The sequence below is a fragment of the Polistes fuscatus genome, unplaced genomic scaffold (genome assembly GCF_010416935.1).
Source record: "Polistes fuscatus isolate 324 unplaced genomic scaffold, CU_Pfus_HIC Scaffold26, whole genome shotgun sequence".
Classification (NCBI taxonomy): domain Eukaryota; kingdom Metazoa; phylum Arthropoda; class Insecta; order Hymenoptera; family Vespidae; genus Polistes; species Polistes fuscatus.
Genome location: NW_025113103.1, coordinates 425,297 through 487,628, shown reverse-complemented (window position 1 = coordinate 487,628; position 62,332 = coordinate 425,297). Strand labels below are relative to the sequence as shown.

General features: G+C 31.0%; 4 protein-coding genes, 2 long non-coding RNA genes, 4 other non-coding genes and 1 pseudogene across 17 annotated transcripts; 6 read left to right on the top strand and 5 right to left on the bottom strand.

Moving 5' to 3' along the window:
- Positions 1–3,159: 3,159 nt before the first annotated feature.
- On the bottom strand, positions 3,160–14,970 carry LOC122518704 (ubiquitin carboxyl-terminal hydrolase Usp2-like). 7 transcript variants are annotated; one of them, XM_043637752.1, is made up of 9 exons: positions 14,746–14,970; positions 13,988–14,300; positions 10,964–11,365; positions 10,276–10,356; positions 7,585–9,676; positions 5,616–5,711; positions 5,044–5,396; positions 4,629–4,954; positions 3,160–3,747 (listed from the first exon to the last, which is right to left on the bottom strand). In XM_043637752.1, the coding sequence occupies exons 3-9, from the start codon at positions 11,320–11,322 to the stop codon at positions 3,431–3,433; spliced, it is 3,624 nt and encodes a 1,207-aa protein (XP_043493687.1). In that variant the 5' UTR covers positions 11,323–11,365; positions 13,988–14,300; positions 14,746–14,970; the 3' UTR covers positions 3,160–3,430. The 7 variants fall into 7 exon arrangements, with proteins under 7 accessions (XP_043493687.1, XP_043493686.1, XP_043493685.1 ...); XM_043637751.1 differs by having other exon boundaries at positions 14,770–14,970; XM_043637750.1 differs by lacking the exon at positions 14,746–14,970 and adding an exon at positions 13,294–13,376 and having other exon boundaries at positions 13,988–14,587.
- Positions 14,971–15,760: 790 nt separating this feature from the next.
- LOC122518718 (NADH dehydrogenase [ubiquinone] 1 alpha subcomplex assembly factor 3) lies at positions 15,761–16,816 on the bottom strand. Its single transcript, XM_043637774.1, has 3 exons — positions 16,634–16,816; positions 16,383–16,494; positions 15,761–16,308 (listed from the first exon to the last, which is right to left on the bottom strand). The coding sequence occupies exons 1-3, from the start codon at positions 16,810–16,812 to the stop codon at positions 15,910–15,912; spliced, it is 690 nt and encodes a 229-aa protein (XP_043493709.1). The 5' UTR covers positions 16,813–16,816; the 3' UTR covers positions 15,761–15,909.
- Positions 16,817–17,271: 455 nt separating this feature from the next.
- On the top strand, positions 17,272–18,638 carry LOC122518727. The gene is made up of 4 exons (XR_006304130.1): positions 17,272–17,375; positions 17,712–17,845; positions 18,163–18,249; positions 18,432–18,638. It is a non-coding gene; the product is annotated as an uncharacterized LOC122518727 (long non-coding RNA).
- Positions 18,024–18,091, top strand: LOC122518847. Its single transcript, XR_006304171.1, has one exon. It is a non-coding gene; the product is annotated as a small nucleolar RNA SNORD31 (small nucleolar RNA).
- A 225-nt stretch (positions 18,639–18,863) lies between the features above and the next one.
- LOC122518728 lies at positions 18,864–20,157 on the top strand. Its single transcript, XR_006304131.1, has 4 exons — positions 18,864–18,921; positions 19,100–19,155; positions 19,358–19,426; positions 19,610–20,157. It is a non-coding gene; the product is annotated as an uncharacterized LOC122518728 (long non-coding RNA).
- A 2,286-nt stretch (positions 20,158–22,443) lies between these two features.
- LOC122518725 (vacuolar protein sorting-associated protein 26B-like) lies at positions 22,444–25,380 on the bottom strand. The gene is made up of 6 exons (XM_043637781.1): positions 25,147–25,380; positions 24,839–24,982; positions 24,052–24,446; positions 23,869–23,975; positions 23,290–23,501; positions 22,444–23,190 (listed from the first exon to the last, which is right to left on the bottom strand). The coding sequence occupies exons 1-6, from the start codon at positions 25,147–25,149 to the stop codon at positions 22,930–22,932; spliced, it is 1,122 nt and encodes a 373-aa protein (XP_043493716.1). The 5' UTR covers positions 25,150–25,380; the 3' UTR covers positions 22,444–22,929.
- A 24-nt stretch (positions 25,381–25,404) lies between these two features.
- On the top strand, positions 25,405–27,528 carry LOC122518726 (protein Rae1). 2 transcript variants are annotated; one of them, XM_043637784.1, is made up of 7 exons: positions 25,405–25,731; positions 25,909–26,188; positions 26,272–26,445; positions 26,523–26,594; positions 26,685–26,966; positions 27,044–27,238; positions 27,323–27,528. In XM_043637784.1, exons 2-7 carry the CDS (start codon positions 25,931–25,933, stop codon positions 27,407–27,409), a joined length of 1,068 nt encoding a protein of 355 aa, XP_043493719.1. In that variant the 5' UTR covers positions 25,405–25,731; positions 25,909–25,930; the 3' UTR covers positions 27,410–27,528. The 2 variants fall into 2 exon arrangements, with proteins under 2 accessions (XP_043493719.1, XP_043493718.1); XM_043637783.1 differs by having other exon boundaries at positions 25,904–26,188.
- Positions 27,529–37,352: 9,824 nt separating this feature from the next.
- On the top strand, positions 37,353–37,571 carry LOC122518846. Its single transcript, XR_006304170.1, has one exon. It is a non-coding gene; the product is annotated as a small nucleolar RNA U3 (small nucleolar RNA).
- A 13,109-nt stretch (positions 37,572–50,680) lies between these two features.
- Positions 50,681–50,900, bottom strand: LOC122518845. The gene has a single exon (XR_006304169.1). It is a non-coding gene; the product is annotated as a small nucleolar RNA U3 (small nucleolar RNA).
- Positions 50,901–54,004: 3,104 nt separating this feature from the next.
- Positions 54,005–54,224, top strand: LOC122518844. Its single transcript, XR_006304168.1, has one exon. It is a non-coding gene; the product is annotated as a small nucleolar RNA U3 (small nucleolar RNA).
- A 5,604-nt stretch (positions 54,225–59,828) lies between these two features.
- Positions 59,829–62,332, bottom strand: part of LOC122518677 — an 11,509-nt pseudogene continuing 9,005 nt past the window's right edge.

Sequence of the window (62,332 nt, the reverse complement as noted above, 5' to 3'; positions counted from 1 at the left end):
GTGGTCGTGGTCGTGGTCGTGATCGTGGTCGTGATCGTGGTTGTGGTCGTGGTCGTGGTCGCCGTCGTTCGTCCATCGATGAACGCACACACGCACGCACCCACACTTATATTTATATACATATATATGCACATGCACAACGTACGCACACGCGTTAGATATTCGCGATTATCACACGAATTACAAACACACATGAGGAAAAGAGACAGACAGAAAAGGAGAAAGAGAGAAAATATCGTGCCGCGATGCCTCGAATACGCGCGCGCGCGACTCACTCTCTCTCTCTCTCTATCTTGCTTACAATTTTATCGTTCTCTATTTTTCTCTTCTCTTTTTATCGGACGTCACGTTTAACTCTACTAATTCGCTTTTTCGTTTGCTGTCTACTTATTTGTTTATTCCTATCTTACGTAGTTATGTCTGTCTGTCTGTCTATCTGTCTATCTATCTATCTATCTATCCATCTATCTATCTATCTATCTATCTATGTATCTATCTATCCATTTATCTATCTCTTTTTCCGTTTCTTTTTCTCTCTCTTTCGCTCTGTCTACCGCCTTCCCGGCTGCCTGCTCGCCGTAGACTGGCGTGAAAGAGCGAAGGGGAGGACCGCCATGCTTTCTGTCTGTGCATGATATGTATGCGTATGTGTGCACGTGACGCGCGTGCGAACGAAGCGATCGCGAGAGGACGAGATTCGCGAATAGGTTTCACTGTGCACAGCTCCGGATTGGTCGATAAGTTCCGAAAGCTTACCGAGAAAACTTGGCCGTTCATCCACTATGATGCATGCTGCAACAGCTCTCTCCTATTTCTTCTTTTTCTCTTATTTTAATTGTAATCCTTCGATTACGTTCCGTTTCTCTCTTATTTCTTTTTCTTTTCTTTACCTTACTTGCAACTTTTCTTTATACCCTTTTCCCCCTTCATATCATTTTTTTTATTCTTACTCGAGACTAATTCGAGAAAGGGACTTTTATTTAGTTCTTATGTTATTTTTTTTTTCCTTTCTTCTTCCTATTTTTTTTTTAGTAAGATTATACGAATAACAGTTTGTATCACAAGAAATATTAATGAAAGATTGTCGATAAAGTGAATACTTTTAATCGCGTTGAAATTAACGGTGCGAAGGAATAAAGCGCGAAACAGTTCTCCTACATTTTCATATTATATTAGGACACGTGTTAATAAGAAGAACAAGTTGCCATCTGTCAACTGTCTCGCGAACTAACATGTCGTGAATTATCACGTGACCTCCCCTCTCTTTCATACTTGATGCAACGTATTTTTTATTCAAGCGTGTAGTACATACTTTTTTATGTGACCATATTTAATTAAGCACTATTATATATTGCATTTGATAAATTTAATGAAAAAATATATTTATATCTAGAAAAAATAAAAAAACAAAATTATGTCTGAAAACTATTGTTTGCATTTATCATAAACAAAAATAAGAATTTGTTATAGTATAATCATTGCTCAATTTATACACCCATTAAATTTTTATTTTTCGTTGACTTCTATTTGTAAATGCCGTACATCAGAATCATAAGATTTTGATAAGAGTTTCAAGAGACTTCACAAAAAAGTTATTTCTTTTCATTTTCTTTTTATTATGCTCATTTAATCATTTTTCACATTCTTGTTATGTCGTCAAACTTTTCTAGAAAAATTGTTGCTCGTTTCGTTAAATGTTTTCTCCTACGCGTTAAAAATATCTTTGTTGCTGTTTATTTATTTATTCATTTACTTATTTATTTAGGAGGTTTCGATAATAAGATTCTCTCTTTCTTTTATTTTCTTCTTTTCGGGAGAAAACTACGACAATTTGAGCGCGACTAGATATTTATTTTGACTAATCTCGCAAATATTAACATCGATTATTATTATTGTAAATAACACTTGTTAAAAAATTTTTACTTTGACATCCTTTTTCCGACTTTCCTTTCATTTTAGTTTTAATAAATAATTCATTTGCGCTAGGGTTGTGTCTAATTTTTCCTTCTCCCTTTTCTTACCCCTTTTATTGGTATGTAATATAATAATAATAATAGTAATAATAATAATAATAATAATAATAATAATAATTAATGATAATAATAATAATAATAATAATAGTAATAATAATAATATTAATGCAATAATATATATATATAATATAATTTATTATATAAATAAATTATATTACATATATACAAATACATATTCGTTCATATATTATTTTCATCGTATTCTCTTTCGTATTTTCCTTCATAAATATTTTAATAAATAAATAATTCATCTTGTGATGCGATGACCGTTAAACACAAAATATATATATCACAAAACGTAAATGTATATAATCATAGATTATTATCAGATGTACACTGGGGGTTTAAAAAAGATCAAGAAATAAACTTGAGTTTCTCTTGGCGATTTAAATAATAATAAAAAAAAAAAAAAAAAAAAAAAGAAATAAAAATGTAACTAAACACAGTCGATCGTACACATATCGCGCGTGCTCCTAAAACTTTGGCGACGGCAACGACCATGGCATTATGGCTCACCATCATCAACATTAATCACATAATATATATATGATTATCATGATTACATTGTTCATTATTCTTTTTCTTTCTCGTACGAAATATATTTCATAAAATATTAATTTTTAAAATTCATTAATTCCGATTTTCCGATTGATTCTATTAACACAGTATGATAATAATAATAATAATAATCATAATAATAATAATAATAATAATAATAATAATAATGATTACATTCTTGCTCGCAAAAATTGCTACGTGCGCGTAATAAATAGCTCTGAAGTATGATTTCTATTAAAATAATATAGTCAATCACCTCATACATCATATTTTGGGGATCTCGTCAACGACATTTTACTTATTTTTTTCTTTTGTGCACCTTACAAAGTATAGAATTAAAAAAGACAAGACTCAGGTGTAAATTATTTAAAGGCGGCTTGATGACGATAGTTTTAACCGGATGGATGAAGTAATATATAGTTTGTTTTCTTGCATAAGTGAATTAAAAAATGTGTTTTTTTTTTTAACGTTATAATTTGTCTTCAAAAATAAAATTTTGAAAGAAAAGAAAGAATCTGCATAGGATTTTATTGTAAAGGGAAATTGTTTTAAACAAAAAAAAATATTAATTTATAAGAATAATAAGAGCATTAAAGAGACTTTGCTTTAGTCACGCAGAGAGACAGACACGTTGCGCGCGAGATGATATAAGAACACGCTACGTTCCTGAGTTAAAATAACCCGTCCATGTCGTCTATTTTATTATTATTTAATAAATGTTCGCTTTTTTTTTTCTCAATACCGCACACGATAGAAGAAGAGTATTGCTAGGCTAAATCGAGCCTGGTACATAAATATATCAAGAGGCAAGATGATTGCTGATCAAATATGGCGTGAGGTTACAAATGAGAACTATGAGGCTGCTGTTCGTAAAATAATACATAGGCTTCGCTGGAAACAACCAATTTAGCTGGTATCTCCGAAACATGGCTGTCGTTATACTCGTGCCACTCTCCTGAGTACGGATGCTTGCAATATGCCATGTAATGACCGGAATACGTTGTACCGGAATGATTAGCTACACCATACAAATTGTACGTGCAACCTTGTACTCTTGGAGCGGCAAAGGCACTGAGATCCAAATCCATCAATGGAAAATCAACCATCACGTTTAGCTTGCCACGAAAACGTTCCATCGGCGAGAATCGTTTCAAATCTATTATTGTAAATCAAATGTTAAGGTTAAATCATTGTCTTACAACCAAATTGCAATCGTAATACAATAAGGGATCCTAAAATATTCCTATATGTAGGTTTATTTTAACACTGAATTCTTATCTCAATACTATTTTTTCAGTTATTTGTTTTTCTTATAAAGGGAGAGCTCAGTTGACAGGACATGAATTTTTATACAAAATTTTACATAATTGTAGCGATCCATCAAAACCATACACTGTGCAAGCTAAACCCATCCGTGTATATCTTTTTATAATTTCTTTTTTTATCGAATTATTGAACTGTAAAAAATTTATTTTTTCATCTAACATGAATCGAAATGTTACATAAGAATGCATGTGAAACTTCTCCTTTCATTTTCTTGGAAACGATTAAGTATTTAATCATACTACTTGCACATTATACGATTCTGACGGACCCCCCCTACAATCACGTAGAATTTATGCACCCTGTCTACTTGATTCTCCCCTTGTTAGATTCTAAAATGTTAAAAATCCTAGAAAGTCTTGATATCTCCTTATATTTAAACAAAGAAAATTGAGTCAAGGTATGCAGAAATCTATCCAACATTAAAAATTACCAATCAATAGAACACAACACTTACATTATATAATTATTACAAGCATACACTTTTTTTCCCATCTATTTTTATAAAATTAAATAAATATGAAATATGTAATTAATATGAAATATTAATTAGTATTATAAAATTAATTAATATGAAATAAAAATTTCATATTAAATTTACTCAAATTCCAGATCATCGAAGATTGGTAGCTTTCTGCATAAAACTTAATGCCCAATTTTTAGAGAAACTAGTTAATAATTCATCAGATCATATATATGTAAACAAAAGGATACGAATAACAAGAATTTTTGGGAACTTTTGTATGCTAAAACTTTTGGTACACTTTCTTCTCATCTGACATTTCGAACATGTTGGTTTCTCATCCCCATCGAGAACTTCTTCTCGCGTAAAATGTTCTAAACATTGACTGAGCCTGACTGTACCACTTTTAGCTGGAATCGGTAAACTTAAATCCCAAAAAGGATCCAACGTTACCGATACGTGATCGCAAAATGTACAACGTAAAGACGATCGTAATTGTCCAACAAATAAATCAACTACCATACTGTCTTCACTGCGAAGATAACGTTTCCAACTTTCTGCTGCTTTTTCGCTTTCCCTAATTTCAAAATTATTATTAATCAAAATAGAATAATAAGAGAAAAATTGAAACGAAAATAAATACGTGTAATAGGAATGCTGTCTTACGTGTACATGTCAGGTATATCCGTGTGAATTGGTTGAGGTTTAATGGTAACCCTATTAACATCTTCATGCAATCCTTCCAATAAATACCTAAGGAATTCTTGAGCATCTTGCTGACTATATCCCATAAATCGTGGCGTAAATCTTTGTATCTGAGACTTTAATGCTGATGTATTGACCGCGTGATCGCAATCAACTTGCCACAATTCGTGTATTACTTGGCTGAATGCCTTGATCAGAGCACCTTTCATACTAGACGTAGTTGTATTTATATCAGCTATATAATGCTCGTTCATGACGTATTCTAAAAGCGGTCGGGTGTTGCTCAGACATTGGATCACGCTGTTCATAAAACACTGCAAAAAGTACATTATTATTCATTGTTTGAAAATTATCAGAGAAATATAATAATAAATAAATAAACTTTTTTATATGTGATTTATAATACATTATCTATGCTGAGAACAATCAATTATATATCTTATAATATCAAGAATGAAATGTTGTTTAAATGAACTGTACCAATATATAATAGGGTATGTTTAAATATAGGCTAATACAAATATAATACTCACTGTATTTCCAATATTTCGCAAACCGTTCAAGCCACACTTTTCGTCTCGATGAGCTTGGAATAGATTACGCACCGGTCTATTGGTTGGACTACCCTCCTAAAAAAAAATCGTAACAGGATAATTTTCAAGTATATAATGTGTCAAGTGTATGTGTGTGTGTGTGGGTGTGTGTATCAGAAGAAAAAAATATATTGCACAACGATGGCGATAGGAACCATCACAATAAACAATGATTAGTCATACGTTTATCATTTGTTTACACAAAAAAACTAATTCAACCTTGAATCAAAATGTATGTCATCAATTTTCATTATTACATTTATTCTGTTAAAAAATGCAATGATTTATCTGGGAAATATTATTTTTCTAATATTCTGCAACATTAAATTTTGAATTAATTTAGTGTTCCATGACTAGACATACATTCTTAATACAAAGATGTTTAACATAAATTGGGGGGTGGTGACCAAGGGCAAAAATAAGGAAAAGAAAACAAATAAAACTACATATCCTCTTACCTCAAAATTAACTTTTAGTGGAAATATAATAGCATTGGAGGATATCGTATTACCAACAAAGCTGGTCGTACGAACATAAGTAGATATACGTTTTTGAGATGCCAAAGGCTCCACGATGCCTAATAAAAATGCATAAACTGAAACAAGAGCTAACAACGTCCAAGTACACCACAAAACCCAGCCGATTATTTGCGTGTAAGCCAGTTTACGCGAATTTCAATGACACTTAGCAAACAAAACTCGTCAAAAATATTATTTTTAAGTGTAACACTGAATTATATACGTTACATATATATGTATGTACTTAATAATGAAACTTATCAAAGTTGAAGATTTTATACGAATTATTTGAAATCAAATTGAAACAATTGAATTTGTATTCATTTGAAACAACAAAATTAAAAATTATCTTCGGCAGTTGAAATCAAAGAAAGTTCTCGACAAAATTTTGACCTTCATTTTGATGATGACAAATTTTAAGTTGTCAACTTTAATCCAACTTTCTCAGTTCTTCTCACAGAACCTGGTGCGACAAATTTATTTGTTCTAATTTCTATTTCTTTATCACGATGAAATCAATGATTGGAATATTGAAAATAATCAATTAATAAACACGAATAACACTTTGGAGAATGATACGACGTACGATGGCACGTTTCTACTTGGCATCTCTTTTTCTTAAAGAAAGAAAGAAAGAGAGAGAGAGAGAGAGAGAAGTTGCAAAGGAGCTCTGATCTATAAATAAAATTTGAAGGCGCTCACGATTAACGGATGAGAGTTTCTAGTTGGTGACTTGGACCCACTAGTAAATGAACAAGTTTCGTAACACTTTTAAAACGAGATAATCATCAAATGGAATATAATATTTTTCTCGAGCAACGCCATCTTTTTTCCTCGCAACAAAATTCTTTCTTTCTTTTTCTAACACTTCTAAGATAAAAGTTGACATTTTTAAAATAAAAATTTATACGTACGTATAAATAATCGGCTATTTAGGTCAACTGGGATATTTGTTAGCTAAAGTATCTGATAAAATAAGCAATGTAACACATATTAGTATCACGATGGTGATGGATGGCGTGGTGAAAAAGTTTGTGCTTGCACAACATAGAAGTATGTTACACAATGATATTATAGACTGTTGCGAATGGAGGTTTTATCGAAATGCACAATCAATAACGAATATCTACTTGTATTCGTATTTGTATAATAATCACTGAAATTTAGATTTAAAATTAATATTAAAAGTAGTAAGAGGAGGAAAAGCAAAACAACACATAAAATTAATGAAAAGAACGATACCAACCGATAATAATAATAATAAAACAATACTTGGAATAGAGAGGTTTGAGGATATGGGGTGGTGTAGGGTTTAACTTTTCCTCCCTAAGAAATTTCATCCATAGAGAAGAATGTATAGAGAGCTTTGTTATTATCAATACGACACTCACGAACTGCTCGTTGCCAGTGCGATATAGATTTTGTTGTCTTGTGTTAGGAGTGGTGATCATTCTTGTAGGGGAAGATGTAAGACCATTAGCTGAAGAAGAAGGAGCTGTTGTGGTACGGTCGATTCCAGAAAAATGCCTTTCCTGTCGGTTGGACGTTGATGGTACGGACGGATCATCGGAATGATCATCAGAGTTTCTTCCCGAGAGATCGTTTTGTAGTACGGTACATAAAGTTCTGACCTCAAAGTCGTTATCCTCGACATCGAATGGATTAACAGGTGAAATTCTTTTGGTACTGAGCTCGTCCAAGATGTCATTATTTCCAGTAGAAGCAATAGCATTCCGACGATAAGTATTTACCGGTTGGGTCGAAGCTACCTCCTCCTCGTTATTGATACCACGTATTATTACCTCGTTATCGTCGATCTCAAAATCGTCCAATTCAATCGAGGAATTGTGTTGACCATTCTGTTCGTCGTTATCGTTACTCAAATGCTCGGTTGTAATATTATTTATTGGATTATTAGTAGTAGCGAGATTAGTTAGCAGGTCAAAATTATTAACACCAATCAAACCAGCAGCGCCACTAGCAGCAGCGCCACTAGCAGCAGCACCACCATCACCACCGGCACCACCATCACCACCACCACCAACACCACCAACACCACCATCACCACCACCACCAACACCACCATCAATACCATTACTATTCTCGGTAAGCAGTGGTCTAATCGCAGCAGTTATGGTAGTCGCTACATTCCGTTCGATTTTTGGTGAAACAGAAGAAGAGATACGCTGTTTGTTGTTACTGCTGTTGCCATTGAGAGTTAAGTGATGCTGTTGAGCGGTTTGGTGGTGCTGAAGATGATGATGATGAAAATGATGATGATGATGATGATGATGGCGGTTAATACGATTGTTATCCGCATCATCATCGCACCGCTTAGTCGTTTCATCGTTATAATCACGCTGCCTGTAAGAGAACGAGCAGCCGTCATCATCTTTCGTGACAGCAGCGACTAAATTGATGCTGCTACTATTCCTGTTGTTACTGTTGTTGCTGCTGCTGCTGCCGCTGCTCTCAACGATGTTATTGTTGTTGTTGTTGTTGTTATTGTTGTTATTGTTGTTATTGTCGTTCTGTCGTCTATAGCCGTCGTCGTCGTCATCGCCGCCGCCACCGCCGCCGCTGCCGCCGTCGTCATTTTTGTCATTGTCGTCGTCGTCGTCGTCGTTGTCGTCATCGTCGTCGTCGTCGTGGTCTCTGTCGTCTCTGTCGTCTCTGTCGTCTCCGTCACCAGCAGCATTGTTAATGGCCGCGTCAACGTCCTCGCTTTCATCGTCCTCATTGTCCTCGTTATCGTCGTTTACTACGTCGTCGTTATCGCGTTCATTATTAGTTTCATTTTCGTCCTCGTCGTTAATTTCGTCATTGTCATCGTTGAAGTTCCTGTTGTTCTCCTCGTTATCATCGTCGTCGTCCACGTCGTCGTCAACGTCCTCCTCGTCAGCCCGATGACTAGCAATCGTTACCTCGACGGACGATGTTGCGCTGTGCGCGCGTGCATGTCCCGTAGCAGTGGTGAGCACCGTGCTGCTGCCGATAGGTGGCCTCCCCTTAGACCTCGGCCAAAACCCGACACCTGTGATGGCGGACGACGACGAGGACGAGGAGGAAGATGAGGAGAGCGAAGATTCGGGACGAATACTTCCACTTCGCTTCTTTCCTTCGCGTTCTTCTCCTCCGATCAATTCGCTAAAATTCGAGCCTACGTTTGTTGTTCCTGACTTCGAATGTTGCTGTTGTTTCCAACGATGAAAGCCCCTCTGTGAAGAATGACGGTCGACACTAGACGTGTACAATGGTGAATAACACCTCCCAATGATATCCGCGTTTACTTCTCGAAGTAACGTTGACGACGATTCCAAGGTACGATCCCTTAAAGATGCGGTAGACGATGACAGGTACGAGGATGACGTTGACGATGTGTATCTTCCGCTGGAACCGGTGCTACTGATGCCGTTCGCCAAAGTACTGTATACACCTCCGCTAATCCCAGTTGTATCGCTGCCGTATGAAGATGAAACAGACCTGTAATATTAGTTGGATGTTAATATCACGAAACGTAACCTCCTACGCATTCCTTTATTATTTGCTCGTGGCTTCTGGCCAACGATTGCTTATATATACGCATATATATATGATATATTATTATATATATATAAATACGTAAGCGAGTTAGCATAAGGATAGCATAATACCAAGTCTAACTCTTTTACTCTCCCTCTATTCGTCGTCTACGTATCTATTTCTGTGAAATATTTGATAATATAGGTATTGTTAGAAAAAATGTAATCACACAAAGCTCACAAGCACTAAGTGCAATAAAAAATCTCATGCATCTAGTGTTTTATTTATTGCAAACTAGTTTTACAAACTAGTAAGCATGCATGATCGACCAGGTTGATCGAATCCAAATTTTGAGGTCAATCAACAATCAAATCCAATTAGAAATGAAAAAGTTTTTGCCGTGAGGTGTTTTCTTTCGAGCTATTTAAAGTGTGTGTGTCTTTATTGTTAAATAAGGGACGACAAAAATATGATAAATAAAAAGAGAAAAAATAATAGCGATTTTGAAGGTGAACGCTGCTTCTTGCTGACAAGCCTTCCACGTGCAAGGCTCTTCTCACCTTGAAGGTGAGTATTGAGGACGACTGTACTCCGACAAGTAGCTCCTGCGGAGGCTGCTGGTCGTAGCTGATGAGTAGTAACTGCGAGCCGATCGAGGTAAAAATGAAACGATTTAACCTAGACTTTCTTATATTTTTTTTTTCTTATTTTTACATTGACTTTTATTTCTTGCACAAGCCTGACAGACAGCCTTCACCAAAATAACACTAAAACTTGCAATCTTTTCTAACAATGATTTATCAAGAAAATACGCGGGAAAATATTTTTAAAGCAATGTCGGTATAAAAGAAAGCTAAACAAACATACGTTACCATAAGTCAATAATTAAATACAAGTTTATATATAACTTTATCATCGCGTATGCTGACGATTACGTTGACTATGCATTATGTAAAATATAAATTACAATGACTTATTTATTATGTATTCAAAAAATGCTAAAATTGACGAATCATACACTGATTTACATCGAACTAAATATATACCGTCAATAAGTAAATACACAAAATAAATATAATATATTTAATAATAATAATAATTCATTTATCTAATTAAGTGTTTTTTTATTTTTTTTTTTTTATCATATTAAATAAAGTATGCGACAACAATTGATTTGTGTCCAAACTTGTGTTAAATCTTCCTATCAATGAATGCTATTTTGGAGAATGTATAAAATGTTTTGCTTACCTTCCACTTTGACTATAAGATCTTCTGCAATCGGAGACGTAGCTGGGTCGAATACTAGAAACCGAGGATGATGGGGGCGATGGAAAACTGCTTGGATGAGTACTACCTCTTATGAAATTGCACCTGGGCTTTGAACTACTGCTATTCCCGCTACTACTGGTTACTCCACTGGTGCTATTACCACCACCACCACTATTACCACCGCCACCGCCACCACCACCTCCGACACCGGACGTTGTTGTACTCGAAGACGTTGTTGAGCCACTCGAATATCGTCTGCTAGGTGAATGTGCTGCCATTGGACTGGTACTGTAAGACACAGCTACAGACCCTGACTGACCACCGCGATGATATGACATTGCAATTTTCTAGCTTGTCTTTCTCTTTTTCTTTCTTCTTTTCCTATAATAAAACATTTTTTATTAGTTTATGCTAAAGGTGAAATTATATTGTAGTAACCCCAAAGTTTAATGCCTCCTATATAATACTGTACAATAAAGAAAAGTATAGTTATTCAATGTTGAACAATGTTGTAATTATAATATCTAAAATTCTATTTTAATATACTGAATATTAAAGATTACTACGGTCATTCAACTAACTTTGAAATAAATTTAAAATTCAAATTTTCCAATTTAACATATTTCGCTTTAACTTTAAATTATAATATAATGAATTCAATTAAAATATTTTCAATAAATGAATAACTTAAAGCTTATATATAATTTAGTATATCTCAATGAATACTTTCAAGATAAACCTATACTAATCCATACTAAAAATCACCTAACAAGATTCAATATGAATTTCATATTAAATTCAATAACATAACAATAATATTTATATATAAATACAATGAATACCAAGATAAGCAAAAGGTAATATATCTTGAACAATTGGAATAAATTAATCTCTCTTAACACATTTCTGATAGATAACACTGTATAAATTTCTAAACGAGTTCTAAGTTAACATAATTAGAATATAGGATTAAAAGAATAAACGGAGAGAGGGAAGGAGACATTGATGGGCTTCGAAGACGATGATAATACTATTATACGAGATGGCGGATTATAATTGCGATTATGAAATCAATTACTTAATAGCTACAATCTATACTTTTCTATTCCCTCTACAAATAAATACAATTATATTGCAAAAATAAAGAACAACAAGATAATATTTTTTAACCCATTTTTAATTACCCAACGTTTATACGCATTCGTAATACATGATTTACGGTATCGATCCAAGTTACGGGTGTCTCTACGTGAATATATATACATAAACACATTAACATACTCAAGTCAAACACATACAAAAATACATATGCATATACTATATATAAATTATATAATATAATATATATGTATACTTGCAATTCTTTTTCTATGTACTTTAAACTATGTGCTAAACTATTTAAAGTATTTATTAAGCTTCTCGAAAAAAAAAAAAAAAAGGAAAAAGAAAGAAAATATGAAAAATCTAAAACCGTTTAACTTTTTTTTACCGTTTAACTCAACACCAACTGATATAGGACTATTTCGTCGTTCAATTAGTATGTCATGCACGTGGCAATGCGACATACCGGTACATATGTACGTAGATAAACTATTTATTTGTTCTCAATATGACTTTAACTTTACACGAAGAATATTGTAAAAACTTATTCACAAATTTTCATATTTCCATACTCGAACAATTTTGTTATATTTGTTTAATCGTACAATGTTTATATTTAAAAATGTTTCTTTATTGCTTGTACAAAATTGACCGATTGAGAAAAATATAAGAAATAAAACGAATACGCTTGAATATTTATGTAACTTTTTCATTAAAATAATCATTTTTTTCAACAAGTTCTGTTGTTGTTCGTTTAAATATGAAAATTCTACAGTTAGAGAACAATTAACATATAAAACGAATTCATTGGAAAATATGTTTAATTTTTTCATTAAATAATATTTTTATGCAACAAGTGTTTTGTTATTTTTCGTTAAACAAACGGTTAAAAGAAAACTAACCTATAAAACGAGTACACGTATGAATATATTTGAAACTTAACATCCCCTATCATAATACTAATAAGTTTTCGATTAGAAATATTTGTACTTCTACTTTAATTACATAATATATTAGTATACAAAATTAAAACAAGTATTTTATCATATTGAACAGTTCGTAAAACAAGACAAATTGTTGATATTTAAGAAAAGCATAACCTATAAAATCAGGAATTCAAGTGGAGTATACAATAGAAATTACTAATATGATAGCAAAAGAAACCTTAATAATAGCGCTTCCATATCATTTCTATCACGCAGTCGTACCATAAGCATAGACCAAATGTAATCGATCCTCTTCTCAACCTCTTACGATATGTACCCAACCATCTTTAGTTATCGTCTAAAACCTATTATTGTTCGAAATAAGAAATACGAATCTACATGATAGACTATTAAACTGTAATATATATCATGAAACTAAAAAAATAACACGAAAATATAATTTGTTTTTCTCCCCAAAACTTACTCAAATAATGTTTCTGATTTAAACCAAAAATACACACATTCAAAAATCTTAAAAAAAAAAAATAATATAAAATGGCGAACGACGGTTGAGTAAAAGGAGACACACACACACACACACACACAACGCGCGCACGAAATAATGTATATATTTTAACCTAATAATTTGAAACGCACATTCCTTCTTTTCGTCTATATCGTCTAATGTCCTTCGTAACTAACGTACATGTATTTATAAAAGTCAATAATCTGGTGCCATGAGACAATTAATCACAATTTTACAAGAAAAAAAAAATAAAAATTAAAACACTATTTTCTCCCCTCTTTTTTTTCTCTTGATCGTAATCGGTGTCGCTACAAGTTGAGGAGACACGATGACCAATAGAGATACAGTATATATATATATATATATATATATATATATACGTAAATAGTTAACTAGAACGATACTTTTCATGAAAAATACATGAAAAGAAAGAATTAAATATGTACTCACGAATCGAGGGTAAACGCTGTTAAAAAGTCCAATTTAACGGGAAGATAATCTTTTTCGGCACGTTCGTAAAACACTTTAAATATAGTATCGATTAAGAATGAGACTTCCTGTCTTCTTTCTTTCTTTCTGTCTTTCTTTCTCCTGTATAAATCGACTTCTATGAAACCTTCTTTTCTTCTTGATACCTTACGAGTTCTTTCTTTCTTTCTTTCTCTCTCTGTCTCTCTCTCTCTCTCTCTCTCTTCTCTCTCTTGAAAAAGAGAAAACTGAAAGCACTCTAGATGCGACGACGCGTCACGACATCGCTTGTACCCTGCCACGAACGAGAAAGAAAGAGAGAGTGATTAGAGGGGGGGAATGAGAAAGAGAAAGAGAAAGAGAAAAAGAGGTGGAAGTAAAAAGAGGAAGAGAACGAGTGACGTCATCATCATCGCGATAAATTTCGAGCAAATTCCTACTTCAGAGAAAAAAGCTCAATCACCCTTATATTTTTAATGTATTCATTAATTATTTATCAAAATATAATAATCGATTTATTTTCGATTTATTTTCGATTTATTTTCGATATCTAACACTCCTTAATCACGCGTTCATCAAATTACTTACTTATTTATTCATATTACGTACACACCTTAACTAATTATTCTAAAAGAAAAATATATTACCTTTATTACCATATTGATTACTTTTAACTAGTTAATTTATTATTAAAAATATTATTTGTCTATATGTGTGTTTGAACATGTCGAGAAAATTACCTTTTTCTTTCAAATATGATGTACCTTTTTCGTGATCGGACGGAAGTTTTAGAACATTACCGGAAGAACGTTCACGCGACGAGCATTCCGGATTTCAGATGCGAGCGACGCCTCCTCGACTTTTAAGGTTCGTCCACGAAGCTAGGTTCGTCAATTTCCGCGTTGACAGCCATATTCTCTTTCTACGATCATGAAATTTCGAGAGAAGATAGATTCGACTACGTCTTTATATCAAGTTCTTTTATCCCATGCGCCATCTTTCATGCTTTTGCTCTACTAAATAATAAGGGCCTAATAATAGGCGGTATTTTCAAATTAATTTTTACATATTAATGTTGATCAGTATTTTGTTAAATAAATAATCGGTACATACGAATATCTTTTTTTATATAAATATTAATTTATTAATATTTAAATAATTGCGACATAACAGATAATCATCATCATCCTCATCATCATCAGCCCTATACTGTCCACTGCTGGACAAAAGCCTCTCTCATCTTGAGCGGTTTTTAGCCTTAATCTTCCTCGCCTGGCTAAAAGATGGGTTGGAGATTGTGCCGGGTTATTCATGTTAGGGGAACTTATATAGTTTAGACAAGGATCTATTGGATGGGACAATGGATTCCCCCGTATGGTCTTGGAAGATAATCCAAGGCTTGCGTAGGCAGGGTCGCTTCCTGAAGTCGGGTCTCATCCTCCACCGGGATCGTGTAGGGTACCTAACCGCTACCTTTAACAGATTAAATCTTATGTTATATAATACATACTGATTATAACTTTTTAACAAAATACTGACTTAACAAAAAATACCTTTTTAATCCTTCAAACACTTTTAATCATATTAATATCTATCTTTAGTACGTGTTATTATTTATTATTAATCAATGAGTATTTACTTATCGTTTTTCCTTTTGTAGATTGAATTTATACTTCTGTCACTTACATTTGTTAAACGTTAATTTTTTTCTTTTTTATTTTTAGAGATATTTTGTTGTTATATTCTATGTAATATTATTTACCTAATGCCCACGTATGCAAACAAACACACACACAACATTACAAATCTCACAACGAACTTTTTAAATGTGTTTTACTAATTGTGCTTCTTTTGTTTACCATCATAATTCTAAAACAATTTCAAATAAATAATATAACTTTGTATTATTTGTTTGCTATTTTTGGTGGTTTATAGTTTTTATTTAAATTATTCGCCAAGAAAGAAGCCATAGGACCTATTTTAGGTGGAATCAAAGCTGCTGCAACATATCTGTTTTCTACGTTTACAAACATGAATCTGCTACATGCCTGAGACACAGGCAAAATTTCAGTATTTATATTTAAATATTTTGTCGTTTGTTTCAGATTAGTTAGAAATTTGTGGTCATAATCGCCGTCTAATCCAATTATTAATAAATCCAATTTAGGTTCTAAAACGTCAAACAGTATAAGAGAGTCTTTGTTTATATCTTTTGCGGATGCGACATTCCAAAATAGTAATGATTTGGAAAATATACTTATAGGTCCGATCGTTTTGATACCATTGTTTAGAGTAAATCCTGTCTATTAGAAGAGAAAGAAAAGAAGATTCTACGTTATATAATACGTAAGATGTAATTGAAAATTTATAAACGTACTTCATTATAATCATTTATCAACAGCAAAGATTGCTCATTTTTATTGAGTATGGTTACAGTTGTTTTTCCTGGCCCTTCATATCCGTTTACATTTTGCGAAAGATGTAAATTTCTATGAAAAAGTAATGACAAAATATTTTCATGGTTATAACATAATATATTTCATCTTTGTTATACTTATCGTATATAATAAAATATTATTAAGTTTACTTTATTTTCTATTATTATTTTCAAATAATTCTATTACCAACCTTATATTATGAAACACTTTAGAATTGAAAAGTTTTTTAAATGCAAACCTCATTTCATCCAACAGATAATACTTATCTGTATTCAGTATAATAATATTACTGAATATTACTGAATAATAAATGTTTGAATAATCTTTGGAGGTTATGAGAAAAGAATCTAGATTTGTCTCTTGATGCATAGAATCAATGTTACCACACTTATAAACCACATAGACGTTTATTCTAGGAACTTTATAGCAAATAATTATTTGACATTAATTATATATATATATATATTATTAAAAAAGTAATTTTTAAATTTTATAAATAAATAAAAAATAATTTTCTAATATTTTTATGTTTTTTGTCGTAAAACAAATAATGCACTGAATAAAACATTGCTGCCATCTATATTTAAAAACATCTATATTTCTCACATTTAAAACGCTTCGAAGAAAAACTAATTAAGTACACACAACTCATATATATATATATTAATATTTAATTTAATATTAAACAAAATAAAAATATAAGCTATGAATAATTAACTTACAAAATGCTATATAGTTCTGCATTATAATTATATTGCAGAAAATTTGTAAGTGAAATCAACCAATGAGAGTTAAGCATCGAAGAAACGGTACTTCCGGTATTGTATACTCCATTTAGCTCGTTCTATTCTCCTTCATTTTGTTTCAAACTCGCGACCATGTAACATGGTTGCTCAGAAACTTTGGCCGACAGCAGCGTGGTGTATCTATTGGTAAGAACATTTTCGATAATTATTACACGTTAAGAATCTAGCTTCATCCACGTATATTATTTGATGCTTTATTTATAAAATAGTAAGTTATTATAAAATAGCTTCTTTACATTCAATTTAATAATATATTTTTTGCCCATCTCAACATTTTTCTAATTATATATTTCTGCACAAAACATTTATGATGATGAAGACATTTTCAGTCTCGTTCGTATGATTACTTCTTGATTATGATCTTCATATGCTGCTGATTTTTTAATCGAATATTAAATGTTCTTGCATAAGAATAGAAAATTTCTTTTTTTGCGAATTAGTTTCTTTTTTATATCGTTCTAGCAATCGTATATAAGCTGAACGTTTACTTCGCACCTTTATAATGGCGATAATAAAGCTTCTTCAGCTTGAGTGGCTAGCACCAATACTGGAAAATGTTTACTGCAAAATTTGTTCTTTACCACGTTAAAATTGTAGTGAGTATTAGTTCGTTTTGTATTTTCTTTTTTTGCGAATTGTTTTATTTATTTCCTAACTTCATTCTAATTGCGGTTCATTATATTTTTTAATAATACATATATTTATTTGTCTAAAAAATTCAATCACAAACTATATATATATATATCATTTATATTATATCGAATTAATAGTATGATAAAAAATGATGAAAAGTTACTGCCCCAGTCTGAATAATATGAATGAGTAGTTTTTTCTGATTTTATAAAAACAAAATTTGTCCTTTTCTTTGTTTTGGTTATAGCTACTTGCAAATTTATATATATTTTATTTATAGGCGAATATCTCCGATAATTAATTTCTACATGAATATGCTTGCAAATGATGGAACTTTTACAGACTGCGACAGCAGAAAAACCATTAGGTAAATATTGTGATATTTTCTATTTAATTTGTAAAATATTTTTCTATATGATGACTTAAATAACGTCCCAGTCAAACGGATTATTAATGAAGAATGTTAGAGCTGAATTTTATACAAATAAAATATTATATGAATCGTAAAGATGCATATGTTAAGTATAAATATATATTTCATTTTTACAGTAAATGACTAGAAAATTGGTTGACTGATTGAATACATTAGATTGAATTGATACTACAATGTTTTTGAGTTAAAATAAGAAAGATTGATGATTCACAATCTACAATAATCTATGGAAGTTATGGAAGTATCGAATCGAATGGAAGCATGGAAGAAAGAAAAAGAATCAAAGAGAAGAGAACATTAAGTCCATCGTGAACTAACTTAAGGCAAGATTTAGAGAACTATTAACCAATATTAATACCAACATTTTCATGTTAATTATGCTTTCTTTAACGTATTTTACAAATTTTATGTAATTAAATGATGATCAATTAAGTTATCCCTGTCTTACATTAGTAAATGGTGATAATAGTGTATTCTGATTATAAGCTTTTACTTTAATAATTTAAATATTTGAGTACTTTTTAAGTGTAACAAAGGAAAAACTTTCATTTCAGATTAAAGAAAAATATTTTGTATCTTGCGTTTGGGTTGCATCTGGATTACAATGTAAGTAAAATTATAATTGTATATATTAATTTGCATCATTTTACCATGATGATTTAAAACAAGCATATGTCTGATATATTTTTATGAAGTCAATTATTATCTGATGTATCAAAAACTATTAAATATATGATCTACAATTGAACATAATTGTAAATGTATAATGTTTGTTTTATTGCAGATTATTTGAGATTAAATCATTGGAAAGGATTATGACAACATTTTTTATTCTGGAAGGTTAGTATGCATATGAAAAAGATTTCGTGTTGTCTCTTATAAAATTATTAAATTACTATGATGTTAGGTAACTATGTATACGCTATAATGAAAATCCATGACTTACAGCTTGCCCTCACTGAGTTATTTTCAATTATCGCAAAAACATATCTTAAAATTTAAAGATTACAAATTTCAGATTAATATTTGCTTATTGTTCCAGTAATGTTTTCAATATTCCAAGAAATTATACAAATTCAGTGCAAAACCACGCAAAGATATACGCAATCTTGTAAGTAATTAACGATTAAAAATTATAATTTATTAAATATTTAATATAATGCATGATGTTCAACAATATACGCTATGATTCCTAATGATAGAAATTATTATCCTGAAATGAAAAATAATATATAATATTAATTATTTCTTTCTCTTAGATTATTCTAATATTTTTATTTTCTTATTTTTGTAGTAGTAAGTAAGCTGTCATCTCAATTGTACGAGTATTAATAATATACAAGAAGCCACAAAGCACTGTGTGCGAGATTGTGTGCGCAAAAAAACAGTGCATAGAATCATCAGTTAATTTTAATGCTGTTAGTAGAAGAGTGCGTGGATCTTTGTAAAAAGATATTATTTGATGAAATGAAGTTAAATATGAAAGATGCTATTGCATACAAGATGTTACACGTAGAAGGAATGTAAAAGGAATTACTCTAAATTGGAAAAAACACAAACTAAATCGATAATAAGTTAATTATATTGTGACGCAACGATTACCACCAAATTTAAAACGAATGAAAAAGTGATTATGACTACTATTAATTCATTAAAATTGTTGTAAAAATTTAATATATACTTTATTTTATGCGCATAATAACTTTAATTATATAAATAATAATTCAGATCTAAAAAAAAACTTTGCATTTTAATCAATCATACTGTTCAGTATATATACTACCTTTGTATTCAATTATATATAATTCCTAACAATAAAAACTTTTTTCCGTGTGTATTATACATGTTTGTGTGTATTTTACATTCAAATAAGATAAGATATAATCGTAAAATTAAATAATTTAACGTAGTAAACGGACCTTGAAAGGATATTTTCTAGTTAGAACACCCGTTTTTGAGATGATTTGAGAAATTTAATTTGAAAGAAACGTTTAATCTATAGCGTTGCAATTTTGCAGTTATATCTGAATACGTTAAAGGAACCGTCTCAAATTTTGTCAAAAGCATTTTATTGCAAATTGTACATTTTACAGAATATTATGCACATCATGTAGCGAAAAATGTTTATCTTTTTTTAACTGATTGCAGCCATCCTTAGAATCTTAAATAAACGAATTTTTGTTGTTGAATGAGGAAAAATTAAAAAAAATAAAGAAAAAAAATAGATAATTTAGCGGCGCTTGAAAAGAAGTACTCCGATTTGTACAAACATATTTTCACCGTCAAACGATGGCTTGACACGTATTCTACATATCTGCAAAATTGCAAGTCAACCGATCAAGTAGTTTCTGAAAAAATGCACGCACGATTTGAAAAATGTTCGAAAAAAAAAGTGTTTAAAGTTTCTCATGCAATTGTAGCTTCTATGGGATTGTGTGTCCGCTAAATTTTTCGTATCTTGGTTACTTTAACAAATTTTATTTTGAAATTTTCAGGACCCAGTTTTTAGACCCCAAATTATAAGAATATGCAAAAAAAAATCGATTTTTTGACCAGACCAACTGGAATATCCCTTTCAATCCCAGATTGGGATATCCTTTTATAATTAGATCATATTTACAATAACATAAATGAAACAGATATATAATATATATGAAAATATTGTATTCTTAATTAAAATAATCTCGTGGGCTGTGTGTTATTAACTATACACTTATTTTCAACAAATAACATATTTAATATATATAAATAAGCACTATTAGACATATCTAAATGACTAAATCCTTGAAAAATCTAAATAACAAAGATTAAATACTTTCTCTTTTTTTTTATGTCTTTTTTATGTTTGCTAATAGAAACTTATATAAAATTAATATTTATAATAAAAAAAAACAAAAGTAAAATATATAATGCCACGAGTTGTATATGTTATTTCATTACACAATGTAGATCAACTTTTATTATACAGTTGTAATAGAATTCTTTCCCATTTCTTGTTCATACTTTTTTTTTAACTAATCACAAATATTTGATTACTAATTTTACAATTAAAAATTATTTATATATGCACAAACACATCGTTTCGTGCATAACATTTTATAAAACCGTGGTAACTTTCATATTATGGATTCAGAATCCAAATTAATTAACAAATAATATTAATTTTTACAAAAGATCAAACAATATTTTTCCTAACTTTCATTTTTGAAGACTAAATTATAAAATAAAGTTTCCCCACTGCATGATTCGATATTCCAAATATGTGCAAAAACACACGAGGCAAAACCATCTATTTTATTTATACTTATAATTATATCTCAATTTTCTCCTCATCTAAGAAGACATACAAAAATTGCGCAAGTATGCCCAAAATTTAATAAATGGATACAATTCAGGGTGGCCAAATAAATGCTGCTTTTTATAACTATTATGTTAAGTTATGGCAAAATTAAAACTAAAAATAGTGTCATGTATGCTATAAGAAGATGAAACATGATTTTAAAGTTCCAAATACAATAATTAACAATTAACGTTACAATGATCGTAGTAATGGATTACTGTAACCAATTTGGACTTTTACCTCAATTTTTCACTCATAAGAAATTTATGTATATTATACGTGATTATAATTATTTGAATTATAATTAATATCAGATGTATCATACAGAGCATTCTGAAGATTAGTATATTCTATGAACTTAAAATTCCTCTGCATAAATAAATTAGTAACATTGAATTTTTATTTCTTTGTATAATTATCTGTATTAAGAATGTTATTAAAAAAAAAAAACATAAATAGATAATAACAATAAAATTTATCTTAATTTAAATACGATAGTTATTAATAATAAATTTGATAACATTCTGAGACTATTTATAGGCACCAATTTTCAAAATACCCTGTACAGACACGTAATACATTGATGAGAGGCCAAATGAATCGAGTACCATATTGCGCTAGTGTGAATATAGTTCTCAGATTTACAAAATCCTTTTATACAATAATGATTATTCAGATTCAAGGAATAATATATAGCTCAAGGATGCAATTTGTATAATATAGAAGGTTTGTATAAAATAGAACACTGTAATATTCAGATGCCCTTCAATAATGTTGACCACTTAATATTTGATTATTATATTGTCCATTTATTAACATTTCTATTTCCCAGTTTAATTTTTCACTGTTCGGCTTTTTCTTTACCATCCTTTTTTCTTTTCCAATAAAATTTTTATGTTGATCCTGCCAAACAGACAGGACTAGTATATTATATATTTCAATAGTTTTCAACTTTTAATCAATAGTCTGCACTTACTTCATTTACATTCTTAATTTTATATATATATATATGTATATATATATACATATATATATATATATATATATATATACACACATATATATATATATACATATATATATGTATTAAAAATATTTACAACTTTATTCGCAGCTTCGTCATTTTCGTTTACTAAAACTTTCCCTACTCCAGAGCAAGGAAAAATTCTTTTGGAAAGTATTTATCCATTTGCACTGTTTTTAGATGTACTTGACTTTTTCTCATATAGTCCACTACTTATTAATTTCAGTTATAACTGAATTATTTCCACAATTTAATTATTTTCTGGATTTGCTTCCTTCTCTCCTTCTCCATCTCCTTCCTCACGTGTCATACCTTCCATAGGAGCTGGAGTTTCCTCTATATTTTTAACATTAGTTGATAATTGATCAGTGGTTGTTATCACCGATGGAGGTCCATTTTGTGCGGCACCTTGTGGAAATCCTGTTTCTGCTGACACTAAATGTGATGGCATATGTGGAGATGCTGTTTGAGACTTTCTACTTCTTTCACCTTTACGCCATAAAGTGATTTCCTATCAGATCAAAAAAGAAAAATCAAAACGAAGTTTCCATAATCAATAAGGGAATATATCGAATTATAAAAATAAGTATACACGCGTGACTCAACTTACTTGTTGTTTAAAATATCTACGATCTTCCTCATCCATTAGAACTAAATTGAGAAAGTATCTAACGCTGAATTTTTTATTAATATCACGCATTGTAGGAGCTAAATCATACCCTGCTAGAAATACTCTAATGGGTATAGATTCTCCGCGTACTGGAGCACCATCCATAATTTCATATTTAGCTATCGTTTCATTTTCTGTAAATGTATGTGGCCCTGCAAATATATATTCTAATTATAACTTTAGTAAAACCAATGATATACAAAAATAATTGTATATAAAAATAAAATTATTTCCTTCCATTTATGGCATGCTTATAAATTGTACAAAATCATGAATAATGATCTATTCGCTATACGGGGCAAGACAATTTATTAATATGGTTAAATATATTAGAACATAATGAAGACTAGAAAAATGTACTAATAAGAAATAGTTGATATTACTGTAATGATATTGAAAACTCAAATTATCAATATGAAGTAAAATAGTTTTACCATATTTTACCATATTTTACCATATTAATTAAATCAAAATACCCTGTAAAATATCTTAGTAAATTGCTGCTAGAATATTCTATACCAGAACCAGTTGTTTCCCGTTTAATAATAGCAATTTCCATATGCTTAATTTTAATTCTGACCAATAGAAAGTATATTTTACCCACGATAACATCTTTTAAGTGATATCTAGAAACAAAATTATATTAATAAAAGATCATGTATTCTAATCATTTTATGATACATGAAATTGTTAATTTCTTACTTGCTTTTGTTGTATTCAAATTCAATATGCAGGCATTCTTCTATTCCGACTTCCATTTTAATGGGATTGTTCATATCAGGATAGGAACTAAGCGTATGTACAACTAGTTCGAGTTCTTTAACAATGTCACTAAGTCTTCGAACAATTGTCACTTTGAGAAAGTATCTAAGCCGCACATTAGAACCAGTATAACTTTCATAAGGCTTCTCAACATTCGCAAATTCAAACGTATATACAGTATTATGAGTCAATTCACCAGGCCTGGTTAACTCCTTTACCAGATTAATAAACTCATGATGATTACCTCTGTCATAGTATAATTCAATCTGCCCAATGAATTCCACTTTAACACCTTGATGTTCCAGCTTACCAGCTTTTCTTAAACTAATTGTAATCTAGAAGCAATGAGAGAAAATAATCCTATTATGTATATAATGGTAGAATACATTACCTAAAATTAAATTACTTGTGTAACATGATATAACACACACGTTGAATAATACTGAATACTGATATAATACTGATTTTACAAAAAAATTATACACGCAAGACTTCACTTACATTTATTGATATAAGATAATAATATGAAAAATATATTTTTAGTTAAATGATATTCTAATACATTATTTAATATACATATATTGAGACAGTTAAGAATAAGAAAACTTTGTCAAGTATTGATAGTCAATTATTACACTTTGACATTTAGGACACCACATTTGAATATTCGAATATCCTATGATAATAAAATAATAAGCTGATAATTCTATCAAATGAAAACTCCTACCTTTCCAGATATTGCTTCCCCATCATAATAAAGCAAATGATGTTCTTTCTTGCCATCCTCGGATTTGATATCTGCTGTCTTTCTGGTCTCTGCACCATCCAAAGTAATGTCTATGTCAGCAGACTGACCGAATCCAAAGAAACTCTATAAAAAAAAAAAAAAAATATTATACACAAAAACATACACATATACATATGTATATATGTATATATATACATATATATATATATATAGGTCATAAGAATATTTTGAAGAAATTAAAAATAATTTAATATCGAATCGACGCTTAGAAGAAAAAAAAGACGTACCATTTTTTTGTGTTTAAAAAGGGGTGTACTCTTCTAGAGATTCACGCGTTACACCACTTTTGTATTCACGCAAATGAAACAAACTTTACAAGGTCAATGGAAAATCCTGCAGCGCAACATTTTTTTCTTTAATGTAGATTATGAAAAAAGTGTGGTTATTTTTTTACTTTCTCTCAAAAGTCCAGTAGTAGCACCAGTAGCCAATATGGCTGCCTGCTGCCCCCACTCTCTCCATTCAATATCAAACCACGGACACCTATTGTTAGAATTGCGTATCGCGTATTAAATGTATTACTTATTACACTAACCTAAAAGACCACCTATGTAACAAAAAAAGGGAAAAAAATCCCTAGAATTAGATAAATTATTTGTGCCGAGCATAATTTAATGATTTAACGTTGGTAAGAAAATGATGAAAAAATCGGGAAATTGAGTTTACACGTGATTAGTATAAGACGAAAATTCGACCAATGAACTTTTAGATGAAGAAGCGTATGTTTTCATTCATTACTTGTTGTATGTAATTATTTGTAAGAAGTGAACGTGGTAAACACCTGAAAATTTAATTGGTATTTTTTAAAAAAGGTAATTCCGAGGAAGTGTTTTTTGTTTATTATACACGCGATACATAGTCTTTTATATTAAATTTATAATTTAAACTGATGGAGTAGATACGTTTTGTATGAAAGAAAGTAAAATTGTATTATATACTGTAAGATGTTAAATATAAAAGATCTTATTATATTTTTTATTTTAGAATAGATTGTTTCATCGTCGAAATAAAATGTTTAATCAAACTGGAACAATACGATCAGGAGCAACTACATTGGCTAATCCTATGCAAGATTTTGAGGTTGTCTCACCGCCAGATGATTCCATTTCTAGTTTAAAGTTTAGTCCTGCTGCATTGCAACAGAATTTTCTAGTTGCTGGCTCTTGGGATTGCAATGTTCGATGTTGGGAGGTGGAACAATCTGGTAAAACAGTTCCCAAATCAATACAATCTATGGCTGCGCCCATTCTAGATGTTTGTTGGAGCGATGTAAATATTATTTTTTATAGATGCATTATACCGATATTAACTAACTAGTATAGCGAGCAATAATACTTTTCTTTTTAAATTAGGATGGAACCAAGGTATTTATGGCTTCGTGTGATAAAACAGCTAAATGTTGGGATTTAGCTTCGAATCAAAGCATTCCTGTAGCAGCTCACGACGCTCCTATCAGAACTTGTCACTGGATTAAAGGAACTACGTACTCTTGTTTGATGACTGGTTCTTGGGATAAAACATTAAAAGTTGTTGATTGTTTTACAATATTTTATATTGCGTATTAAATTTATATTATTATTTATTTATTATTTTATATTTTTAGTTTTGGGATCTAAGAAACTCAAAACCAGCAATGACGCTTAATTTACCTGAAAGATGTTATTGCGCTGCTGTGGTACGTATTTACATTTTTTGTAAAATAATTATTCAAAGTGTATGCGCTCTTCAACTGTCTATTATTTCTAATAATGAAAATTATTAAAAGGATTATCCTATGGCCGTGGTAGGAACAGCAGGTCGTGGTTTAATTGTATACCAATTAGAGGGAAGTCCACGTGAATTTAAGCCTGTTGAATTAAGTTTAAAATATCAGTATCGCTGTGTAGCCATTTTTAGAGATAAAAAGAAAATACCTACCGGATTTGCTATTGGAAGCACAGAAGGACGCGTGGCTATACATCATTTGAATCAAACTAGTAAAGACAATTTTACTTTCAAATGTCACAGGATAAATGCATCTCCAAATGGTTACCAGGATATTTATGCAGTTAGTACGGTGATATGTTTCGAGTTACGGTGAAGGATGTTGGAAACTAGACTTTATCTTTTTTTTTATCATTACAGGTGAATGATATAGCGTTTCATCCTGTTCATGGTACGGTAGCTACTGTAGGTGCAGATGGTACTTTCGGTTTCTGGGATAAAGATGCTAGAACTAAGTTAAAGTCATCAGAACCAATGGAACAGCCAATTGTGCGTTGCTGTTTTAATCATAATGGACAAATATTTGCTTATGCAGTTTCTTATGACTGGTCGAAGGTATGATTTTTTTTCTGCACAAATAATTTTTTATATTTTATTTAGGTAAACATTCATAAATTATAATTTTTCTTTGCATTACAGGGACACGAATATTACAATCCAGCAAAAAAGAATCGTATATTGCTTAGGCCATGTTATGAGGAATTAAAAGCAAAAGGAACGCCATAATTAGGATTAAAATTTTATTAACAATTACATTATAAATGCTTGTAATTTTAATATTTCTGTGTCTGATAATAAATTATATTAATAGATATAACTGTTATAGTTTTGGATATAAACTACAATAAGTGATATAATTAAATATAAATTTCCATATTTCTTTTATTGTTAAATTTATTTTTAATTATTTTACTATCGTTATCTTACAGAAAAGAAAAAATAAATAAAATCAAAAATATAACTTGTAAAAATTTGAACTGACGAATTGTACCTGTAAGAACATGAAAGTGCATTAACAATGATTTTCTTCACACATACATAAAACGAAGAATGCATCTGAAAAGAATTTAATTAATATTGATGATTTTAATTGAAAACTAACACACTTCAATATAATTTCGATAAATGCGCATACAAAAATTACATTTTTTGTGTATTTCATAAATAATAATTCTCAATCTACATAAAATAAAGTAAAATAATACAAAAAGTATGCAATTATGGGTTGTTCCATGGAACCTACGAACAAAGAATATATATTAAAAATAATTATCACACGCGTACGATGCTACGGGGAGAACAATAAACACAGATCAAAAAAATTTATACATTTAACACTAGAACTACCGGAAAAAAAACAATGCTACTTCTACCAAGACCAGTCAAAATGACTGGTCATTTATAATCGTAAAAACAGAAGAATTTTTTTATTGTTTTGTTTTATATTATCATATAGAATGAATATAAGGGTATGGAAATACATCTATATGATGACAATTTTTAAAAATATAATAATTTAATTATAATAACAACATTTTTAATGATACTAACAAGTATAAATAGAACTTTTAGAAACAAAAAGAAGAAAATAAACATACAATAAAGTAAATATAAGAAGTATTTTATTATTAAAAATGTAATAGAATCTGAAATAGAAAAAAAAAATTATTATTAATTATTTTTAATATAAAATATTAAAATGATTGTTATTTACCTGATTATGATTCGTCACATTTCTTACAAAAGTAATTTATCTTTGTAGTGCATTGTTTGCAAACATATTTTTTACATAAATTACAAATGACAGTAGTCTTATTATTATTGCAGAACCCTATTTGACACCATTTACGTGAAGAAGGTGAACTCGTTGATGTACTTGGAGCAGTAGTTTCTTGTTGCTTGATTTTTGATTGTACATATTCAATGGCAAGTTCATTTGCTAGTTGAAACAAGAAGTCTTGTCTAGATATTTTCTCACCTGTGGTTTCCTTATATAAGATCCAGGAATTTATGCCAGCTAAATCTAAAATGTTATAAAATACTTGGAGCGGTCATCTTCTAGATCCGGATTTTACGCTATATTTTTTTGCCATTTGGTCTGTAATGTCCACTCCAAATTTAGTTTTATTATAAAATTCAACCGTCTCGGGTAACTTTTTATTACTTTTACCAATTTTGATACATTTATGTTTAGAACTCAATATAAAAACTTTCTTTTTCGGTTTACTTTTGTAAATTGTAAGGGTAATATTATTTGATTTATAGAGTAGTGATGAAAAACGAGTCATAGTATCCTTCTTTATTTTACAAATTTTTGGCAATTCTCTTTTGTTGCCACGTATAGTGCCAACAAGCGTGGTTTTTTTTGAAAGCAATTTGGATGCTAGCGGTAAGCTTGTAAAAAAATTATCGGTTGTTATACATCTTCCTTTCATAGTATATGGTTCGATAAGTTTTAGTACGACATATTCACTAAGAGATTGCGATTTTGCTCGTGTTTCATCTTTCCCTAAATAAGGAAACCCATTTAGAATATATTTTGTTTTTACATCAGATGCCAGCCAAAATTTTATTCCAAATTTGTCAGGTTTAGACGGCAAATATTGCGTAAATCGGCATCTGGATTTTGTTGCAAAGAGTTGTTCGTCAACTGTGATATTTTCTCCTGGCTTGTAGCAATTTTGACTATTTTGAATGAACCTATCCCATACTGTTGATATCAAAGCAAATTTGTCATTTTTCAAACGTTGGCTTCTTTCACTTTTTTTATCAAAGCGAATAAATTTCAAAATTTCACTGAAATTATTTCGACTCATAGTCTTGGAAAAGAAATTCGGTCCCCATTCTTTGTCCCATAAATATGACAGATTCAAATTATTTGCTTTGTATGCTCCCCGAGCATATAAAATTGCAATAAAAGCTTTAATTTTTGTTTCACTTAGAGTCCATTTTTTACCCAAAACTCGAAAAGCTTCTAATTCCGTGCAAGATATTATATAATCAAGAATATTCCTGTCAATCAGTAATAAAAATGCGCTATTTACTTCACCTTTGATAATATTTCTTTTAGCATATCCTGTGGGGCCGGATATATCTTTGAAAGTATTATGAAGTGGTAATCTTCCAGTTGTAGATCCTTCTTGTATTTTTTCCCAATTGGTTCCGTCTGCAGCAATTTCATTTTTTTTATTTATATTTTCTTTTTCCTCTTCAGAACTTGAAACTATACGAGCACGTCTTTTTTTCCGTAAATTCAAAATATTTTCTAATTCACTGTCCGAGTACTCTCGAACTTCTTCATGATCTTCAAACTCATCAAACTCATCATTATTACCACTATAAACTGTTTCAATATCTTCTTGGTCACTTTCTTCATCCTCGATATCAGAAGCTTCCATTGAAATATTGTTTATTTTTCGCAGCAAATCAGAGGTTTTTATACGTTTTGCCATTTTTTATGGATTACAAAAAATCGCTATATAACTAAAAATAGATGCTATTCCCACGACTATGAAATAAAGAATGATCGCGTAAAACTACATCGATTCTATTATTTCGATACACTACGGCAACGATTATATCACTATGTATTATCGCCTGATAAGCAGTAACATGAGAGAAAATATTACAACAAAGAATAATACATTCGTCTAAATATCTAATCGACGGTGTTGATTTCAAAAAACAGATATTTTCAGATTTATGTCGAATTTAAGAAGTACCAGTCAAAATGACTGGTATTGGTAAAGTAGCAAATGCCAAAATTTATTCGAATTCTGTTTAAGTTATAAAAAATAAAAATTATTTTTACAAACCATTCCTTATATCTAGAAAAGTCATCATATAATTTTGAGAAAAAAATGTAACGTGAGGTGGGAATTAAATAATGAAGTTGCGCGACCAGTCATTTTGACTGGTCTGGTAGTTCTAGTGTTAATTATACATTTAATTATACAAATAATTACATTACACTATACTTTATGATAACTAAGTCCTCGTGTGGTCCTCCTCCTATGTAACCTGCAACAAAAAAAACAAAGGGGTAGGGAAGAAGAGGAAAAGTGGGCCTTTCAAAGTGAAACTTTTTACATCCGAATAAAATTTACCCTTGAAAATTACACCTTGATCTTAAAAAAATATTCTTTATTTTTGTAAAACATTTTCTCTGGTATCTTTCTCTTTGTGAATACGATCAGAAGTTTCTGTTACGATAAATACTTTAGGTGTTCCGACAAATGACGGAACACAAATGCATAGCGTTCTTTGAACGACAGTACGGTCTCGCAATCCGAACCGAAGGCATCAAAATTTCACAGAGTATAATAAAAATTATTACGTCGAATAAGTGATAGTTTCGACAAAGTCAACAGAGCCCAAAATATTTTGTTGTATGATTTATAATTGTTTTTTTTTTATTTCTGGTCTCAATGTTTTTGCCTTGTTTGATTTATGTCTTTATATTTTAGTTTTTACTTTATCATTTGTATATTCATCCCCAAAAATGTCAAGACATTCGAGAAATATCAATTTATTAGATAAAATAAATAATATGGATGAGGATCGTTCGGAAGATGGCTAAGAAGTTACCGATATTGATGATATAGCAGAAAAAAAGTTGTGACTTATTTGACAGCGATACGAACGAAGAGAATATTTTAAATATACGAAAAGGACAAAAAAGAAAGAGATTCATAGTTAGTTTCGAAAATGAAAATGAAGAAGAGATTGAAACTGCTATGGACGGAACCGTTTGGCACAAAATATAAGAAGGATCTAATCGCGGAAGAGCACCGATTTATAACATTTTCAAAGAAAAATCAGGACCGAAAGGATACGCTAAACGAAATATTATAAAGGGCAAAGTTGAATCAGATTTTCCTTGATTATTGATCATAACATGATTGAACATGTAAGAAAATATACGGAATTAGAGGCATCTCGAGTATTGAAAACGAAATGGAATTTTTTTATTGTAAAATTATATGCATTTATTGGACTTTTATATGCACGCGGCGCATATGAGACTAAAAATATAGATATCATATCTATGGAACACGAAATGAAGTCCGTCATTTCTCTTGACAACTATGAGCCGAAATGACTTCGCAGAAATCATGAAATTTATTCGGTTTGACAACAAAAATAAACGAAGCCAACGCTTACAAAACGATAAGTTTGCTTTGATCTCTTAAATTTGGAACAAATTTATCGAAAACAGTCAAAACTGTTATAAACCAGAAGCATATCTTACTATAGACGAACAATTGTTTCCTACAAAAGCACGTTGTAGATTTACTCAATACATGCCCAACAAACCAGACAAATTTGGCATAAAATTCTGATTACCTTCCGATGTAAAAAGTAAGTATATTGTAAACGGCTTTCCATAATTGGGAAAAGATGAAGGGAGAGAATAATCGGTCCAATTTGGGGAGTTGTTAGTTTTGAAATTAGCAGAACCAAACACAAACCATGGGAGAAATATAAAAGCTGACAATTTTTTTACAAGCGCGACATTAGCAAGTAAACTTTTAGCAAACAAAACTATGCTTGTTGGAACTATTCGCAAAAATAAAAGAGAGTTACAAAAATTAGCGAGACAGGCAAAGAATAGTGTGACACGCTTCTCAACAATATTATACAAATCGAATGATTTTAATCTTTCCATTTATAAAGCTAAACCGAATAAAAAAGTATGAAACTTAGTTCAATGCATTTATCGTGGAAATTGAAAAAAGTGACACCCGTATACTAGAGACAATTAAAATTTACAATAGCACAAAATTCGGTGTAGATATAACCGATCAAATGGCTAAAAAATATAGGGTAAAATCTAAATGTCAAAGATTACCTTTACAGGTATTTCTTAATATCTCAGATTTAGCCGGGATAATTGCTTGGATATTATATAAAGAAACAACAGGTGAGAAATATCGAGGCAAGAATTTTTATTTCAATTGGCTGAAGAGCTTGAAACTAAATATCAGAAGGAGAGATTAAGCAAAGAATGTTAATCAAAAACTATAATAAACAAAGCTAGAGATTCTTCTAGGCGAAAATTTTTTCAAATAAGATATTGTAAAGTCAATAAGACTAACAAAACTTGTATAAAATGTAAAAAATACGTATGTAGAAAGTGTTTAATACAAAGTGTTGTAATTTGTAAAAAATGAGCTGAAAATGCATAAATAAAACTTTCTAAATAGAAATGCGGGAAGCGGGTTTTTATTGTAGCATCAGAAAAATATTTTGTTTACTATCCACTTGGATAAAATTTCTTTCTATATTAAGATACGTATGTTTTTTTTGAAGCGGTCATTTGACCGCTCATGGTAGGAATAGGTATACATGAAATGTCGGTAGGTTTAGTGTTAAGATGGACGCGCAAAAGTCATTATGAAATCAACACTTTGGAAGGATCGTTACGGATTGTTAAACGACTTCTTCTTTCACATTATCCTAAAGTATCATTAGAGAGAGAAGCAGAGAAGAAAGATTTCCTTAAATAATATGCTACGACCTTTAGTTGCTTCTTCTTGGGCTCGGAAGATGTATCATATTTGTTTTTTAATGCAACAAAAATAATTTCTATACTACATATGTTTGAAAATGAATGGTATTATAAGAAATAAAAAATGGTAATATAAGAATTGTTACGAACTTTTCCTAGGAATTGTACAAAATTCTTAGGTATTCTATAGAATATCAAATGCTATTTAGGCAATATTGAGAAGAATACATTATCATGCAACGGGCAACAGGTACACATAAAAACACAAAACATACACTTCGCCACCAACGCCCTACAACAGACAATACAAACCCCGACCCCACACACACACACAAAAGCAAGAAAGGAGATGGTTTTTTTGTGTGGGCTTTATAGAATGTGCGTGCCGTTATACTATGCGCATCTCTATAAACTGAAACTTACTCAATGCCGGTGTCTTATTTTCTAAAGCCTACTGTTATTTCTAGTGGCAAAAGATTATATTTAGACAGATATTTATAGAGGTTTCCATGAAAAATCTGTGTATTTTGTATTCCTTATTATAGCAAGAGATAAGCAGGTTTAGTAGGAAAGTTTTCATATCTCCTTTCTTACTTTACCGGTCTTTCCTTTGTAATTCTTCACAATATCTAAGAAATTAACTCCGCTCTGCATGATCGCTGGGCGGATCGAGATCAGCGATCATGTTGCCGGTCCTAAGCCCGGGAAAAGGAGGAAGGTTGTTGGATCAGGTTAGCTCTCTACCCAACGTAAAAAAAAAATTGCTGCTCATAGAAACGACACTCTGCCTCAGAATAAGTAAAAAAAAGAATGGAACGAACATATTAGCAGAATGGACAACAGAAGAATCGTCAGAATTGCACGGGTAAGTCACCGATTGGCCGCAGAAGTACGGGGCGCCCACAAAAAAGATGGTGCGACAATTTAACAGTGCAATAGGCAGAAAAACGTCGTTACGAAACAGGCAACTTGCCTAAACTAAAGAATGAAGAAGAAGAAGAAGAAGAAGATCTAAGAAATTAGAGAAATTTGAATATATTTCCACCTTTTCCGATATTTTGGCATTCTTATAATTCCGGATTTCTTACTTGGACTGCTAACATTACTGAATTTTGTACTATTCCGTTAACATATATGTACAAATATTGCCTAAAATCACTACTGTTCCCATCACGACAAACATTACACTATTAATATCAATTAACAATCTTAAATGTATTTTGATGTGTTTTAAAATCAAATCTCATACAAAACCTAATAAAGTATAATATAAGCTGAATCTAAGATGCAACAAAAAATACAATTGTTTTTAAGACTGTTGAATACGTCGGCTAATGGTAAAAAGTAAATTTTGGAAAACAAATGACCTTATTAAATTTACGTTTTGACATTTACAATTTTTTAAATGTTTATTGCGTGTTCATATTTGATATAAAAAATGTCTTAAATTCTAAAGCGAATATAAAAGAATGTAAGATCAAGTAATGTCGTTTTTTTTTAATTATTCATACGATCTTACATAATTGTGTGGAAAAATTATTTCTCGGGAAAAAGCGTTAGCTTATTACTACTAATAAATCGAGACTCGTAAGTAAAGAATTTCAATCTTTATTTTTAAAACAAAAACGATAATTTTTTTTTTCAGAAGAACTTATTGGTTATTTTTAAATATTTTAATAAAGAGTGTACCTAAAAATTGGTTAAATACGTCAAAGATCTAAACAATAAAAAATTACATTTAATAGCGTCATAGCTTGTTTCCATATTAAAATCTAACGAATATGTTCGACGTCCATTGGGGTCGGTTTGAATATGCGAGTTCATAAATTATTCATATTATTTGTATATGATACGAATTCCTACGCGTCGTTTTATAATTCGTTACCTGTACGTTTTTTACGTAAGACTCGAATTGACTGGACGTAGTATACTTTATTTGCCGTACGAATTAGATGTTAGTAGTTTTGCTCGTGTGAATACATATAGCAAATATGAAGTTAGAAGGCTTATAAGATAGTGCAGTTTTTATCTCTGGAGTTTTGGGAAAATTTCCAAAGTGTGACAATATTAATGATTTAAAGTCGAATCTAATGAATGGCGAAGATTGCGTGTCTTCAGATCATACAAGATGGAAATTCGGTAAGAATATATATATGTTAAATTATATTTCATACAGAAATTTATTACATTACAGTATGTTATTTTTGAGTAACATGAATTATTATTTTTTAGATCATTCGTCTAAAGTACCATCGCGTTTAGGAACTGTTTCTAATTTATCTAAATTCGATAACTTTTTTTTTGGAATTAGTGCAATGCAGGCACCATTTATTCCTCCAGAATTAAGAATGGCAATGGAAGTAACGTTTGAAACGATCATTGATGCTGGAATAAATCTTGTAGAGCTACGGAACAAATAAATCAATGTTTACAGGATATTGAGTTTATTTGAGGCAAGTAGTAATACCATGGAACGCTGGAATCAGGTAAGTAATTAGGTCGATCTAATAGCTTCTATGTAAAGGTTAAATCATTCGATGTGTGATTGTTTTTATTTCTTATTGTCAAATCGATATATTCTACTTGGGTTATGCCAAGCTATGCTATCAAACCGGATCTCATTTTGTATGGGTTTAACAGGCTCAAGCTGCACTATCGATTCAACCAGCACATCAAGTTCGTTAGCAATTCAAAAAGCGTACAAAGCTATAAAAGCTGGAGATTGCGATTACGCGATTGTTGGCGGTGGTGTTGTAAGCTTACGTTCCCAAACATCTTACCAACTGTATGATTTAGGTAAAATAAGAGTTTACTCTAGGTTTAATTAATTCCAGTTCTTGCATGTGAAGGCAAAAATCAATTTTTCTTAGATTTTTTTCATTTCAATGATAATTAAAAGTCTTAGAATAGCAAGTTGAATTTTTTCGTAATTTTTAAATAATTTTTTGTTTTGTGCATTCCATTATTTAGGTTTATTGTCAACAGACGGGGTAAATAGATCTTATGATAAAAAAGCATCTGGATTCTCGAGAAGCGACTCGATAGGATCAATTTTCCTTCAAAGGGCAAAAATGCAAAGATGATATGAAGACACGCAATCTTCTCCATTCATTAGATTCGACTTTAAATCATTATTATTGTCATACTTAGGAAATTTTCCCGAAATTCCAGAGATAACAACTGCAATATCTTATAAGCCTTCTAATTTCATATTTGCTATATGTATTCACACGAGCAAAACTACTAATATCTAATATGTACACCAAATAAAGCTATTCATTGAAACCGCTGTTTATATAGACAATCAAATAGATCTAATTAGAATTGTTAATTATGCCGTTAGGCTCCCCAAATTGCATGCGCTTACAATGGATTATGCTGCATTTTCATTTTACTTATATTTAAAAGAAATCTTTCCCAGGGCCTCCGATGACCTGTGACTTAACATTGTTTGTTATAAACGGAGAAACTTTCCGTATGACCTATAGGGTAAACGATTCGAAATATTTAATTCTTTTAAATCCAAGAATATGTAATACTAGCTTGATTAAAATACTTTTTAGAAATCTTATAAATCTGTTGAACAGACGTAAATAGCAATATTCTTCCATATAATGTAGGTTTTTAGAAATACTTTTCGAACATTCTTAATGCAGCATCGAAATATTTAAATATTACAGAAAATTAACAATTTATAACATTAAAAAGGATTCAATCACAAGTAAAAAATGTTTTTATTTAACATTTTAATTAATATTCTTTTACAGCATTATACGAATCATTAATCTCACTAAATAGCAATACTTGAGAAAATATTTCCAGTTGTTAGTATTCCACGCATAAGAAACTGTAACGAGAAATAAATTTGATGGTTATAAGAATGTGGCATTAGTAATATCCAGGAATCGTATACAATTTTTTAAAGACTAAAAACAACAACTAGTAAATGGAAAACACAAAAAATTAACAAGATAAAACTCTTTCAACACAAGTTCTCTTTGTAACTCGAGAGAGTTACTCGAAAGAGTTACATATTGTATATGTGAAAAATCAGTGACTTCTTTGACTAGTCACTAGGGAGCGAATACCATTTTCCGTTTCTTATAAGTAAAATACTATATTTGATCTATAAATAAGATTCGAGTAGAAGTAAAATTTTAGATTGTACTTCATGAAATCATCTCTGTAGTATATATTCAATACTGCTTTTCGCAAAGCTAAGTCGATGTATCTACTATGACAGCTATTGTTCTTTTTTTTTAGCAGGGAAGGACGGACTTAGTATTTTGGTTGTAACGTCAAGATTTTGGTCACTGATGTGTGTTTACTCTTATTACTTAATAAAAAAGCTAAGTGAAGTGGAGATCTTTGAGTAGATAGTAAAGGAGTATTTTAATTAAACTTATATTTAATTGTAAAATTTTTGTTTACAAGGATTATAGAAGTGAAAACTTGTTTAGAATCACTGTTATTGATTACTTGACGAAACAAGAAAACGTGTATAATTGTATTCAATGCATTATTTGTAATAAAATCACCGGTGACCCACGAGAAGCTGTAGATTATTTGCGTTGTTATCAGTTGCTTCAAACTGCCAAAAAATGGTAGTTGATTATAAATTATTGTCGTAGACTTATTTGATCAAATTACTTCTTATAGTTCACCACTGAAAAAAAATTATAAAATATTACAGGAAATTAGCAATATTGTTTCAACTGATTACTTGTGTTATAAATTAAATGGTCTTATACTACTAAGTAATTCGAAAAATATTTTTATCACCGATTTTAGAATGAAGTAAGCGATCTATTTTATGAAATGTTCTGACGAAGAAGATTGCATTTTATCAAACAATTCCGTACAGAAATAACGTTGCTACATGTCATGCATATTTTCCTTGTAATCATAAAATTATTTTTGCATATTTTATACGTCATAATTTTTTTCAACTTTTCCATATTCAGAAATGATAAAAATTTTAATAGAAATTGTTTTTTTCTTATAATTAATTATTTCTTAAATTATTAAATTTAATAAATTCTAATTAATATTCGATATTATTTATACATGATTATTTTTTATTAATTTTAACATCATTGTCAACATTATTGATAATAATGTCAATAATGTCATTATTAACAATTTGGCATTATTGTCGGTGGTACCTCTCTGGCACCACCGATGTACGGCGTTGCAAAATAAGTCGGAGTTGCCGGAGAATATAGGTAAATAAAAGTCGGAGCGTTAGGGGTCAAATAACTAATTCTTTTCTAGCATTGACATAGACAAATAGTGTAAAAATTGAGAATATGAGGGCTATTAAAAAAGGTCTCTATTACTACATTAATTTTTTTCTTTTAAAAACGCATATTCAGGATAATTTTTCAAAAACATCCTGAAAATGTAAAAGTAAATCGCGTAAATATATTTTATTGAAAATTATTCGTTCTGTCAAATCAAAAACTCTTACAGTAAATAGTGTCACAGGTACTTAAAGTACTTATTTACAATTAATTTTATCTTGTTTATTCTTTAAGTTTTTCATAAACTAGTAGATATTGTTACATTATTGATATCTCTAAGATGTCCCGAATATAACTTTGCATCATCGTTCTTATATTTTCCTTTAATTCTTGTTAAATGTACTTATGGATCCAATACTAACAACTGGCAATATGTTTACCATGTATTACTATTTAATGAAGCCAATAATTCGTAAGTGAGGCGCGGGTCTGAAGAATGTTTGTCACTTGATCCTTCAGTTTTAGTAATAAATCTGTATTGTACGCAGATTCCTCCAACTTGGAATCTGTGGTGATTGTAATAAGCTAATGCTGAGGAAGATAAAGGATTAAATTAAAATAAGAAGTAAAACATGTAATTTTGCAAATAGAAAATATAATAGTTTTTTGGCTCGTCAGGGAAAAGTTTGGCGGCACACACACATAAAAAAAAAACACTGGTTGATTATTTAAATATAATAATGAATAGCGCCCAACAAGGGGTTCGACTAGTGTCTCGCCTTACGCTTATTATTGGAAAAATAAAAGAGAGCTACAAAAATCATCGAGACAGGCAAAGAATAGTGTGACACGTTCTCAACAATATTATACAAATCGAATGATTTTAATCTTTCTATTTATAAAGCTAAACCGAATAAAAAAGTATTGAAACTTAGTTCAATGCATTTATCCGTGGAAATTGAAAAAAGTGACACCCGTATACTAGAGACAATTAAAATTTACAATAGCACAAAATTCGGTGTAGATATAACCGATCAAATGGCTAAAAAATATAGGGTAAAATCTAAATGTCAAAGATTACCTTTACAGGTATTTCTTAATATCTCAGATTTAGCCGGGATAATTGCTTGGATATTATATAAAGAAACAACAGGTGTAGAAATATCGAGGCAAGAATTTTTATTTCAATTGGCTGAAGAGCTTGAAACTAAATATCAGAAGGAGAGATTAAGCAAAGAATGTTAATCAAAAACTATAATAAACAAAGCTAGAGATTCTTCTAGGCGAAAATTTTTTCAAATAAGATATTGTAAAGTCAATAAGACTAACAAAACTTGTATAAAATGTAAAAAATACGTATGTAGAAAGTGTTTAATACAAAGTGTTGTAATTTGTAAAAAATGAGCTGAAAATGCATAAATAAAACTTTCTAAATAGAAATGCGGGAAGCGGGTTTTTATTGTAGCATCAGAAAAATATTTTGTTTACTATCCACTTGGATAAAATTTCTTTCTATATTAAGATACGTATGTTTTTTTTGAAGCGGTCATTTGACCGCTCATGGTAGGAATAGGTATACATGAAATGTCGGTAGGTTTAGTGTTAAGATGGACGCGCAAAAGTCATTATGAAATCAACACTTTGGAAGGATCGTTACGGATTGTTAAACGACTTCTTCTTTCACATTATCCTAAAGTATCATTAGAGAGAGAAGCAGAGAAGAAAGATTTCCTTAAATAATATGCTACGACCTTTAGTTGCTTCTTCTTGGGCTCGGAAGATGTATCATATTTGTTTTTTAATGCAACAAAAATAATTTCTATACTACATATGTTTGAAAATGAATAGTATTATAAGAAATAAAAAATGGTAATATAAGAATTGTTACGAACTTTTCCTAGGAATTGTACAAAATTCTTAGGTATTCTATAGAATATCAAATGCTATTTAGGCAATATTGAGAAGAATACATTATCATGCAACGGGCAACAGGTACACATAAAAACACAAAACATACACTTCGCCCACCAACGCCCTACAACAGACAATACAAACCCCGACCCCACACACACACACAAAAGCAAGAAAGGAGCTGGTTTTTTGTGTGGGCTTTATAGAATGTGCGTGCCGTTATACTATGCGCATCTCTATAAACTGAAACTTACAAAATGCCGGTGTCTTATTTTGTAAAGCCTACTGTTATTTCTAGTGGCAAAAGATTATATTTAGACAGATATTTATAGAGGTTTCCATGAAAAATCTGTGTATTTTGTATTCCTTATTATAGCAAGAGATAAGCTGGTTTAGAAGGATAGTTTTCATATCTCCTTTTTTTACTTTACCGGTCTTTCATTTGTAATTCTTCACAATATCGAAGAAATTAACTCCGCCTGCATGATCGCTGGGCGGATCGAGATCAGCGATTGCCGGTCCTAAGCCCGGGAAAAGGAGGAAGGTTGTTGGATCAGGTTAGCTCTCTACCCAACGTAAAAAAAAAATTGCTGCTAATAAAAACGACACTCTGCCTCGGAATAAGTAAAAAAAAAGAATGGAACGAACATATTAGCAGAATGGACAACAGAAGAATCGTCAGAATTGCACGGGATAAGTCACCGATTGGCCGCAGAAGTACGGGGCGCCCACAAAAAAGATGGTGCGACAATTTAACAGTGCAATAGGCAGAAAAACGTCGTTACGAAACAGGCAACTTGCCTAAACTAAAGAATGAAGAAGAAGAAGAAGAACAAGATCTAAGAAATTAGAGAAATTTGAATATATTTCCACCTTTTCCGATATTTTGGCATTGCTTATAATTCCGGATTTCTTACTTGGACTGCTAACATTACCTGAATTTTGTACTATTCCGTTAACATATATGTACAAATATTGCCTAAAATCACTACTGTTCCCATCTCGACAAACATTACATTATTAATATCTATTAGCAATCTTAAATGTATTTTGATGTGTTTTAAAATCAAATCTCATACAAAACCTAATAAAGTATAATAATAAGCTGAATCTAAGATGCAACAAAAAATACAATTGTTTTTAAGACTGTTGAATATGTCGGCTAATAGTAAAAAGTAAATTTTGGAAAACAAATGACCTTATTAAATTTACGTTTTGACATTTACAATTTTTTAAATGTTTATTGCGTGTCCATATTTGATATAAAAAATGTCTTAACTTCTAAAGCGAATATAAAAGAATGTAAGATCAAGTAATGTCGTTTTTTTTTAATTATTCATACGATCTTACATAATTGTGTGGAAAAATTATTTCTCGGGAAAAAGCGTTAGCTTATTACTACTAATAAATCGAGACTCGTAAGTAAAGAATTTCAATCTTTCTTTGTCAAAAAAAAATGATAATTTTTTTTAAGAAGCACTAATTGGTTATTTCCAAATATTTTAATAAAGAGTGTACCTAAAAATTGGTTAAATACGCCAAAGATTTAAACAATAAAAAATTACTTTTAATAGCGTCTTAGCTTGTTTCAATATTAAAATCTAACGAATATGTTCGACGTCCATCGAGGACAGTTTAAATATGCGAGTTTATAAATTATTCGTATTATTTTTATATGGTTCGAATTTCTAAGCGTGATTTTATAGTTCGTTACCTGTACGATTTTTACGTAAGACTAGAATTGACTGGACGTAGTAGAGGGGAGGTCTTACTCGATCGTTTCTAACAGTGACCTCGTGTTCAATGCTGATCCGCCGCAGTCGTAGCCTTCCAAAGTCCAAAAAGTTTTAACGTATACATTAGGTAGGCGAAAGTAATATATATTCTTATCGTTATTGAATCGTTTGCAAAAAACTGGCTAATCCAAAAATGATTTTACAACTACAAGTCATTAAAAATTTTGGTATTATTAAAATTTTATATTCTTCTTCTTCTTCTTCATTCTTTAGTTTAGGCAAGTTGCCTGTTTCGTAACGACGTTTTTCTGCCTATTGCACTGTTAAATTGTCGCACCATCGTTTTCGTGGGCGTCCCGTGCTTTTGCGGCCAACCGGTGACTTATCCCGTGCAATTCTGACGATTCTTCCGTTGTCCATTCTGTTAATATGTTCGTTCCATTCTTTTTTTTTTTAGTATCCATTCGTTAACGTTCTCCACTTTGCATGTTCTTCTTATATCTTCACTTCTCTCTCGATCCAGTAGTGTTTTTCCAACTATTCTGCGAAGAACTCTCATTTCGGTTGTCTCTAGTAACTGTTTCGTTTTCGCTGTGTCTGGTCGAGTTTCTGCGGTATATGTCATAATAGGTCTTACCATTGCCTTGTAGATTCTTGCTTTGGTTTCTATATCCATGCTTTTGTTTCGCCATATTGTGTCATTCAAACAACCCGCTATTCTGGATGCCTTCATTGTCTGTTCTCTTACCTCTGCTTCAACATCACCATACCCTGAGATTTCTATTCCTAGGTACTTAAATCTCATTTCCTGCTGAATAACCTTCCCTTCAATTTCCAGTTTGCACCTTAACGGTGTCTTTGACGAAAATTTTATATTCAAATATAAAAAGTAAATAGATGTCTTATAACTAATATAATTTAAACAACTTTTTTGTAAAACAGATAACTATGTTCCCAAAGCAAGTATAACGAATAAATTATAGTATATATGTATCGGTATTTATTGAATTTATATATCTTTCCATGTTTTTAATATTAGAGTAATGTATATATTATATACATATATGTGTTTTTTAATCATATTAATTTAATGCATAAATACTACTAAGATCTGTTAGGGATATTTTAGCTATTCTAGGGAATTTATAATTAGCGTTGAAAGTATGTTTCAGATGCGGCGTCAATGAATTGCGAGGACGTTCAAGGGCATACGAGGTGCATGCGAGAGCTCTTTGACACGCATTGTGGGGATACAGTCCGTTAGGCCATGGTCATCGGAAGAAAACGTAGACATAACAATTCCTATCTAGGTATCTTACGATACAGTTAGTTCTTACAAAGAGAGAGTTACGCTATATTGGCATTCTTCTAAGGTTGCAATTGCGTTCGTTTTCGTCCAATTATTGCATGTTATTTTCCCCGAGAAATCTCACACCAGGACGTACTTCTTAGTTCTGCCCAAGCTTCGCCGTACAACGATAACATACCTTGCACAATACATTTGCTTAGAATTCGCGCACGCACCATCCCGATTTACACAAATGCAATAATTGGACGAAAACGAACGCAATTGCAACCTTAGAAGAATGCCAATATAGCGTAACTCTCTCTTTGTAAGAACTAACTGTATCGTAAGATACCTAGATAGGAATTGTTATGTCTACGTTTTCTTCCGATGACCATGGCCTAACGGACTGTATCCCCACAATGCGTGTCAAAGAGCTCTCGCATGCACCTCGTATGCCCTTGAACGTCCTCGCAATTCATTGACGCCGCATCTGAAACATACTTTCAACGCTAATTATAAATTCCCTAGAATAGCTAAAATATCCCTAACAGATCTTAGTAGTATTTATGCATTAAATTAATATGATTAAAAAACACATATATGTATATAATATATACATTACTCTAATACTAAAAATATGAAAGATATATAAATTCAATAAATACCGATACATATATACTATAATTTATTCGTTATACTTGCTTTGGGAACATAGTTATCTGTTTTACAAAAAAGTTGTTTAAATTATATTAGTTATAAGATATCTATTTACTTTTTATATTTGAATATAAAATTCTAATAATACCAAAATTTTTAATGATTTGTAGTTGTAAAATCATTTTTGGATTAGCCAGTTTTTTGCAAACGATTCAATAACGATAAGAATGTATATTACTTCCGCCTACCTAATGTATACGTTAAAACTTTTTGGACTTTGAAAGCCTACGACTGCGGTGGATCAGCATTGAACTTTGTGATCAACACGTGGTCACTGTTAGAAACGATCGAGTCAGACCTCCCCTCTACTATGTCCAGTCAATTCTAGTCTTACGTAAAAATCGTACAGGTAACGAACTATAAAACCACGCGTAGGAATTCGAACCATATAAAAATAATACGAATAATTTATGAACTCGCATATTTAAACTGTCCTCAATGGACGTCGAACATATTCGTTAGATTTTAATATTGAAACAAGCTAAGACGCTATTAAAAGTAATTTCTTATTGTTATATCTTTGGCGTATTTAACCAATTTTTAGGTACACTCTTTATTAAAATATTTAAAAATAACCAATAAGTTCTTCTGAAAAAAAAAATTATCGTTTTTGTTTGACAAAGAAAGATTGAAATTCTTTACTTACGAGTCTCGATTTATTAGTAGTAATAAGCTAACGCTTTTTCCCGAGAAATAATTTTTCCACACAATTATGTAAGATCGTATGAATAATTAAAAAAAACGACATTACTTGATCTTACATTCTTTTATATTCGCTTTAGAATTTAAGACATTTTTTATATCAAATATGAACACGCAATAAACATTTAAAAAATTGTAAATGTCAAAACGTAAATTTAATAAGTTCATTTGTTTTCCAAAATTTACTTTTTACCATTAGCCGACGTATTCAACAGTCTTAGAAACAATTGTAGTTTTTGTTGCATCTTAGATTCAGCTTATTATTATACTTTATTAGGTTTTGTATGAGATTTGATTTTAAAACACATCAAAATACATTTAAGATTGCTAATAGATATTAATAGTGTAATGTTTGTCGAGATGGGAACAGTAGTGATTTTAGGCAATATTTGTACATATATGTTAACGGAATAGTACAAAATTCAGGTAATGTTAGCAGTCCAAGTAAGAAATCCGGAATTATAAGCAATGCCAAAATATCGGAAAAGGTGGAAATATATTCAAATTTTTTTAACAAATTTTTTTAACTCCGCCTGCATGATCGATGGGAGCATCGAAATCAGCGATCATGTTGCCGGTCCTAAGCCCGGGAAAAGGAGGAAGGTTGTTGGATCAGGCTAGCTCCCTACCCAACGTAAAAAAAATAAATTTGCTCAAAGAAACGAGTTTTTGCCTCGGAACAGGACGGATTCAAAGATGACGACCCAAGCAAAAAAAAGGACAAAGAGTTGGAAAAAAGAACACATAATGCGTCTGGCTACCTGGAACATAAAATCACTTAATAATAAAGATCAAGAAACCCTGAAAGAACTAAAGGATAATAACATCGATATTTGCGCCTTACAAGAAACCAAAAAGAAAGGAAAACGGCAAATACAGTACGACGACTACTTAGTGGTCTATAGTGGAGTCGAAAAACAAATCAGGGCAAAAGAAGGGATAGCCATCGCAGTGTCTAAGAAGTATCAAAATAACATACAAGAATGTAGTTACGTATCTTCACGTATCTTGGTTGTAAAAATGAAAGCGGAAGACCAAAAATTAAATATAGTGTCAATTTATGCACCCGAAGATAATAAACCGAAAGAAGAAAGAGAAGCCTTCTACGACCAACTACAAAATTTAGTCGGATCATTACCAAGTAACCAACAAATGATAATCCTTGGAGATTTTAACGCCCGCATCGGAAACGAAATAATACCTGGAATAAAACAAAGGTTCAACGAAAACGTGTTAAATGACAATGGAGAACTAATGACACAGCTATGCACATTTAACGAGCTAAGGATTAATAATACATTTTACAATCATAAGGAACACTATAAATTTACATACAGCAACACCAGAGGCTTCAGGTCTACAATTGATTACATTGTTACCAACAGATACGTCCAACCAAACCAAATATTAGATATCAGGACGTTAAATTCCGCGAATGTAGGAAGCGATCATAGCCTGCTATTAGCAAAGATAAGAATGAAGTTTAAACCCCAAAGAAATCTTGCACGAGCAACTCAAGAATTGAAAATAAACATCGAGTCACTATGGAACTTACCAACCAAACAACTATACGAGAACAGGTTGAAAGAAAAAATCGAAAAAAACCCAATAAAAGAAGAAGATAACATAAACATAGCCTGGAAGAAACTAAGAACCAACATTTTAGAAGCTGCATATGAAGCCCTGGGAACACGAATGTAAAAAACCGGGCTAGAATGATCAAAACTCCTTGGTTCCGCCAGAGATTAAGGAAATATGCAAAAAAAAGAAAATAGCATACCTTAACTATAGGACATTAAGAACACCTGAGTCATACGAAACGTATAGACGAATCCGGAATCAAACAGCGACATTAGTAAGGCAAACAAAGCAAAATTATTGGGAGATTTTTTCGAAAAGAATGGAGAGTGACTTCTATGGACTCCAAAAACAAATCTGGCGATTTATTAGAAATCAAAGAAAGGAGGTCAATGAAATGATAGAAACAAACCAGATCACAAAAGAAAATTGGATTAACTATCTAACAGAGCTCTATAAATCAGAAGAACCTCAAACGGAACTAAATACGCCAGAAATAATAACCAGAAGCGACATACAAATTGAGTCCAGTGATGTAGAAAAGCTATTCGAAGACTAAAGAATAGGAAGAGCTCAGGGCAAGATGGCATCCAAAACGAGTTAATAAAATATGGTGGCCAACGTCTCACACAACAACTAACATTCCTAATCCAAAAAATACTATGCCAACACAAAATACCTGACGAATGGCGCACTAGCACAACTATAGTTATGTTTAAAAAAGGAGACAAAAAGCTGCCTACAAACTACAGGGGAATAAATCTTTTAAACACTTCATTAAAACTAACAACAAAGATTATAACGAATAAAATTAACAGCTTAACGAATCTAGAAGACGAACAGCAGGGATTCAGATCAGGCAGATCGTGCACAGACGCGGTTTTCATCATAAGACAGATAACAGAAAAATCAATTGAATACAACAGACCAGCATATATGTGTTTCATTGATTTGGAAAAGGCATTCGACCGAGTGCAGTTAAAGGATGTTATACACCTCCTTATAACCGGCAAATTCCGAACAATCTTATCAAGACCATAGAGGACATCTATAGAAACAATAAGATCCAAGCAAAGATAAATGGCGCCTTGACTGAACCGATTGATGCAGGTCGTGGTATCCGACAAGGGGATTCCCTAAGTCCCCTGCTTTTTAACATCATTATGGACGAAATAATAAGAAACGTAAGACTGCTAAAAGGATATAAAATGGGCAGTGAAGAAATAACCATCCTATGCTATGCTGATGACGCTGTATTAGTGGCCGAAAATAGGATGATCTACAACGTCTACTACACCGATTTAACTGCATAGCCAAATCATTCAACATGAAAATATCGGCCCAGAAAACAAATGCATGACAACATCAAAGACACCGTTAAGATGCAAACTGGAAATTGAAGGGAAGGTTATTCAGCAGGAAATGAGATTTAAGTACCTAGGAATAGAAATCTCAGGATATGGTGATGTTGAAGCAGAGGTAAGAGAACAGACAATGAAGGCATCCAGAATAGCGGGTTGTTTGAATGACACAATATGGCGAAACAAAAACATTGACATAGAGACCAAAGCAAGAATTTACAAGGCAATGGTAAGACCTATTATGTCACATACCGCAGAAACTCGACCAGACACGGCGAAAACGAAACAGTTACTAGAGACAACCGAAATGAGAGTTCTTCGCAGAATAGTTGGAAAAACACTACTGGATCGAGAGAGAAGCGAAGATATAAGAAGAACATGCAAAGTGGAAAACATCAACGAGTGGATACTAAAAAGAAAAAAGAATGGAACGAACACATCAACAGAATGGACAACGGAAGAATTGTCAGAATTGCACGGGATAAGTCACCGGCAGGCTGCAGAAGCACGGGGCGCCCACGAAAACGATGGTGCGACAATTTAGCAGTGCAATAGGCAGAAAAACGTCGTTACGGAACAGGCAATTTGCCTAAACTAAAGAAAGAAGAAGAAGAAGAAGACAATAAAAACCCGCTTCCCGCATTTCTATTTAGAAAGTTTTATTTATGCATTTTCAGCTCATTTTTTACAAATTACAACACTTTGTATTAAACACTTTCTACATACGTATTTTTTACATTTTATACAAGTTTTGTTAGTCTTATTGACTTTACAATATCTTATTTGAAAAAATTTTCGCCTAGAAGAATCTCTAGCTTTGTTTATTATAGTTTTTGATTAACATTCTTTGCTTAGTCTCTCCTTCTGATATTTAGTTTCAAGCTCTTCAGCCAATTGAAACAAAAATTCTTGCCTCGATATTTCTTCACCTGTTGTTTCTTTATATAATATCAAAGCATTTATCCCGACTAAATCTAAGATATTAAGAAATACCTGTAAAGGTAATCTTTCACATTTAGATTTTACACTATATTTTTTAGCCATTTGATCGGTTATATCTACACCGAATTTTGTGTTATTGTAAAATTTAATTTTCTCTAGTATACATATACGGGTGTCACTTTTTTCAATTTCCACGCATAAATGCATTGAACTAAGTTTCATACTTTTTTATTCGGTTAAGCTTTATAAATGGAAAGAATAAAATCATTCGATTTGTATAATATTGTTGAGAAGCGTGTCACACTATTCTTTGCCTGTCTCGATGATTTTTGTAGCTCTCTTTTATTTTTCCAATAATAAGCGTAAGGCGAGACACTAGTCGAACCCCTTGTTGGGCGCTATTCATTATTATATTTAAATAATCAACCAGTGTTTTTTTTTTATGTGTGTGTGCCGCAAAACTTTTCCCTGACGTGCCAATAAACTATTATATTTTCTATTAGCAAAATTACGTTTTTTACTTCTTTTTTAATTTAATCCTTTATCTTCCTCAGCATTAGCTTATTACAATCACCACAGATTCCAAGTTGGAGGAATCTGCGTACAATACAGATTTATTACTAAAACTGAAGGATCAAGTGACAAACATTCTTCAGACCCGCGCCTCACTTACGAATTATTGGCTTCATTAAATAGTAATACTTGGTAAACATATTGCCAGTTGTTAGTATTGGATCCATAAGTACCTTTAACAAGAATTAAAGGAAAATATAAGAACGATGATGCAGAGTTATATTCGGGACATCTTAGAGATTTCAATAATGTAACAATATCTACTAGTTTATGAAAAACTTAAAGAATAAACAAGATAAAATTAATTGTAAATGAGTACTTTAAGTACCTGTGACACTATTTACCGTAAGGGTTTTTGATTTGACAGAACGAATAATTTTCAATAAAATATATTTACGCGATTTACTTTTACATTTTCAGGATGTTTTTGAAAAATTATCCTGAATATGCGTTTTTGAAAGAAAAAAATTAATGTAGTAATAGAGACCTTTTTTAATAGCCCTCATATTCTCAATTTTTACACTATTTGTCTATGTCAATGCTAGAAAAGAATTAGTTATTTGACCCCTAACGCTCTGACTTTTATTTACCTATATTCTCCGGCAACTCCGACTTATTTTGCAACGCCGTACATCGGGTACTAGAGAGTTACCACCGATAATAATGCCAAATTGTTAATAATGACATTATTGACATTATTATCAATAATGTTGACAATGATGTTAAAATTAATAAAAATAATCATGTATAAATAATATCGAATATTAATTAAAATTTATTAAATTTAATAATTTAAGAAATAATTAATTATAAGAAAAAAACAATTTCTATTAAAATTTTTAACATTTCTGAATATGGAAAAGTTCAAAAAAATTATGACGTATAAAATATGCAAAAATAATTTTATGATTACAAGGAAAATATGCATGACATGTAGCAACGTTATTTCTGTACGGAATTGTTTGATAAAATGCAATCTTCTTCGTCAGAACATTTCATAAAATAGATCGCTTACTTCATTCTAAAATCGGTGATAAAAATATTTTTCGAATTACTTAATAGTATAAGGCCATTTAATTTATAACACAAGTAATCAGTTGAAACAATATTGCTAATTTCCTGTAATATTTTATAGTTTTTTTTCAGTGGTGAACTATATGAAGTAATTTGATCAAATAAGTCTACGTCAATAAATTATAATCAACTACCATTTTTTGGCAGTTTGAAGCAACTGATAACAACACAAATAATCTACAGCTTCTCGTGGGTCACCGGTGATTTCATTACAAATAATGCATTGAATACAATTATACACGTTTTCTTGTTTCGTAAAGTAATCAATAACAGTGATTCTAAACAAGTTTTCACTTCTATAATCCTTGTAAACAAAAATTTTACAATTAAATATAAGTTTAATTAAAATACTCCTTTACTATCTACTCAAAGATCTCCACTTCACTTAGCTCTTTTTATTAAGTAATAAGAGTAAACACACATCAGTGACCAAAATCTTGACGTTACAACCAAAATACTAAGTCCGTCCTTCCCTGCTAAAAAAAAAGAACAATAGCTGTCATAGTAGATACATCGACTTAGCTTTGCGAAAAGCAGTATTGAATATATACTACAGAGATGATTTCATGAAGTACAATCTAAAATTTTACTTCTACTCGAATCTTATTTATAGATCAAATATAGTATTTTACTTATAAGAAACGGAAAATGGTATTCGCTCTCTAGTGACTAGTCAAAGAAGTCACTGATTTTTCACATATACAATATGTAACTCTCTCGAGTAACTCTCTCGAGTTACAAAGAGAACTTGTGTTGAAATAGTTTTATCTTGTTAATTTTTTGTGTTTTCCATTTACTAGTTGTTGTTTTTAGTCTTTAAAAAATTGTATACGATTCCTGGATATTACTAATGCCACATTTTATAACCATCAAATTTATTTCTCGTTAAAGTTTCTTATGCGTGTAATACTAACAACTGGAAATATTTTCTCAAGTATTGCTATTTAGTGAGATTAATGATTGTATAATGCTGTAAAAGAATATTAATTAAAATGTTAAATAAAAACATTTTTTACTTGTGATTGAATCCTTTTTAATGTTATAAATTGTTAATTTTCTGTAATATTTAAATATTTCGACCTGCATTAAGAATGTTCGAAAATATTTCTAAAAACCACATTATATGGAAGAATATTGCTATTTACGTCTGTTCAACAGATTTATAAGATTTCTAAAAAGTATTTTAATCAAGCTAGTATTACATATTCTTGGATTTAAAAGAATTAAATATTTCGAATCGTTTACCCTATAGGTCATACGGAAAGTTTCTCCGTTTATAACAAACAATGTTAAGTCACAGGTCATCGGAGGCCCTGGGAAAGATTTCTTTTAAATATAAGTAAAATGAAAATGCAGCATAATCCATTGTAAGCGCATGCAATTTGGGGAGCCTAACGGCATAATTAACAATTCTAATTAGATCTATTTGATTGTCTATATAAACAGCGGTTTCAATGAATAGCTTTATTTGGTGTACATATTAGATATTAGTAGTTTTGCTCGTGTGAATACATATAGCAAATATGAAATTAGAAGGCTTATAAGATAGTGCAGTTGTCATCTCTGGAATTTCGGGAAAATTCCAAAGTATGACGATATAATGATTTAAAGTCGAATCTAATAATGGAGAAGATTGCGTGTCTTCATATCATCTTTGCATTTTTGGCCCTTTGAAGGAAAATTGATCCTATCGAGTCGCTTCTCGAGAATCCAGATGCTTTTTTATCATAAGATCTATTTACCCCGTCTGTTGACAATAAACCTAAATAATGGAATGCACAAAACAAAAAATTATTTAAAAATTACGAAAAAATTCAACTTGTTTCTAAGACTTTTAATTATCATTGAAATGAAAAAAATCTAAGAAAAATTGATTTTTTGCCTTCACATGCAAGAACTGGAATTAATTAAACCTAGAGTAAACTCTTATTTTACCTAAATCATACAGTTGGTAAGATGTTTGGAACGTAAGCTTACAACACCACCACTAACAATCGCGTAATCGCAATCTCCAGCTTTTATAGCTTCGTACGCTTTTTGAATTGCTAACGAACTTGATGTGCTGGTTGAATCGATAGTGCAGCTTGAGCCTGTTAAACCCATACAAAATGAGATCCGGTTTGATAGCATAGCTTGGCATAACCCAAGTAGAATATATCGATTTGACAATAAGAAAATAAAACCAATCACACATTGAATGATTTAACCTTTACATAGAAGCTATTAGATCGACCTAATTACTTACCTGATTCCAGCGTTCCATGGTATTACTACTTGCCTCAAATAAACTCAATATCCTGTAAACATTGATTTTTTTGTTCCGTAGCTCTACAAGATTTATTCCAGCATCAATGATCGTTTCAAACGTTACTTCCATTGCCATTCTTAATTCTGGAGGAATAAATGGTGCCTGCATTGCACTAATTCCAAAAAAAAAGTTATCGAATTTAGATAAATTAGAAACAGTTCCTAAACGCGATGGTACTTTAGACGAATGATCTAAAAAATAATAATTCATGTTACTCAAAAATAACATACTGTAATGTAATAAATTTCTGTATGAAATATAATTTAACATATATATATTCTTACCGAATTTCCATCTTGTATGATCTGAAGACACGCAACCTTCGCCATTCATTAGATTCGACTTTAAATCATTAATATTGTCACACTTTGGAAATTTTCCCAAAACTCCAGAGATAACAACTGCACTATCTTATAAGCCTTCTAACTTCATATTTGCTATATGTATTCACACGAGCAAAACTACTAACATCTAATTCGTACGGCAAATAAAGCTGCTCGTTGAAACCGCTGTTTATATAGACAATCAAATAGATCTAATTAGAATTGTTAATTATGCCGTTAGGCTCTCTAAATTGCATGCGCTTACAATGTATTATGCTGCATTGTCATTTTACTTATATTTAAAAGAAATCTTTCCCAGGGCCTCCGATGACCTGTGACTTAACATTGTTTGTTATAAACGGAGAAACTTTCCGTATGACCTATAGGGTAAACGATTCGAAATATTTAATTCTTTTAAATCCAAGAATATGTAATACTAGCTTGATTAAAATACTTTTTAGAAATCTTATAAATCTGTTGAACAGACGTAAATAGCAATATTCTTCCATATAATGTAGGTTTTTAGAAATACTTTTCGAACATTCTTAATGCAGGGTCGAAATATTTAAATATTACAGAAAATTAACAATTTATAACATTAAAAAGGATTCAATCACAAGTAAAAAATGTTTTTATTTAACATTTTAATTAATATTCTTTTACAGCATTATACAATCATTAATCTCACTAAATAGGAATACTTGAGAAAATATTTCCAGTTGTTAGTATTACACGCATAAGAAACTTTAACGAGAAATAAATTTGATGGTTATAAAATGTGGCATTAGTAATATCCAGGAATCGTATACAATTTTTTAAAGACTAAAAACAACAACTAGTAAATGGAAAACACAAAAAATTAACAAGATAAAACTATTTCAACACAAGTTCTCTTTGTAACTCGAGAGAGTTACTCGAGAGAGTTACATATTGTATATGTGAAAAATCAGTGACTTCTTTGACTAGTCACTAGAGAGCGAATACCATTTTCCGTTTCTTATAAGTAAAATACTATATTTGATCTATAAATAAGATTCGAGTAGAAGTAAAATTTTAGATTGTACTTCATGAAATCATCTCTGTAGTATATATTCAATACTGCTTTTCGCAAAGCTAAGTCGATGTATCTACTATGACAGCTATTGTTCTTTTTTTTTAGCAGGGAAGGACGGACTTAGTATTTTGGTTGTAACGTCAAGATTTTGGTCACTGATGTGTGTTTACTCTTATTACTTAATAAAAAGAGCTAAGTGAAGTGGAGATCTTTGAGTAGATAGTAAAGGAGTATTTTAATTAAACTTATATTTAATTGTAAAATTTTTGTTTACAAGGATTATAGAAGTGAAAACTTGTTTAGAATCACTGTTATTGATTACTTTACGAAACAAGAAAACGTGTATAATTGTATTCAATGCATTATTTGTAATGAAATCACCGGTGACCCACGAGAAGCTGTAGATTATTTGTGTGGTTATCAGTTGCTTCAAACTGCCAAAAAATGGTAGTTGATTATAATTTACTGACGTAGACTTATTTGAACTCCGCCTGCATGATCGCTGGACGGATCAAGGTCAGCGATCATGTGGCCGGTCTAAGCCCGGGGAAAGGAGGAAGGTTGTTGGATCCGGTTAGCCCCCTACCCAACGTAAAAAAAAATTGCTGCTCATAGAAACGACACTCTGCCTCAGAATAAGTAAAAAAAAAGAATGGAACGAACATATTAGCAGAATGGACAACAGAAGAATCGTCAGAATTGCACGGGATAAGTCACCGATTGGCCGCAGAAGTACGGGGCGCCCACAAAAAAGATGGTGCGACTGCATTAACAGAAGAAACTGCGATTGCATTAACAGTGCAATAGGCAGAAAAACGTCGTTACGAAACAGGCAACTTGTCTAAACTAAAGAATGAAGAAGAAGAAGAAGAAGAAGATCTAAGAAATTAGAGAAATTTGAATATATTTCCACCTTTTCCGATATTTTGGTATTGTTATAATTCCGAATTTCTTACTTGGACTGCTAACATTACCTGAATTTTGTACTATTCCGTTAACATATATGTACAAATATTGTCTAAAGTCACTACTGTTCGCATCTCGACAAACATTACACTATTAATATCTATTAGCAATCTTAAATGTATTTTGATGTGTTTTAAAATCAAATCTCATACAAAACCTAATAAAGTATAATAATAAGCTGAATCTAAGATGCAACAAAAACTACAATTGTTTCTAAGACTGTTGAATACGTCGGCTAATGGTAAAAAGTAAATTTTGGAAAACAAATGACCTTATTAAATTTACGTTTTGAATTTACAATTTTTTAAATGTTTATTGCGTGTTCATATTTGATATAAAAAATGTCTTAAATTCTGAAGCGAATATAAAAGAATGTAAGATCAAGTAATGTCGTTTTTTTTTAATTATTCATACGATCTTACATAATTGTGTAGAAAAATTATTTCTCGGGAAAAAGCGTTAGCTTATTACTACTAATAAATCGAGACTCGTAAGTAAAGAGTTTCAATCTTTCTTTGTCAAACAAAAACGATAATTTTTTTTTCAGAAGCACTTATTTGTTATTTTTAAATATTTTAATATAGAGTGTACCTAAAAATTGGTTAAATACGTCAAAGATCTAAACAATAAAAAATTACTTTTAATAGCGTCTTAGCTTGTTTCCATATTAAAATCTAACGAATCTGTTCGACGTCCATTGAGGACGGTTTAAATATGCGAGTTCATAAATTATTCGTATTATTTGTATATGATACGAATTCCTACGCGTGGTTTTATAATTCGTTACCTGTACGTTTTTTACGTAAGACTCGAATTGTCTGGACGTAGTAGAGGGGAGGTATCCCCACAATGAGTGTTAAAGAGCTCTCGCATACACCTCGTATGACCTTGAACGTCCTCGCAATTCATTGACGCCGCATCTGAAACATACTTTCAACGCTAATTATAAATTCTCTAGAAAAGCTAAAATACCCCGAACAGATCTGAGTAGTATTTATGCATTAAATTAATATGATTAAAAACACATATATGTATATAATATATACATTACTCTAATACTAAAAACATGGAAAGATATAAAATTCAATAAATACCGATACATATATACTATAATTTATTCGTTATACTTACTTTGGGAACATAGTTATCTGTTTTACAAAAAAGTTGTTTAAATTATATTAGTTATAAGATATCTATTTACCTTTTATATTTGAATATAAAATTCTAATAATACCAAAATTTGTAATGACTTGTTGTTGTAAAATCATTTTTGGATTAGCCAGTTTTTTTGCACTCGATTCAATAACGATAAGAATGTATATTACTTCCGCCTACCTAATGTATACGTTAAAACTTTTTGGACTTTGAAAGGCTACGACTGCGGCGGATCAGCATTGAACTTTGTGATCAACACGTGGTCACTGTTAGAAACGATCGAGTAAGACCTCCCCACTACTACGTCCAGTCAATTCTAGTCTTACGTAAAAATCGTACAGGTAACGAACTATAAAACCACGCTTAGAAATTCGAACCATATAAAATAATACGAATAATTTATGAACTCGCATATTCAAACCGTCCTCAATGGACGTCGAACATATTCGTTAGATTTTAATATGGAAACAAGCTAAGACGCTATTAAAAGTAATTTTTTATTGTTTAGATCTTTGGCGTATTTAACCAATTTTTAGGTACACTCTTTATTAAAATATTTGGAAATAACCAATTAGTGCTTCTGAAAAAAAAATTATCATTTTTGTTTGACAAAGAAAGATTGAAATTCTTTACTTACGAGTCTCGATTTATTAGTAGGGATAAGCTAACGCTTTTTACTCGAGAAATAATTTTTCCACACATTTATGTAAGATCGTATGAATAATTAAAAAAAAGCTACATTACTTGATCTTACATTCTTTTACAATCGCTTTAGAAGTTAAGACATTTTTTATATCAAATATGGACACGCAATAAACATTTGGAAAATTGTCCCTATCTCTCACTCTCACACCATTTGCTCGTCTACTGTGTTTCTGTGTAGCGTTTCATTCAAAAGTGATTGTGAATAAGTAGCGTGAGAAATGGAGAAAAAAACTCGGAGGAAGCAGTCATTTATTCAATTTTTGAACGAAAAACTTCATTCAAAAATGAACAATGACAATGAAAATCTACAACAAGATCAGGCACTACCATCGACGCTGTATTCTCCCGTTATTTGCAAATCTTAGTATCATATCACAAATTATTCGTATCATACTTCAGTTACAATAAGCCCATCATTTCATTCTTAAAACATCAACCAATAGAAATGTAAAGAAATATTTTAAGGAGTAATATTAGTTTAGGATAGATATAGGATAATCTAATCTTAGTTTGTATAATATAGAATAGAGAATTTATGGCACTATAGAATCCGTAAGATAGGGTCCTCTTAAGAAAAGGATATAATATTTATTTCTGAACAAGTAACATCTGGTGATCTAGACTGTGGAGATTTCGGGAACGCTTTGTACTCACTCCCACTCTAAGGTGTTACGCATTTGAAAGAAAGACGGTTGATGACCAATGATGGGTCGGAAAAGGGACTAGGATCGCCTTGCGTCTTTTTTCCCTCTCCGTCGGCGGTAGGACCGATGCATAAGAAAAGAAAAGAGTTAGTCTTATGATTGCACTGCGGTAAGTCTTATGATTGCGCCTCGAAAAGTCTTATGATTGAGTCTTAGGAAGTCTTATCGTATTATGCCGAGGTATTAAGTGGTCGTATTATGTGAAAGTGTTAGGTGGCCTTATTGAGTTTTATGTCTTATGTCTTACGGTTTTTACGTCTTATGTTTTCTTATGTTATGCTTATTTAATTACGAAGATTTACGTTTAAGTGACTTTATGTACAATTAAATATATGTGTATTTCAAAATTTTAATCCTGACAAACTGTTATCTAAATAATAACGCCCTTTAACCCTTGCATCCAGATCAGAGAAATGGTCGGTTACAAATGCAATAAATGTAATGCATTTTCTTGCAATATTTTTATTTAATTTTTTCTTTATATGAATTATATTAAATATTTCAAAGACTAAATCGCGATAGTGCGAAGTGCTAGTTATAATACTTAAAACTAAGCATCAAACTCATCAAAAAATTTGCGAATTTGTTCGACTACATCTCGTTCGAGATAGAATCGAATAGAAATAAATCTTTCAAATCGTTGCAAATCCTTTTGAGTCATGATACATAATAAAGATTACGGAAGAGTGACAGAATTAATTTATAAAACAAGCATGATAAAATGAAATAATATAATTTTGTAACAATTCTGTATAAAACTCGGAGGTAGGACTTCCACTTTTAAGTGAAAGTATACCACGTGTTTTTCCGGGGTTCCCACCTGCTTATAATTAAAGTTTTCACATTCATTCAGAAAAGTATGCACCTGCCAATATATTGGCAATATCTAAAAAGAGCAAACATACGTACATACATACCCATCAACCCACTCACTCCACGATTCTCTCACATACCACCAGGGTGCAAATACCTAAACTAGAGAGCATCCCCCGACGCACCTCCGACACCCTAGTTTTAAACCACTTGTTTTCTAAGCGTATATGCTAAAGGTATACGTACTTTTTGCTGTAATTGACAACCAAGGCTGATGATTATTGCAAAAATGACTAAATCAAAATTACTGGTACATACTAATATATGTGCATTCTAATAATATACGAGTATATCAGAGTTTCCATAAATAAATTCGGTAATTCTACCATTAAAAACGATTTTATTAAAAGAAGAAAGTATAAAAATTTAATATAAATGTAAAAATGCAAATATTCGTATTTTTCATCTCATAAATACTTTACAAGTAGTACTTCAAATATTGAATGATGCATTAATTAAAAACTATCGCGAAAAACGATGTACGGTACACACTACCTAATACGCATATAGCAAAGTACATCGTGCAACCACTGCTACAAAGACAATCGCTAATAAGGGAAAAATTTAAAACTGAACATGCTAACCATTTCTTACCAGTACGAGTAGCATTTGAGCACACTCCTAGATGGGAAGGCAGAAAGTATAGGAGGAAGAAACGAAAGATTAGCTCATTAGAAGCTGAAAATCATGATTTGAGAAACATGATTAAAAAAACATAAATACATAACATATAAATTCATTTCTATAGAAATTCATCTAAGCGGACTAGGACTCTATAGGTTATTTAATTTTTTATAATTATTTAATTTTTTTAACTTTTCATTTGTAAGAAATTTTAAATTTAATTTTTTAATAAGTAAGAATTTCAAAAAAGAAAAAGAAATATATAAATATATATGTAAAACCTCGGACGACTCCTTTTATTAAGTTAGGTGTTCTAATTAAAGAACTAGGCTTTGTACCACCACTTAACTGCTAGAGTCTATCCGTCGCGAAAAGGTTTGTCTTCGTGTTCATTTATTGTTAATATCGAAGTATCGATATATCAAAATTATTCGCACTTACATAAATTAAACACGATGCAATGCATTTAAAGATAATATCACATGCTTTTCTGGACGAAATCGAGTAAATAAATGCTCGATTTCAACACTACTAACAAGAGCAAAATAGGAAATATAAGAAAGGGCGTTTATTAATTGTACTGTTAATTAAATAAATATAACCGATGAAATAAGAAGACCTATCCTGAACTAATAAAACATACAACAAATTATATAATTTTCATGAGTTATTGATGAAAAAGAATTACTCGTGTGCTCGTAAATAATTTATTTAAATAATTACAGCCAGTAGCTCGTGCCGATTAGGACCTTTAATCCTCGGCATGATTGAAGAAATTTAAAGTTCCTTCCGTGCTCACTCATTCGTTACCAACCGTTATATAACATATTTGTGATATTTTAGAATTAAAATAACACATATACGAAGTATTAATAGTTAGCATTAGGAGTTCTGCGGTGGCTCCAAAACACTCCTACTTCATAACAAGTATTGTAGTCTGACGATCGGAGAGTTACTCTATTTGTTATTGAAGAAGATCCATCGAAGAAATTATTCCACATCTATGAAGAGGAAGATAATCCGTCGTTATGTCTGTAACATAAAATAGAACAAAATGATAAGTTATATGTAATATGATTCAAAATCATAGCAAACAAAAACGAATAAATGTTAATAAAAATGAATATTCAGAATGCATTCCAATGGGATGAAGCTCAATGGCACCATGACGATGCATCACGCATGTATCAAATAACGCGGTATAAACGAAAATAAAAACCTTATCTACAAGTTTCTTCTCGTAAAATCAAAATTTGAAATTACGGCGAACAACACTGACTTTAATTCGCGTATGATTTTAATTCATTATGCATGCGATCACTGATTCTATAACTGCTTCCCAAAACTGATTTGCACAAAAACAATGCAAGTACAAAAATCTTTATTAATACGCTGATTAATACGCGAACTGTTTGTGCGACTGTTTAAGGGTAAAAATACAACTTTACTCGAACAAAATCTAATGCAATTACTGCCTTGGTCGCAGTTAATTTAATATATAAATTTTAAAAATAACTCGCGAACGCGACAGAATTGAAATTAACGAACGAACGTGCTTCTTAACACGTTTTTCGCGGCGTTGGTCCCTGGGGACCGCCGCTGAACTTTTCTTCGGGACGGCGTCGGTCCTCGGGGACCGGCGTTAGACTTTTCGTTCGGCCGACATCGGTCCGGTGGGACCGACAGTATTAAAGATAAAAAAGATAAATGTCGCCTGAATGAAATCTAGTCAAATATAATTCTAATGAGCTTTATTAAAGCAATCTAAGCAAAAGTATGGCTTTACACAGGTAACAAAATGTAACAACTTTTTTGTTATATTTTTGGCTTTCTTGGACCCAAATAATCTTGAATTTTTAGCATAACAACCAGAACAATATTTTCGAACTTTATGGACGCTTCCTTTCTTTTTCTGCAATTTATGAAGAATTTTTCCTTCGCGATGCGGAATTTGTTCATCTTCTCGCTGTGTCAGTCCATTCACCAATTATCTCCGAATTCCGTAACTGATATTTTTTGTCCTGTTACTTCTTGAAAGACGAAGAGCGAATTAATCACAGCGGTGTTCAAACATAACTCAAAGACTAACTTTTTATACCATTTGAGTGTTTTCCTCAAGGGACTGCTATACGCACTCATTTCATCTGATAAATCAATGGATGTTTTTGCTTTATTATATTCAACTATAATTTGTGGTTTACAGCAAAATCTGCGTTTTGTTTTTATGTTTATCATTTCACTGGAATGTTTTGTGGACAGGACCAAAAAATCTCTTTGTCCTTCATTTCAACACTGTAATACCCTGATTATTTTCTTTAGCTATAAGTTCTCCACGTTTCAAATTAGTTCTTATCACATCACTTGGGTTTTCCCTACGATTTGTTCGAAGTGTTCCAATCAAATGTGCGTTTTTTTCTATTAGGCGATTCGCTAAATCGATACTGGTGTACCAGTTGTCAGTACACAATGTGTGGCCTCTATGAAAGTTTTTCAATAGAGACATTACAACATTTGACGGAGTTGTGTTTTCCTTATCGAGACCTTTTTGGTGTACACATTACAGTTATAAGTGTATCCATGACCACAACATAATTTAAATAATTTTATACCGTATTTGTGTTTTCTCTGTTTCATATACTGCCTAAATACAATGCGCCCACGGAATGTAATTAGCGATTCGTCAATACATAATACTTCTGGTGGATCGTAATATTTTTGAAAATTTGTATTCAATTCGTCTATGATGAATTTAATTTAACGTAATTTACAATAAATAATATTTATTAATAAATAAATCAATAAATCAAAATTTTATTTGCAACGTTTGAAAGTGTGTGTTGTGTTGTGAAACAGTCTACAGTTGGATTGAACAAAAGATAAAAACTATTATTATCGCGACACACAACAGGAGGTTAAATTATTGGATATATAAAATTTCATTGTTAGATTTTTTAAGTGCTTATTGTATAATAAATGTATGTATTACAATTGTGTGAAAGAGAATTACCTTTATCGACAACCGGTTTCATAAAATCCTCTCGCAACATATTGAACACCCTGTCAGATTGTCGACCATGAAAAGTTTTAAGACCAAGTGCAGTTATTACTGGTCCGTTCATCAAATCCTCTAAATTTTTACTGTCCCGTAGAATCAAATTGAGATATTTAGCATCTGTCGTATTAATAGATTATATTATTATTATCTTCATTTATATGTATATTTCGTGCTTCATTTGTTGAGACATTCGAATGGACGGATTATTGTCAGATTATTCAGAAGTTACTATAGCTCGAATATTCT

Excerpts from the sequence above, each read along its gene's own strand:
- LOC122518704 (XM_043637752.1), bottom strand. The coding sequence starts at position 11,322 with ATGTCATATCATCGCGGTGGTCAGTCAGGGTCTGTAGCTGTGTCTTAC. Across the intron at positions 5,397-5,615 it reads TGCGAAATATTGGAAATACA|TGTTTTATGAACAGCGTGAT; the intron begins GTGAGTATTATA and ends TACTTTTTGCAG. Across the intron at positions 4,955-5,043 it reads GATATACCTGACATGTACAC|GGAAAGCGAAAAAGCAGCAG; the intron begins GTAAGACAGCAT and ends TTTTGAAATTAG.
- LOC122518718 (XM_043637774.1), bottom strand. The coding sequence starts at position 16,812 with ATGCATCAAGAGACAAATCTAGATTCTTTTCTCATAACCTCCAAAGAT. Across the intron at positions 16,495-16,633 it reads AAAGTGTTTCATAATATAAG|AAATTTACATCTTTCGCAAA; the intron begins GTTGGTAATAGA and ends ACTTTTTCATAG. Across the intron at positions 16,309-16,382 it reads TGATAAATGATTATAATGAA|ACAGGATTTACTCTAAACAA; the intron begins GTACGTTTATAA and ends CTCTTCTAATAG.
- LOC122518725 (XM_043637781.1), bottom strand. Across the intron at positions 23,976-24,051 it reads TTTGAATACAACAAAAGCAA|ATATCACTTAAAAGATGTTA; the intron begins GTAAGAAATTAA and ends TTTTGTTTCTAG. Across the intron at positions 23,191-23,289 it reads GTAGATATTTTAAACAACAA|GAAATCACTTTATGGCGTAA; the intron begins GTAAGTTGAGTC and ends TTGATCTGATAG.
- LOC122518726 (XM_043637784.1), top strand. The coding sequence starts at position 25,931 with ATGTTTAATCAAACTGGAACAATACGATCAGGAGCAACTACATTGGCT. Across the intron at positions 26,595-26,684 it reads GATGTTATTGCGCTGCTGTG|GATTATCCTATGGCCGTGGT; the intron begins GTACGTATTTAC and ends AATTATTAAAAG. Across the intron at positions 26,967-27,043 it reads GTTACCAGGATATTTATGCA|GTGAATGATATAGCGTTTCA; the intron begins GTTAGTACGGTG and ends TTATCATTACAG.